The 72,089-nt window shown below is 37.5% G+C and overlaps 2 protein-coding genes across 3 annotated transcripts; one reads left to right on the top strand and one right to left on the bottom strand.

Annotated features, from left to right (window-relative positions):
- The first annotated feature begins 39,182 nt into the window (after window positions 1–39,182).
- Window positions 39,183–41,948, top strand: LOC145040061 (serine/threonine-protein kinase SAPK7-like). The gene is made up of 9 exons (XM_078988050.1): window positions 39,183–39,393; window positions 39,711–39,785; window positions 39,913–40,014; window positions 40,162–40,215; window positions 40,369–40,461; window positions 40,831–40,923; window positions 41,058–41,162; window positions 41,341–41,439; window positions 41,523–41,948. The coding sequence occupies exons 1-9, from the start codon at window positions 39,274–39,276 to the stop codon at window positions 41,841–41,843; spliced, it is 1,062 nt and encodes a 353-aa protein (XP_078844176.1). The 5' UTR covers window positions 39,183–39,273; the 3' UTR covers window positions 41,844–41,948.
- Window positions 41,949–64,219: 22,271 nt separating this feature from the next.
- On the bottom strand, window positions 64,220–67,481 carry LOC144999633 (serine/threonine-protein kinase SAPK7-like). 2 transcript variants are annotated; one of them, XM_078958760.1, is made up of 9 exons: window positions 67,294–67,481; window positions 66,379–66,453; window positions 66,167–66,268; window positions 65,966–66,019; window positions 65,705–65,797; window positions 65,309–65,401; window positions 65,037–65,141; window positions 64,692–64,790; window positions 64,220–64,609 (listed from the first exon to the last, which is right to left on the bottom strand). In XM_078958760.1, exons 1-9 carry the CDS (start codon window positions 67,411–67,413, stop codon window positions 64,268–64,270), a joined length of 1,083 nt encoding a protein of 360 aa, XP_078814886.1. In that variant the 5' UTR covers window positions 67,414–67,481; the 3' UTR covers window positions 64,220–64,267. The 2 variants fall into 2 exon arrangements, with proteins under 2 accessions (XP_078814886.1, XP_078814893.1); XM_078958767.1 differs by lacking the exon at window positions 65,309–65,401.
- Window positions 67,482–72,089: the final 4,608 nt, after the last annotated feature.

Raw genomic sequence — 72,089 nt, 5'->3', positions numbered from 1 at the left:
TCAAAGAGGGAACCAATGGGCATCAAATCATCCCATAAATGACCACCACAAGCCCTAAATTGCATCATGCTTCACTAAACAGAAAATGGTCCGAGATAATACCTCTAGAGTGATGATCTAAGCTCCAAATCCACGAAATAGCAACCTCCTTTGCTTCCTCTTGCCTAGGGTCTCCTTCTTCTTCTAAATAACACACACAAGATCAAGAATGGCTCCTTTCTCTTCACAAATAGCTCAAGAACACAAGGGTCACTCACTGAGGGTTGGGTGAGCACAAATGACGGCCATAAGGCCCTTTAAATAGGCCTCAAACCCGGAGATTTAGGGTTTCATTACACAGCGCAGACTCGCCGAGTCCATATCCTGGACTCGCTGAGTCCAGGCGCGCACCAATGCTCAATTCCGCGTCTCTACTCGGCGAGTCTGAGCTCCAACTCGCCGAGTCCCTCTCACAATATGACAAAATTAGATTTACAAGCTACCTGGTAAAATCCGGATGTTACAACTCTCCCCCACTAGAACTAGACTTCGCCCTCGAAGTCTCGCTCTAAAATAGCTCCGGATGCTGCTCCCGCATCATACCCTCCGGCTCCCAGGTCATTTCTGATCCCTTCCGATGTTGCCACTGCACCAATACCAGAGGTACCTCCTTGTTCCTCAAAATCTTGATCTTCCGATCCCTAATAGCCACTGGTCTCTCAGCATAATTCAGGCTTGCATCTACCTGAATATCCTCTAATGGAACCACTGCCGACTCGTCGGCTATACATTTCCTCAACTGCGATACATGAAAAGTGTTGTGAATCTGCCCCAACTCTGCTGGTAACTCCAGCCGATAGGCTACCCGGCCTACCCTTTCGATCACCCGAAACGGACCTATAAACCGGGGCCCCAATTTGCCCCTCTTCCTGAACCGGATCACTCCTTTCCAAGGAGAAACCTTCAGGAGAACAAAGTCGCCGACCTGAAATTCCAGCTCGGACCGGCGTCTATCCGCGTAACTCTTTTGTCGGCTCTGAGCGGTCAATAACCTCTGTCTGACCAGCTGTATCTGCTCTGTCGTCTGATTCACGATCTATGTACTACCCATTACCCTTTGCCCAACCTCTCCCCAACATATGGGAGTCCGACACCTCCTACCATACAACAACTCAAAGGGCGGCATACCGATGCTCGAATGATGGCTGTTATTGTAGGAAAACTCCGCCAAAGGCAAATACGTATCCCAACTACCCCCAAAGTCCAATACACATGCCCGAAGCATGTCCTCAAGTGTCTGAATCGTCCGCTCACTCTGGCCGTCGGTCTGGGGGTGGTATGCGGTACTAAAATGCAGCTTAGTACCCAACTCCTCATGAAATTTCTTCCAGAAGCGGGAAGTGAAACGCACATCGCGGTCTGAAACGATCGAGATCGGCACCCCATGCCGAGATACAACCTCCCTCACATAAATCTCCGCCAACTTCTCCGCCGAAGAACTCTCACTGATGGCAAGAAAGTGAGCGCTCTTCATCAACCTATCCACAATCACCCAAATTGCATCGACTCCTCTGGCAGTCCTCGGCAATTTGGTGATGAAATCCATAGTGATCTGTTCCCACTTCCATTCGGGAACCTCCAATGGCTGCAACTTGCCATGCGGTCTCTGGTGTTCGGCCTTTACCCTTCGACAGGTCAAACACCTCTCGACAAACCATGCGACATCCCTCTTCATACAAGGCCACCAATACTCCTTCCTTAGGTCCAAATACATCTTTGTAGCCCCGGGATGGATCGAAAATTTCGATCTATGAGCCTCCTCCATCAATGTAGTACGTGTACTGCCTACAAACGGTACCCAGGTCCGGTCCTAATAAGTCATAAGGCCTCGACTATCCGATATGAACTCCGAAACCAACCCAACGACCCGCTCTCTCTTCTGCATCTCCGGACGCACAGCCTCGGCCTGTGCCCCACGAATGGCGTCTAGAACTGGAGCTATCACAGTCAGTCGCAAACATACATTTCGCAGTGGAGCACTCTCCGCCCTGCGACTCAATGCGTCGGCTACCACATTAGCCTTGCCCGGGTGGTACAAAATCTCGCAATCATAATCCTTGACCACATCTAACCACCTTCTTTGCCGCATGTTTAGGTTAGGCTGATCCATCAGGTACTTCAAGCTCTTATGGTCCGTGTAAATCGTACAACGAACCCCATACAAGTAGTGCCGCCAAATCTTGAGGGCGAACACCACTGCCCCCAACTCCAGATCATGTGTGGGGTACCTCGTCTCGTGAGGCTTCAACTGCCTCGATGCATATGCTATCACATGTCCCTTCTGCATCAGTACCGCTCCCAGTCCTAAAATCGATGCATCACAGAATACCACAAAACCCTCCATCCCTTCCGGAAGAGCTAATACCGTAGCTTCACACAACCTCTGGCGAAGCGTCTCAAAGGAGGTCTGCTGCTCGGGACCCCATAGAAATGTAACACCCTTCCGGGTCAATCTGGTGAGTGGAACCGCAATCTTGGAGAAATCCTTAATAAACCTCCGATAATACCCTGCCAACCCAAGGAAACTCCGGATCTCAGAAGGTGACCTTGGCACCTCCCACCTCATCACTGCGTCAACCTTGGCCGGATCGACCAATATCCCCTTCTGGTTAACGAGATGTCCCAGAAACTGGACCTCCCGCAACCAAAAATCGCACTTGGAAAACTTTGCATAAAGTTTCTCCGATCTCAAAACTCCAAGAACCTCCCTCAAATGCTCCTCGTGCTGCTCTCTAGATCTCGAATATACCAGAATATCATCAATGAACACAATCACCGACCGATCCAACATCGGCCGACATACCCTGTTCATGAGGTCCATGAACACAGCCGGGGCATTGGTGAGCCCAAAAGGCATCACCACAAACTCATAATGCCCATAACGCATCCTGAATGCTGTCTTTTGGACGTCCTCGTCCCGTACTCTCACCTGATGATAGCCCGACCTCAAATCAATCTTGGAGAACCAAGATGCTCCCTGTAACTGATCAAATAAATCGTCGATCCTCGGCAACGGGTAACGGTTCTTGACCGTCAACTTATTCAGTTCCCGATAATCAATACACATGCGATGCGAGCCATCTTTCTTCTTCACAAACAGGATGGGTGCTCCCCACGGCGAGCTACTCGGCCGAATAAACCCTTTCCCCAGCAACTCCTGAAGTTGCGAGGATAACTCTTGCATTTCTGGAGGCGCAAGGCGATACGGCACCTTCGCGATAGGCGCGGCTCCCGGAACCAAATCGATACCAAACTCCACTTGCCTCACGGGAGGCACACCTGGTAATTCTTCGGGAAAGACATCTGGAAACTCACGCACCACCGGAACTTCATCCACCGAACACGGTCTCTCGGAGATCACTCGCGTATCCATCACATACGCCACAAAACCCTTACAGCCCTGCTGTAAACATTGCCTCGCCCTAGCAGCCGAACAAAAGGCTGATCCAGAACGTGTACCCTCGCCGTAAACCGAAAGAACTCCCCTACTAGGATCTCGTATAGTCACCAGCTGACGCTCGAAATCGATAACCGCACCGAATCGGCTCAACCAGTCCATGCCCACTATAACACAGACATCACCCATCGCAATAGGAATAAGGTCGATCGGGAACTCAACCCCAAAAATCTCCAATACACATCCTCAGAGGACCTCCGTGGCACAAATCACTCTGTCGGCGGCTATGGAAACCCGCAGGGGCCGACTCAGTGCCCCACGACTAACACTGATATGCTGACTAAATGTCAAAGATACAAAAGATCGACTCGCACCCGAGTCAAATAACACTAAAGCAGGTACAGAATTCACAAGGAAGGTACCTATGCATAGCATAATATAAGCATAATATCTCGACACCATAAATAAATAATAAAAAGAAAGCGTACCAGCCACAACGTCGGGTGCAGTGCGGACCTCTTCCGCAGTCAGCTAAAAGGCTCTCCCTCGAGCCCTCGGTGCCTCGGCCTTCACGGGCTGACTCTCTGTAGCAGTAGCTCTGATGGCGGCGGGAGCAGACCCCTGAGATGCTCCGCGCAGCAGCGGACACTCTGCCTTCCGGTGTCCAGTCTGGTTACAGTGGAAGCACACTGTAAACCCCTTGGGGCAGTCCTTGGCCATATGCCCCTCCTTGCCACATTTGTAGCAAGACCCCGCTCGACAGACTCCATCGTGACCCTTGCCGCACTTTCCACAAGTGCGGCCCTTCTGGCTCCCGGGTCGGGGATCAGCGGGCTTGGCCTGCTTGGCTGCCGGCTGGGACTGTGCCGGCCGCCGATCCCTCCCCAGAGACTCCGCCTCCTCCCTGGCCTGAGTCTCAAGCTCAATCTCCCTCTTCCGAGCATTTGCCTGAAGCTCGGCAAATGTCCGATACGAGGAGTTCGCAGCGAACTCCCGAATATCCCGTCTCAGAATGCTCAGGTAATGGCTCATACGTGCCTGCTCGGTGGACACGTGCTCAGGGCAGAACATTGCCCTCTCATGAAACATCCTCGTAATAGCTGTGACTGACTCGGTACCCTGCTTGAGGGTCAGAAACTCCTGTGTCAGACGTTCCCTCTCCACCTGAGGAACGTACTCATCTCGGAATATGGTAGTGAACCTCTCCCAGGTCACTGCCGAAAGCTCAGTCGGTGTGAAGTGTGCCGTCACAAACTTCCACCAGTCCTTCGCTCCCAAGCGAAGCTGGTTCAGCACGAACCGAACCTTCAAATGCTCAGGGGACGAGCAAGTGAAGAAGCATCCCTCCATATCAGATATCCACCTCATAGCTGCCACCGGATCCTGCCTACCATCAAACTCTGGTGGCTTGGTGTTGCTGAACTCCCTAAACAATGTCGCATCACCTCCCTGGGGTCTTGCCGCAGCAATCGCTGCGGTAGCCGCTGCAACCGCAGCCTCAGAAAGAGCGGCATAGCGCTCGTCAAATGTCTCAATCAACGCGGTCTTAATGGACCCGAACATCTCTGGTAACTCAGCTCTGATGACCGCAGCCACCTCCTCATGAATGATCTGTCGAATCTCCTCATCGCTAGTTCCGGCATCCTCCGGCATGTGACGTGTCCTCACCATGATCAACCTCTGAAATACAACATGCTATAATTAGAATTTACTCGAACACTCTTACATTCGACAATCCACCCCTCCTTGATTCTTGGTATCCCAAGATTCTTATTTGGACTGTGTACCGCACCGGTGCTTTCAGTAGTATGGGCCTAATACTACTGTCCGCACCGTCTCAGTACACACCCCAAATCTTCCTCTTCGGATCCCAATCCCCAAATACTCTATTATACTTAAATCACTCTGTAACAGGTCTCACACAAAGTCCTGACTGCTACCTGATTACTCTCAGCATCTCATAGCAGCTCACCCCTCCCTAGGCTAAGGCATCACAAAACAGGCCACTCTAGTCCTATTAGCAATACCTAGCCTACTCTAGCATGCAAATACATCACATTAATAATAATTATCACATAATATAAAGATATTTTGGGAATTCACCGCTCGGGCGCTGGCTGATCGTACACACGTTTCTTCCTGGAAAATCTTTTACTCTTAGAAAACTTTGGTTTTATTTTGAAATATCTCTTCAATTCCTCAGTTTGAGTTCAAATACCCCCGAAGGTGTACCCGAATCCCTCAAACCAAGGCTCTGATACCAATTTGTAACACCGAAAATTTTCAAAACAAAATTTTCAATTTTTATAAAACATAATTCCATTGATATTCATTAAACAACCATTTTAATTATCCAAACAAGACAATACAAAATCCCAAGATCATGATATCAAACTCCGAATGTGTGTGTGTACGGATCAAGCCGGCGCCTTCCCGCGGTCGTCACTAGTACCTGAAACAATAACATCAACACTGTAAGCACAAGGCTTAGTGAGTTCCCCAAAATACTACATATAACACATATTATCCACTCGAGGCTATAACTCTGTGGGTCCGTGCACCCAAACTCTGTGAACCCTCAGGTTCTAACTCTGTGAACCTTCCGGTTCTAACTCTGTAAACATGCACAACATCAAACACATAGAAGTAATGCAGTACAACACATAACATACATAGCATACAAATACTCTATCACATAACTCTGGTTACCTACTCAAGGTAAAGTATAGTGAGAAGACTCACCTCGCGTGTCTCGGTAAATCGTAAACCTGAAATCGCTAATCACTCGACCTGTCGAGCTGTCGTCCCCCTATAGCACAATACACCTCTAATTAACACTTTCCCAACTAGGGTTGACCACACTATAACAAGTCAATCTAGGTCAACGCTGGTCAACGGTCAACGGTCAACTTTGACCGGACTCGGCGAGTACCCAGGCGACTTGGCGAGTCTGGGCGTGTACACCAATTTCCCTGGAATCCTCCCTTGACACGTCGAGCATTCCCTCAACTCGACGAGTTCCACCTGGCACGAGTTGTGGGGCCACCACGACTCAACTCGCCGAGTCTCAAGAACAACTCGGCGAGTCCAGTTAGACTCAGTCCACCTGTCCATTCTGACTCTCCCTTGACTCACTGAGTCCACCTTTCCCAACTCGGCGAGGCCACTCACAGTGTGGTCGGGCAACATTCATGCTACTCGCCGAGTCTGTTCTTCGGACTCGGCGAGTCCATGCCATGCACTGACTCAATCTTGCTCTAAAGGTCAGATCCAGTTCATTAATCCATAGATCCAGTCCCTCCAAGCTCATTTAGCATGTAAAGTTACAATCTTGATGCACATACAACCTCTATATGACCATATATGATGTTTATGACTCAAATACTACAACACAAGGTCAAAGACTCTATTGTCACTCATAAAGCTTGATGAGTGAGGCTCTCTGGACCTCTATGGATCTAGATCCATGGCCTCAACTCAAAGAGGGAACCAATGGGAATCAAATCATCCCATAAATGACCACCACAAGCCCTAAATTGCATCATGCTTCACTAAACAGAAAATGGTCCGAGATAATACCTCTAGAGTGATGATCTAAGCTCCAAATCCACGAAATAGCAACCTCCTTTGCTTCCTCTTGCCTAGGGTCTCCTTCTTCTTCTAAATAACACACACAAGATCAAGAATGGCTCCTTTCTCTTCACAAATAGCTCAAGAACACAAGGGTCACTCACTGAGGGTTGGGTGAGCACAAATGACGGCCATAAGGCCCTTTAAATAGGCCTCAAACCCGAAGATTTAGGGTTTCATTACACAGCGCAGACTCGCCGAGTCCATATCCTGGACTCGCCGAGTCCAGGCGCGCACCAATGCTCAATTCCGCGTCTCTACTCGGCGAGTCTGAGCTCCAACTCGCCGAGTCCCTCTCACAATATGACAAAATTAGATTTACAAGATACCTGGTAAAATCCGGATGTTACATATATCACCAAATAACCCTCCAAATATTAATTTATATTAAATTTCCTAGGAAACTAAATTGATTGCAGAGGTTCGTGTTCACGGCAACACATCTCGGTTTCTCGCATCCAATACTGGAAACAACTCGACAACCATACTTTAAGGTGTGTGTTATGAACCCTCTTTTATATATTTTCGGGGGAGAATACATATACTACTTGTGCTAGATAATATATAAAAACACGTAAAATATTATTATTTTACGTAAAAACTATACCTAGTTTTAGGTATATTACCAAATAACCCTCCAAATATTAATTTATATTAAATTTCCTAGGAAACTAAATTAATCGCGGAAGTTCATGTTCATGGAAACACATCTTGTTTCTCCATCCAATACTGGAAACCCGACAACCTTACTTTAAGGTGAGTATTACGACCCATCTTTTATATATTTTCCGTGGAGAATACATGTACTACTTGTGCTAGATAATATAAAAAACACGTAAAATATTATTATTTTACATAAAACCAATACCTAGTTTATAAAATGTTGGTTTAACTTTTATGTGTTACGAACACATGAACTAGTTTGAAACCCTAATACCTATATATGTTATGTTGTTAAAACGATACATCTAATAAAAATAATATATGCCATTTTGCTACAAAACCTGTGATTTTATGCGACTATGTATGTCATAAATTAGCATGCCATAAACCCTGTAGTATTTCTAAGGATATGAACTATACATGCATATGTACAAAGTTTATACAAGAAACATACTTAGTTTATAAAAGCTAGTGTCTTATAATATACATGCATACCAATTATGCTCGACTTTTATAAACTGTATACGATTTATTATACTTAAAAGTTATCGACTTATAAGTTAGGGCTAAGTGTTATTCATACCTTAGTTTAGGGCTTTATAATGAGATACTATTCATTAGCTAAAGTCTAAACACTTAGCATATTCACACTATTATAACTGTTAATGTTTGGAGCGAGATACATATGTATAGATCTATATGAGGTTGACATCCCCACTTGCGGTTGATAGCTACAACCTCGATCGATCAATCGAAGTGGGTGATAAGTGTCTACAATCATTAGTACGAAGTCCAATGAATCATTGTAGCAGGGTACATTGAGTCACATAGATCAGTTATAGAACTCACTTTATACATTAACTTCAGTCTCTCTCTCTCTCTCTCTCTCTCTCTCTCTCTCTCTTTCTCTCTCTTTCTATATATATATATATATATATATATATATATATATATATATATATATATATATATCCATCTCTCTTATTACAACTTATAAACTTGATTATTCCGAAACCTTTTTAAGCATGGATTTACTTATACCAAGACACCTTTTGGTTTCTCAAAATTTATTTAAATATGGTTTACTTATAAAGAAAATACTTTTTGAATGCTTTTAAAAGTATCATTACAACTGTCAGCAGAGAACCTGTAACTCTCACACACCTTGTGTTGACCCTCAAAACTACATGTATTCTCAGGGAATCAACAATCAAGCAAATTTAGACGACAGGTAGTCATGGATTTCAGGCAATATAGTTACTGTTGGAATAGTGTCTAAGGCTATAACTATATTCGGTTGTGCATGGTCCTTTTGGGTTGCCTTCACCATAGCAACTTGAAGGATGATTTATTAAGAGAGAGTAAATATTATAAGGAATAATATTAGCTATTTAATTAATATAAGTCATAAATTAATTGGTATTAATTTGGTGACTTAAAGAGATTAATTAAATAAGAGGGTATAAACTGTCAATTGTTTGATAGTTAGACTTTAGACTGTAAATCCATTAGGATATACCTTGGACGGATTCTAAGAGCTTTAGGATAGCTCAAATCGTCCATAGGGTTATCTATGGAATGGATTTGGATAGCCTTAAGAGAAGATTATCCAATTAGGGTTTAGGGTGAAACCCTTAAGGAGTCTAATAGTATAAATAGCCCCTATGGGTGAGGGAATTCGACACACAACCTTAAGCAAGGAACCTCTGGTCGAATTCCTCCCCTCTCCTTTCTCCTAAATCATCTTGCTTGCTATTGGTGTTTGTAAGCCATTAGAGGAGTGACAATTGTGACTCTAGAAGCTCCAAGACAAACAAGATCAACAAGGAATTCAAAGGTATGATTCTAGATCTGGTTCAATATTGTTGTTTAACCTAATTAGCCATTAGAAGTCTTGGATTCAAAAGCATGTTTATTAGAAAGCCTAGATCTAAGCATTAGGGTTTTGCATGCTCACATAGGAATGTTCTTATGGCTAAAACCCATTAGTGGTATCAGAGCCAGGTTTGGTTTTCTTTAAATTGTTGCTTGATTAACTGAAACAAACTTGCAAAATTCGATTTTTTTGGGTTTTGAGTCACTGACTCGTCGAGTTCCAAGGTGGACTCGTCGAGTAGGCCTGACTCGGCGAGTTCCCTTGTGACTCGGCGAGTCCAGGCGTCAGGAATGGCCAGATTCGGGATTTTTTCATAATTATCTTATGGAAACTTACCTTAATCATATTAGATCAATATAAATCCGATTTTTTGATAAATATGACTATTATCTTGATCTAATTAAAGGTATTTATCATCTAATAGAATATTTAATTTCCTTATATGATAATGATTAATTATTTTGGTAATTATCTTCAAAGAAATCAAGATAAATCAAATAAAGATAATTAGAATATTAATTGTTAATTGGAATTATTTGTTATTTGATCCTCTATGTTTTTAAATGTTTAAAAACCTACCCTAATGTTTTGAAATTTATATTTGTGATTCAAAGTTTTAATTTAGACAACTTAAATTTCAAACCCTAGATTTTGAAAAGTTTAAAATGCAACCCTATACTTATATGATATTACTAGATTAATATATATATGTATAACTAAATGCTAGTCTTACCGCTAGTAGGCCTCATTCACGAAGCCGATCTATAAGGTGGGTATAAGGTTGCGACCTATAAAATGGCGCTTAATGGGTGTACACTCACACCCACCGCTTGCTTGATTGGTGGAGGGTCGTTAGCCGAACGGGTAGGATAGGGCAACCTCATCCTCGCATTAAAAGTATAATAAGAAATACGAAGTAACTAAATTTTTTTTAAATTTCCCAATCTTAGTTACTTTAGGAAAAGTGAATTGATGCAATCCCATGAAATTACACTTTGCACCTTGCTAAGATGTTAGTGGAGCGTGTGTGGTTTACCGGCACACTAATTGGTTCTAAGCGAAGGTGGTAAAGGGTGATTCATTGTTCATCATAATTCGATGGAGCGTGTGTGGTTTACCGGCACATCGAATAGGTGATCGTTACAATGAAGGCACCATGTGAATTTGCATGGTAATTCACACCCGCTTTGTGATCCTCGGCATCCCAGTCACAAACAAGAGGGGCATATCGAGATTTAAACATGCCATTGAATAGTTCAATGAATCTCATCCGAATCTAGGAATTCTCAAAAAACACTTAGGACTAAAAGTTTAAGTTTTGTAATGGAGAATTAGTGAATCGTCATTCACTTACCTTCAATTTATTTGCATATTGGATTACGGCATCCCTTTTCTAGTATGTGAATGTTATTGTTGGATCCTAGCCCTAATTTTTCTTATTGGGTGATAATTAGGGATTCTTGTTCTAATCTATCTTTGTCCTTTCTATAGATGTCAAACGCAAACAACGCTGCTGCTAGTTCTTTCACGTTGATGAGTCTTTGCCAAAAGGTCACCTTCGATGGAACGAACTTTAGCGAATGGATAAGATACATTCGCACCATTGCTCGCTATGAGGATAAAGAGTATGTCCTCGACGAGAAGCTCGAGAAAATCAACCCTGAAGTTGCTACTCCCGAAGAAATCACCGCCTTTGAAACTCATGAGCGAGATGCAATGAAGGTACATTGCATCATGATCGCCACCATGAGCTCCGAGTTCCAAAAGTCCTACGAGGACATGTATCCATACGAGATGCATCAAGACTTGTTGGAGAGGTACCACCAAAACGCAAGACAAGAGCATTACGAGATTTTCACTAACATGATTTCCGCTAAGATGGGTCATGGAGAATCTCTTACCGTGCACTTGCAAAAGATGCAAAGGTATGTCGACCGCCTTCGCAAGTTAAATGTTGACTTCGGCGAAGACTTGGCGATTGACATGGTGCTTCACTCTTTGCCTCCGATGTACAATCAATTTAGGATGACCTACCACATGAACAAAGAGGAGGTCACTCTAAGTAAACTCCAAGGTCTCTTGAGGGTTGCTGAGAGCAATTTCAAGGACAAGTCTGTTGCACCAACTCCCAATCCATCCGCTGCTCCTGTCTTGGCTATTGGTCAAGGGAAGGGAAAGAAGAGGAAAGCTTCTTCGAACAACTATCGCAAGGTGAAAGCCCGAGATGGTTCCTCTTCTAGTGGGACCAAAGTTGATCCCTCTAAGCCCTGCTCTACCCCGAAGGAGGCAGAGTGCCACCACTGTCACAAGATAGGACATTGGAAGAGAAGCTGCCCGGATTACCTGCAAGCCATCAAGGAAGGAAAGATCAAGCCATCTTTCGCAGGTATATATGCAATCAAATCTAACGATTCTAATCATGCTATTTCTTGGGTTCTTGACACCGGTTGTGGTTATCACATTTGTTCTAATGTGCAGGGACTAAGAAGAAGTAGGGATGTGGAGCAAGGAAGGATCAATCTAATCATGGGGAACAGAAGATCGTCGCCTGTGACCAAGATTGGAGTGTATTCTTTAGTGCTTAAGAATAGTTTAGTTTTGGATTTGAACAATTGTTGCTATTCGCCAGAAATGGCTAGAAACATCATTTCATTTCATGGTTTATATAGACAAGGATTTAGATTTTCTTTTAATAATGAGAATGGTTCTATTTTGGCTTATCTAAATGGTGTCTTTTACTTTGAAGCTATACCATGTAATGGAATATATGAAACTGTTATGATTGTTGATAACTTAGGAAATGATGTTTTGAATATTGATTCTTCCACTAGTATGGATAAAGCATCCTTGTGGCATTGTCGTCTTGGACATGTCAACAAGAAACGCATAGCCCAACTCCAAAAGGATGGAGTGTTGGAGTCATTCGACCTTAGGGAAGATGACACATGCGAGTCTTGTTTACTTGGAAAGATGACTAAGTCACCCTTCACGAGTACTTGTGAAAGGGGTGAGGGACTATTGGACCTAATACATACCGATGTATGTGGACCGTTTAGATCAACCACGAAGGATGGGAACCGCTTCTATGTGACTTTTACCGATGATTATAGTAGATATGGGTATATCTATTTAATCAAGCAAAAGTCAGAAACCTTTGAAAAGTTCAAAGAGTTCAAGAATGAAGTGGAGAATCAATTGGGCAGGAAAATCAAGATGCTTCGATCCGATCGAGGAGGAGAGTACCTAAGTCTTGAATTCCACGATTATCTCAAGGAGTGTGGAATAGTTTCGCAATTGACACCTCCTAGGACACCGCAGTTAAATGGTGTGGCAGAAAGGCGCAATCGAACCTTATTGGATATGGTTCGCTCTATGATGAGTCGTGCTTCACTACCTATCTTCTTTTGGGGGTATGCCTTAGAGACTGCCGCCCATATCCTTAACCGAGTCCCTACTAAGAAGGTTGCCAAAACACCTCACGAGATGTGGACGGGGAAAGCTCCCTCGTTGGGACATATCAAGGTTTGGGGTTGCGAGGCTTTCGTAAGATGAGATACTCACGACAAGCTTGAACCTCGAAGTGAGCGATGTATTTTCATCGGCTACCCGCAAACTTCCTTTGGATATCTCTTCTATAGACCGAAAGATAATGTTATCTTTGTTGCGAGGAGAGGAGTTTTCCGAGAGCGAGAACTCATAAGCCAAGGAGACAGTGGGAGGCAAATCGAACTTGAAGAGATTCAAGAATCGATAGATGAAGGAACCTCTACCGCTGGCATTCAACCCAAGGAGGAAACTCCGGTTGAACCGATTGACGAATCCTTACCTCTTAGACGTTCCGATAGAGTTAGAGTTCAACCCCAATTTTATGGTTTTCATATTACCACCGAAGGGGACACGTATATTAGTGATGATACACTAGTAAATCTTGATGAACCTAATAGCTATAAGGAAGCCATGGCAGGCCCAGAGTCTGCGAAATGGAAAGAGGCGATGGATAGCGAGATCCAATCCATGTATGATAACCAAGTTTGGAATTTGGTTGATTACGTGCCCGAACGTAAGACCGTAGGGTGCAAGTGGATCTTCAAGAAGAAGACCGACGTGGATGGGAACGTACACACATATAAAACGCGATTGGTTGCGAAGGGCTTTACTCAAACTCCCGGAGTTGACTATGATGAGACCTTCTCACCAGTTGCGAAGATTAAATCTATTAGAGTGATGCTAGCAATTGCCGCATTTCATGATTATGAGATTTGGCAAATGGATGTCAAGACCGCTTTCCTTAACGGAAAGTTGGCTGAGGATGTTTACATGGCTCAGCCAGAGGGGTTTGTGGATCTGAAGCATCCAAATAGAGTGTGTAAGCTTGAGAAGTCCATTTATGGACTTAAGCAAGCGTCTCGCAGATGGAATCTTTGCTTCGATGAGAAAGTCAAAGAGTTTGGATTTGTACGAAGCGAAGACGAATCTTGTGTATATGTCAAAGCCAGTGGGAGTATAGTAAGCTTCCTCGTTCTATATGTCGATGACATATTACTCATAGGAAACGACATCCCGAATCTGCAGGAGGTTAAGTCCTGGCTCGGGAAGTGCTTCGCTATGAAGGACCTCGGAGAGGCTTCTTACATTTTGGGAATAAGGATAGTAAGAGAAAGAAGTAAGAGACTAATTGGACTTAGTCAGAATACTTACTTAGAGAAGGTACTAAAACGTTTTAGTATGGAAAACTCAAAGAAGGGAGAATTACCGATACAAGGAAATGCCAAGTTGAGTAAGACTCAAAGTCCGAGTACCGAAGCTGAGATAGCAGAAATGAGCCGAGTACCATACGCTTCCGCAGTTGGCTCAATCATGTACGCTATGACTTGTACTCGCCCTGATGTAGCCTTCGCTTTGAGCATGGTTAGCAGATATCAAGGGAACCCTGGCAAAGCACATTGGATTGCGGTGAAGAACATCCTTAAGTACCTTCGGAGGACGAAAGAATGGTTCTTAGTCCTTGGAGGGAGTGATGACTTGAAGGTGCGAGGGTATAGTGACGCCAACTTTCAGACCGACAGGGACAACTACCGTTCGCAGTCGGTCTGGGTCTTTACCCTAAATGGGGGAGCAGTGACATGGAAAAGTTCCAAGCAAGAAACCGTAGCTGATTCAACGTGCAAATCAGAGTACATCACAGCGAGCGAAGCATCGAAGGAGGCAATATGGCTGAAGAACTTCATCGGTGATATTGGAGTTGTGCCGGCCATAAAGGAGCCCATGAAGATTTTCTGTGATAACGAAGGTGCGGTTGCCTTGACCAAGGAACCGAGGGATCATGGTAGATCTCGGCATATCGACAGAAAATATCACTTCATTAGACATCGTGTAGAAGAAGGACAACTCGTAGTGAAGAGGATATCATCAGAAGATAACCCAGCAGATCCGCTTACGAAGGGACTGAGTAGGGTTAAGCATTTGCAGCATGCTAGGAGTATTGGGCTGAAGGATGATATTAGTATAGATTAGATAGTATTCGAAACGTATAATAGATAAATGTAATTAACATTTGATGATTAAATAAAGGAGTTTTATTTATGAGTAAAGTTACTGTCACATGTTAGTTGTTTAACTATTGTTTCACTTTGCATGTTTTGACTTCCAGAATAATTGAGTTTATTAGAAATAATCGAATTATTCAAATGGTCCACAATCGTTCATATGTTGGGAGTAGATATGAATGAAGATTGTCATGAATTGGTGTGTAGAATGTCTGAATGGTGTTAGACATAGCAAGGGTTGCTGCAACGTTCATGAGTGCTTATGAACTAGTTTTGAGCATTGGAATAAACCCGCGCTTGCTGGAATCACTTTATGGAATACGATATAAAAGGTGATCGCAAGACGATAATATCATATGGTCTTAAAACCTAGATATATGGTTTATTATTTGTTAATTGATTGTGCATTGATAATGCGAAAATGCATCAGTAACTTGATGTTATAAAACGCATTGGTGTGTATAGTTGGTTAATGAATAAGTAAATGCATATAAGTCGAAGTTTATCTGTAAATTTTATCCTAAGAGGATAGAAGAGATATCTTGGCCACTCGATGATTTGATTTGACTTATGTGCCGGGCCCGGTCAGAACTGAATTGATGTGTTCGATTAAGTTCTATGTCAAATAAATCGGAGATCGAGAAATCTAAATGCTAGACTAACCATTCCATAGGATTGTCAGCATGATATCTAACAGAGGACTGTACGATCCCTTATCTAAAGGACAAGATTGATTAGATCAGAGTTGACAGCGTCTTTGAGAGCTACGATTGCAAACCGAATTGTACTTGTATAGTTACTAGACTTATCCAAGTGGGAGACTGTTGGAATAGTGTCTAAGGCTATAACTATATTCGGTTGTGCATGGTCCTTTTGGGTTGCCTTCACCATAGCAACTTGAAGGATGATTTATTAAGAGAGAGTAAATATTATAAGGAATAATATTTAGCTATTTGATTAATATAAGTCATAAATTAATTGGTATTAATTTGGTGACTTAAAGAGATTAATTAAATAAGAGGGTATAAACTGTCAATTGTTTGATAGTTAGACTTTAGACTGTAAATCCATTAGGATATACCTTGGACGGATTCTAAGAGCTTTAGGATAGCTCAAATCGTCCATAGGGTTATCTATGGAATGGATTTGGATAGCCTTAAGAGAAGATTATCCAATTAGGGTTTAGGGTGAAACCCTTAAGGAGTCTAATAGTATAAATAGCCCCTATGGGCGAGGGAATTCAACACACAACCTTAAGCAAGGAACCTATGGTCGAATTCCTCCCCTCTCCTCTCTCCTAAATCATCTTGCTTGCTATTGGTGTTTGTAAGCCATTAGAGGAGTGACAATTGTGACTCTAGAAGCTCCAAGACAAACAAGATCAACAAGGAATTCAAAGGTATGATTCTAGATCTGGTTCAATATTGTTGTTTAACCTAATTAGCCATTAGAAGTCTTGGATTCAAAAGCATGTTTATTAGAAAGCCTAGATCTAAGCATTAGGGTTTTGCATGCGCACATAGGAATGTTCTTATGGCTAAAACCCATCAGTTACTACTTTTTGTTATGTCCACCTACTTGTTTAAGGAAATTTATATATTATATTGTTATCTATAAGAACCATATATTCAAACATCAAGATGGAATACATATGATGTTTTGCGTATTGTTGTACTTGTGCTATATATTCACTTTACCTTTGATCCATGAATTTAGTCGCACAACCTGACATTTTCCGCCGCCTCGACTGGGGGTGTGACACGTATCATGCTAAAGTTATGATTTTTATTGCCTACTACTAGGTTATATGTAGTTAAGAGGACCAATTTATTTACATTAACTTGAATCTTAATTAGTTTATGATCATTAAATTGTTAGGACTAGAGATTGATCAAAACCTAGGGTTAGGTGATATTAATCTGTGATTTTGACTATGTTAGAGAGTTTAGATATCCATGCTATTCTTCGCCTGATTGTTAAGACCATTGATGAGAAATCACTAGATCATATCTTCCATATTTTGCATTTAAATTAAATTAATTATGTATTCACTAATTGCATGATTATTGTGTTAGTTCTTCATTACTTATTAGTACTAGGAAATCTGATCATTATAACTAGTTACACTAGAATTCAGTAATGAACTAATAAATCCATTGCACTATTAACGAATTTAACCATGATTTTGAGATGTAATCTAATCTGAACCAAGTATTTGAAGTGATTGGTTTCCAGTCAGTTTATCTAGTTTGTTAGTTATTGATTACTTAGATTTAATAATTAAAACCCCCTCTTTTTATTTCTTTTGTTTATTTAGTATACCGATAATAAAAAAATTCTAATATTAATTCACTACCGTGCCCATTGAGTTCGAAACCGTTGCTTATCAAAACTATACTATACTTGATCAGGATCACTGCATGTAAGATGTGGTTTAGATGCGATAGACTAGGAATTATAAAAAAAACTAGTACATTAGAAATAACACCGTGTTAGCACAAAAATCAAAATTTAAATTCATTGATTGCTAGATAAAGCAATCTAACCGAGAGTTGAAGATCTCGTGAATACAAGTCCTTCGATATAAAGACATTCGAGAATAGACTTCATATGATGGAGTTATGAATTTCGCATAGACTTAAACTATCTAAATTGGACTAAATATGAATTTTATTTAGAGCGAGAATTAGCTGTTGAAACCTTAATGAAAGTTGCTCGTCGAGAGGATTCCTAGGATATAAAGAATGTCCAAAATGGAGCTTGTATGCAAAAGTTATGGTCATCCAAAGATTGGCAAGAATTTAATTGGACTAGTGACATGGCACCACCAGGAGGTGCCACATGGCACGGTCGAAAATCCCCTTCTTCCGTAAGATAATGCGATGTGGCCTAAGGATCGAGCGACACGTGGCACCGTGAAATGGTAACATGTTGCACCTTCTAGAAGGAAACTACGTGGCTGAATTGGTTGGCGACACATGATAGGTAGAGAAAGGACCAACAAAGCTCGAGGGTGCCGTGCGTGCCCACAGACCCTATCTATACCCTTTGAAAGTTTCATTCATTCCACAAAAATTCGAATCTCTTTCTCTATGAGGTACTACTCTTTCTTGTGTTCAATATTTTAGGGCATCTTGGATATTTTTAGCAAAACTATGGAGCTCTTGGAGCCCGACAAAAAGAGATGTTCGAGTAGGATTTCTTCCAGTGTAATTTCCCAGTTCTTGCTAACCTCTGTAAGTTAAGTTGTACTTTTCTTAATTCAAGTGTAACTTATATTTATATTCATAGTAATTATTATAAATCTATAAATAATATTTATGTCATAATATTGATTGATCTACTTACGGGGTGATGTCTAGGCTACATTTATTGAGGTGTTTAAAGTGGGATTTCCAAACAATATACTCTGTATACCAAATAGACCCGACCTAAGATATGATCTTACCTGGTTTCTCCTTATTATCTATAGATCATTAGACATTGGGATTATTCAGGAATCTAAACTATCATTAGACACGAAGAAGATAAGACTAAGACTTAGTGATAATCATACATATGTAACATTAAAGGAAAAGCCAAGGTGTTTGGCTAAGTGCTACTAGAATCAATAGTCATCCACTTTTACAAATGAGTAGTGTTTAATATATTTGTGCAAATAAAGGTATTACTTGATTAAACTATATATATATATATATATATATATATATATATATATATATATTATCATACTTCAAATATAATTGGGTAGTGAAGGGCTGTGTGAGAAAAATAAATAAAAGGTTGTGATAAGTTAGTAAAGGGTTATGCAAAACAATAAGCCATGACCAAAGTACTATCGTACTGTTGTGCTCATCCAAACTACTATCTTAGTTAGAAAAAGTTGTGCGAAATAATAAGTTGTGACCTACTGTGTTGTGACTAAAGTACTATTGTATCTCTATGTTTAACCAAAATACTATCGTACTCCTGTGTTATGCCCAAAGTACTACTATAATGTTGTGCCTAGGGAAGAATATATGTTAACCGCTGCTGATAAAAGATCCTTTAGGAGAGGTCCCTCAAGATCATTATTTAAGTATTAGGAAGTGAGGATAACGAGATTGGGTAATTGGCGAAACTATTTGAAGTTTGGATCTGATGAGAGATTCGAGGAAATGTATGCCATTAGTTGTTGTAAGGCCAACAATGATTATGTTTATGCTTATGTTTCTTGTATAAATTATCACATCCTAAGTTTTTAATAAATCAATGAAAAACATTTCTTTGAAAATACTTTTTATGGGACAAATTCTGCAATATAAAGAATACTTTATTTTAAAGTAAGCATAAATAAAAAGGTCATTTCTGACCATGAAAATGGGAATGTCACATCTAAAGGAAGGGAATGGATTTTTAAAATTTGGGCTAAAGGGTATTTTCGAAGATTTATGATTGGGATTATGTTTCTAGATTTCTTGGAGTTTCTAGGAATTCCAGATATTGTCATAAGGAGATTAAGGTTGGGTTTTCTATTATCAGCTGTCATCGAGTCTTGACGTAGGGGCATTTCAAAAAAAAAAACAATAATGGAAATCATGTCTTCTTTATTTTATTATTTTATTCTTTTATTCATGGTCTGTTGAAGATGAAAATGAAGCTTGGGTATTTAGATATGTTGTTGAGTGGATCGAGTTGTGAAACATATACTTGTTTTATTATTTTTCCTAGACTAAAAAGCATTAAGATACTTTGTGGGGATTTCGGTTAATCCAGATGAATTCATCTTCTTTTTTATATAAAGAGCTAATCTGATCATAAGGGCTTCAAAACAAAAATAAGAATTGGGAATACGATTGTTAGAGCATGAAAGGCTATGAAGAACTTAAAAATAAGATTTATTTTAGTTAACCTAACGAGTATTCATCTAATCCTATAACAAGTACAGTTCTTAGTTCTTGGTAGGTTCCAATCTTCAAATTTCAATTTCTAGGTCTAACACACAAATCTGATTCCAATTTTTAATTTCCGGTTCCAACAAGTTCCATACACACTTTTTTCGATACGATACTCAAAACCGAATCGGAGTGGATTCCCGTACATGGGTCCAGTTATCAGTTCTTATAATCCATGAATTCTAGTTTCCGGGTTCGGGTCCAACAATCTGGGTTTGGACTTACTTTCATCTGTAAGTTGTAGATAATGGATTAGGTGGTCATCTGATAACACATCAAATGGTATAAGATGGACTCTATAATTAAAATACCATAACATAATCATTTCATAGAGATATAACGAGTTAAAAAAAGTTAGAGGTCAAGCCCATATAATAATAATAATAATAATAATAATAATAATAATAATAATAATAATAATAATAATAATAATAATAATAATAAATGTAACACCCCGACTCCCAAGTATATTTTTAAAAAGCTTTATATTCCTTTTATAGAAGGAACTCGACGAGTTGGAGGCCCTAACTCGTCGTGTCGAACCTAGTCAACTTGCGTGATTTATGATTTCTACTCGACGAGTCGGAGGAACCCGACTCGACGAGTAGAGGCTGTGCATGGAAACCCTAAATTTTAGGGTTTGCACCCTATTTAAAGAACTTTTGGGTTGTTTCTAGCCTCCCTCATCGTCATTACAGCCAGAGGAAACCCTATATCGAGTCCAAAACACCCATTGTGTGTGTTGAACACTTGATTGTTGATTTTGGAAGGGAAACTTGAAGAGTGAGAAGCTTTGAATGGAAAGGATCTTGTAGATCCAGCATCTACATCGTTTTGGCTACCATTTGAAGGTAACAAGAAGTTACCTTGATCATTCTAGTGTTAGATCTCCTTATTCTTTGGTTTAAGGCCATTTTTAGCATATATGTATATCATTTTGGGTATTGGGAATGATCTGGGGTTGTAACTTCCGATCTGGACTCCTCTAAGTCCTTATAGATTGAATTTACCAAGCTTTAACTATTCTCTTTGGTTTAAACCTCTCCCTTAGTTGTGTTCTGGCATTTGAGACCTTGCATGCATGTAAAGTTTGCAACTTTACGTGGAAATCATGCCCTAGGAGGTTAGGTCTGCAATTTGGAGCTTTGGGGTAGCTTAAAAATGTCTGAATGAGAAATGGACTGAAGGTACTCGACGAGTTGCATGGTCAACTCTTCTACATGGACTCGATGAGTCAGTGAGATGACTCGACGAGTCATTTAGGGTTTTCCTGACATTTGGACACCGCATGGACTTGACGAGTTTTCTGGGAACTCGGCGAGTCAACTAGGGTTTTCACGATTTTTTGAGTTCTGGAAGGACTCGACGAGTCAGTGGGATACCCTCGACGAGTTCGGTCAACATGGACTATTGACCTTGACCGCTGACTTTAAATTTGAGCAATGGTTGACCATTTTGACTTCTAGGGCTATTTTAGTAATTTGGGAATTTATGGAAGTGGATCATTGGTGGATGTAGGTGATTGAGTTTGGAGCTGCATTTAGGGAGTTTGACACTTATTATCCCAAGCTACATGTGAGGTGAGTTGTCCTCACTATACTAACACGGTTGAAGGCACAAATGTCGGCCCTTTTCGGATTTGTATCTAGGTTTATTGCATGATATGCTTATTGATTTGCATCCTGGTAGTTAGGATGGTGATATGCTTAGCGACCTGGTAGGTCGATATCGTGGTTTATAGGATGATGCTATGTTAGTGACCGGTTAGGTTAGTATCCTGGTTATAGGATGTTGTTATGATAAGTGATCTGTTCGATCGATTTTACAATTATACATGCTAGCGTATGATACTTTGGTGCACATGATTGTTTGATTAGGGGTTAGGTTGAGGCGGTCACGCTTTGTTCTCTAGGCCAACATACCCAGGGCAGACCTGATAGACTGCAGACCCGGTTACGATGTACTAGTCAGGCCAAAGGCCCGACAAGCGGTCCGGATAGGCTGAAGGGCCTAAGAGGCTGTCCAGACGTGCTGATGGATCGAAGAGCGGTCCAGATAGACTGATGGCCCTGCGAGGCGGTCCATTCAGGCTGATGGCTCATTATGCATGTTGTTTGTGTTGGATTAGATGTCTAAGCCCAAACTATTATTGGTATGTATTCGACCCGACTTGGCATGGTCCATTTGGGTTGTATGGCATCAGAACAGTTTGGATAGACTTTTGTGAGAAAAGGATATTAATGATTTGTTAATATATTATAAGTTCTAATATATTAATATGAAATCATATTATGTAATTAGTATTGATCAAGAATTAATTTGGAATTAACTTTGTGATCAAAAGAAGACTAATTAAATACATGGGGATTGATTGTCTAAATCATTCATTCTTATATATGTGGGCTTATGATCCAAAGTTCTTCATGTTTGGCTAAACCCATGGAGTAACCCATGGATACTCCATGGAGGTTCTAACCCATGGAGCATGAAGAATATGGAAAGAAATGAGTTAGATGGTGTAACCCTAATAGCCACAATATATAAGGACCCCATGGCTCAAGAAATCGGCACTAGTGTGTGTACACATGAGGGCTAGCCGATTTAATCATAGAAACCTTTTCTCAAAAGTTATTCCAAGATGTTGGTGATGTTGTGTGAACCATTTAAGGTGTCACATTTGAGGCACTAGGCTCTTAAGCTCCATGGAATCAAGCTACAACAAAGAGGTATGTAATTCTACTAGAATTTATATTATATGTACTTCATATTCTACTAGTTAGAACAATACCTTGGAAAACTGATATTTGCATGTATAATAGAGAAAACATAGATCCAAGGTATTTAGGGTTGCATGCACACCTTAGGAGTGTTAGAATGCTCAAAACCCTTCAGTTTTTTTATATGATATGATAATGATCGTATGGCGTTGGTATTTTGGGGAAACTCACTAAGCTTTGGGCTTACAATTTTTGATTTTGTTTCGGGTACTTCTGATGATCGTGGGAAGTCGAAGACGTGATCGTGCACCTCCTAACATTTTTATGACTTGATTCTAGGATACTCTGACATGAAAACATTTTGAAAAAAAAATTGTAATAATTATTGGTTTTGAAAGATTTTAAAAGTTTTAAGTTTGTTTGAATTTTTTGGATTTTACAAGTTAGTATCAGAGCCTTGGTATGGGGAATTGGAGGAAACACTCGTATGGGCCCGTACTAAAGGAGGATGCAAGTGTACAATTAGCCGGAGTGAGGATTGAGTAAGCGTACAATCAGCCGGAGTGAGGATTGAGCGGTCACCATGCATATGTATACTGTTAGAGCGTTGTGATGATACTTGATAAAAATATGGGTAAGTGTGGAAGGTAGTATAGGCCTATACTACTGAAAGCATAGGAACCATATGCATATCAAGGAGGTCACAACCCCTAGGGATTTATTGGGAGTTGGTTCCCGGATTATTATATGGAATGTCTGATATCTTCTTTGTATATTTTCGGCGTGGTGGTTACGCAGAGATTTGTGACTAGATCCGAGTCAGGATCAGTAAGGAGCGGTCAGGAGGGACCTAAAGTGCCTGACACTGTCCGTCAGATGAGACTGGATGAGATGGATGCTAGGATTCGGGAGATCCTGTAGGAGGAGGTTGCTGCACTATTCTGGGCACAGTTTTCGTAGATGTTTGGGTCTATCAAGACTGCCATGGTTGAGTATTTTGATGAGTGCTATGCAACCATTGTTGAGACGGCTGCCGCAACAACTACAATAGCTGTAACGACGACAGGGGGAGGAGCCAGTCGAGCTTTTCAATACCGAGACTTCGATAACACGAAGCCCCCGACATGTGATGGGACTCGAGATCCAATCAGAGCCATAAAGTGGCTGTCTGACATGGAGTGGTGTTTCTTCACATGCTCATGTCCTGCTGACCAAAAGGTCAGATGTGCCCTGAACCTGCTGAGTTATGGGGAAAAGGACCGGTGGAGGTTGACGATTGTATTGCATATTGATGATTATAGAGTTGTGGTTACTGGGGAGCAGTTCAGGGATATGTTTCGCGCTCGCTACATTCCGCGGGTCGAGAGTGAGCGGTTAGCTCAAGAGTTCTTGAAGTTGAGACAAGATGCTGAGACGGTGACAGAGATCACTCGTATGTTCATGAAGAGGGTGATATTCTGCCTAAAGTTCACTTCAGAGCATGCTTAAATGACACATTATCTGAGCATGCTCAAGACTGACATTCTTTAGTTTGTTGCCACCCAACGATGTGATACTTTGCTAGAGTTACAGGGGGCCACTAGGCGGCGGGAGCTTGAGATTGAGTTACAACTGAGAGAGCAGAGGTAGGCCCCGACATAGTCATAGTTGGCACCAAAGCGGTATAAGATCGCTGATTCTAGGTCGGGAGGCCAGCAAGGCTGCACTTGTGGAAAGTGCAGGAAGGGTCACTCGGGGTTTGTAGATCCAGTAGTGTGTGTCACAAATGCAGCAAGGAGGGGAATTTTGCGAGGGATTGTCGCCATCCAACCTCAGTTCAGGATATGATGATTTGCTACCACTGCCATCAGGTTGGTCATGTGAAGACCAACTGTCCACAAGTTGCTGCTAGGTCGGCGCAGGCTCCAACACCGGCTACATTAAGGATTACTGACGAGAGTCAAGGTAGAGCAGCACCCCCGAGGGCTCAGGGACACGCCATCCAGCTTATAGCCGAGGAGGCCAGGGCAGCACCAGACGTTATTGCTGGTATGTTTTTATCCATTTTCTTACAAATTATATTTGTTTTATGCTTATATGTCTTGTACCATGTTAGGTACATTCTTAGTGAACTTCTTACCTGCTTTGGTATTACTCGACTCGGGGGCGAGTCGGCCGTTTGTCTCTCAGACATTTAGTAGGGAGTTCGGTTTTCTGGTATGAGAGATAGAGTGTCCGTTGCGACTCTCTATCGCCAACAAACACGGTATTTCCGCTTCATCAGTCTATCAGGGTTGTGTGTTGGAGATCTTCGGGGTATCTTTACTGATAAACTTGATTCCGATTCCCATGGGGGATGTGTGTGTGATCGTGGACATGGACTGCCTTAGTCGCTTCGGTGCCATGATCGTCTTCGAGGGCCAGCGAGTGGTAGTTCGAACCCTAAGTAGGGGAGAACTGGTTGTCTACAGCGAGGGAACCAAGTTCGGTTCAGGGTTCTGCTCAGCCTCCAGGGCTCGACAGTATATTCAGCACGGGTGTGCGGATTATCTAGCGTATGTGGTGGATATACGGGTTAGGGATCAAACTTTGGTTTCAAAGGTTCCAGTAGTCTGGGAGTTCGTTGACGTGTTTCCGGAGGAGTTACCCGGAGTGCCTACGGAGAGGCAAGTCGAGTTTAGGATCAACCTAGTGCTAGGTGCGGCCTCTATCACCAAGGTGTTGTACTGATTAGCACCACCAAAGATGCAGGAGCTATCATTACAGTTGTAGGAACTGTTGGGTAAGCAACTCATTCGTCCGAGCAGTTTTCCATGGGGAGCACCGATTCTCTTCGTCAGGAAGAAGGACGGGTCACACTGGATGTGCATTGACTACCGGGAGTTGAACAAGTTGATGGTGAAGAACCGCTATCCACTCCCGAGGATAGATGATATTTTCGATCCGTTTCAGGGAGCATCTTGGTTCTCCATGATAGACCTGAAGTCCGGGTAGCATCAGGTCAGGGTTAGAGAGGAGGACATGGAGAAGACCACGTTACGGACTCGTTATGGACTTTACGAGTTTGTCGTGATGCTGTTTGGGCTCAGCAACGCGCCGACAATATTTATGGACCTGATGAATCGGGCCTACAAACTGATGCTCGAGCGCTCGGTCATCGTGTTCATATATGATATCTTGGTGTACTACAAGACCTGAGAGTATCATGAGAAGCATCTTTGGGAGCTATTGGAAGTTTTGAGGCGAGAACGACTTTATGCCATGTTCTCGAAATAGGAGTTTTGGCTACGGTAGGTTCAGTTCCTTGGACATTTTGTTAAGTTGGAGGGGATTTTGGTCGATCTGGCCAAAATCGAGGCGGTTATGCAGTGAGAGGTTCTGAAATCTCCATCGGATATCAGAGCTTCTTGGGATTGGCAGGGTACTACCAGAGATTCATACAAGATTTCTCCAAAATTACAGTACCCCTCACTCGTCTGATGAGGAAGGGGGTGGATTTCTGGTGGGGCACTGAGCAACAAAGGGAATTTGAGACCCTCAGATAGCGACTTTATGAGGCACCAGTTGATAACCTACGTGTCGTGACAGTTGAAGCCGCACGAGAAGAGATACCATACTCATGATCTGGAATTGGGAGTTGTAGTATTCGCTCTCAAGATTTGGAGATATTACCTCTATGGGTTCCGATACCATATACAGGAGCCACAAGAGTCTGAGACATATCATGGATCAGCCGAACTGAACATGAGATAACGCAGGTGGCTTGACATGGTCAAGGATTATGACTGCGTGATCCTTCACTATTCGGGTAAAGTGAACGTGGTTGCGGAGGCTTTAAGCCACAAGTCAGCTGGATCTTCTACTTCGAAGACATGTATGAGGATATCAGTGGATTCTCCACTTGTGAGCTTGATCAGGGAAGCTTAGGCTTAGTTATGCGACAAGAGAATTGGAAGCTTGAGAGGATTAGGGGTGAGAACACCCGGTTTGCGCAACATACCCAAGGATTATTGAAGCTTTGCGTTTGGGTTTGGGTTCCGATGTTTGGTGGGGTCAGACAGATTTTTTTGTAGGAGGCTCATAAGTCTCACTTCTCTATTCACCTGGGGGCCACCAAGATGTACCAGGATTTGCGATTGAGTTATTGGTGGCCATGCATGAAGAGGGAGATTGCATGGTATGTGGAGAGGTGCTTGACCTACCAGATGGTCAAGGATGAGCATTAGAGGCCGCACGGTCAGCTAAAGCCTCTAGAGATTCCCATGTGGAAATGGGAGCAGATCACGATGGATTTTATCACGCAGCTGTTGAGTACGACGAAGGGATATGATGCTATATGGGTCATCGTGGATCGATTGACCAAGAGTGCCCAAATTATAACGATACGGGAGAGTTCATCCACCGAAAAATTGGCCGACTTATATATCCACGAGATCGTTGCTTGCCATGGGGTGCCGGTCTCTATTGTCTCAGACTGCGATGTTCGATTCACCTCCCGCTTATGGCAAAAGTTCTACGAGGAACTGGGCATGCGGGTTCACTTCTGTACCACTTATAACCCGCATATGGATGGTTAGAGTGAGCGAACCATACATACTCTCGAGGGTATGTTGAGAGCCTGCGTTATTAACTTCGGTGGGAGTTGGGTCTCCTACCTACCCCTTGCAGAGTTCTCCTATAACAACAACTTTCAATCCAGTATTGTTTCCCCACCATATGAGTTGTTTTATGGACAGAGATGCCGCACCCCAGCCTGGTGGGGTGAGATCGGTCACAAGGTGATGGGGCGGATATAGGTAGTTCTGCAGACTACCAAGAGGATTCAACAAATCAGACAGCGGCTGCAAACCGCTCAGAGTTGGCAAAAGAGTTACGCCGACAGGCGCTGATCTGAGCTGGATTTCTAGGTGGGAGACATAGTATTACTGAAGGTTTCACCCTGGAAGGGTGTGATTCGCTTGAGGAATAGGGGGAAATTGGGTCCCCAATAGATTAGGCCATTTAGAATCATTGCCAGGGGTTGTGAGGTGGCATATAGACTGGATCTCTCGGAGGAGCTTAGTCAGGTCCACAACACTTTCCATGTGTCATAGTTGTGAAAGTATATATTAGATGAGGAGGAAGTGGTATCATTAAGCGATATACAAGTCGACGAGCGCCTGAATTACATGGAGTGGCAGTAGCCATTCTTGATAGGATGGTGAAGGTTCTACGGATCAAGGAAGTACCTTTGGTAAAGGTACAATGGCATCACCAGAGGGGATCCAAGTGGATTTGGAAGCCGTAGGCAGAGATGCGGGAGCATTATCCTGAGTTGTTTATCGCAACAGACTTCGAGGACAAAGTCTAGTTCAAGTGGGGGAGAATTGTAACACCCCGACTCCCATGTATATTTTTAAAAAGCTTTATATTCATTTTATTGAAGGAACTCGATGAGTTAGAGGCCCCAAGTAATCGTGTCGAACCTAGTCAGCCCGTGTGATTTATGACTTCTACTCGACGAGTCGGAGGACCCCGACTCGACGAGTAGAGGTTGTGCATGGAAACACTAAATTTTAGGGTTTTCACCATATTTAAAGAACTTATGGGCCATTTCTAGCCTCCCTCATTGTCGTTACAACAAGGGGAAACCCTAGATCGAGTCATGAACTCCCATTGTGTATGTTGAGAGCTTGAAAGGTGTCATTTGTTGATTTTTGATGGGAAACTTGAAGAGTGAGAAGCCTGGAATGGGAAAGAGCTTGTAGATCTAGAATCTACATCGTTTTGGATACCATTTGAAGGTAACAAGCTCTTACCTTGATCATTCTAGTGTTAGATCTCCTTATTCTTGGATTTAAGGTCATTTTTAGCATATATGTGGATCATTTCGGGTATTGGGCATGATCCGAAGTTGTAACTTAAGATCTGGACTCCTTTAAGTCCTTAAAGTCATGAAGTTATTGAATTCACCAAGCTTTAACCCTTCACTTTGGTTTAAACCTCTCCCTTAGCTTGGTTTTGGCATTTAAGACTTTCCATGCATGTAAAGTTTGTACCTTTACGTGGAAACCATGCCCTAGGAGGCTAGATCTACAATTTGGAGCTTTGGGGTAGCTTAAAAATGTCTGAATGAGAAATGAACTGAAGGGACTTGACGAGTAGCATGATCAACTCGACGAATCAGATGGATATTGGTTGTTGTTGGTTTCTGCATGGACTCAGCGAGTCAATGAGATGACTCGACGAGTCAGGGTTTTCTTGACATTTGGACACCGCATGGACTTGAGGGAACTTGGCGAGTCAACTAGGGTTTTCACGATTTCTCGAGTTCTAGAAGGCCTCGACAAGTCAGTGGGCTACACTCGATGAATTGGACCAACATGGACCGTTGACCTTGACTGTTGACTATTGACTTTGACCAAAGGTTGACCAGTTTGACTTCTGGGGCTATTTTAGTAATTTGGGAATTTAGGGAAGTGGATCATTGGTGGATGTGGGTGATTGAGTTTGGAGCTGCATTTGGGGAGTTTGACATTTATCATCCTGAGCTACTTGTGAGGTGAGTTGTCCTCACTATACTAACAGGGTCAAAGGCACCTCTGCCGGCCCTTTTCGGATTTGTATTCGGGTTTATTGCATGATATGCGTATTGACTTGCATCCTGGTAGTTACGATGGTGATATGCTTACTGACCTGGTAGGTCGGTATCTTGGTATATAGGATGATTCTATGTTAGTGATCGGTTAGGTCGGTATCTTGGTTATAAGATGTTGCTATGATTAGTGATCTGTTAGACCGGCTTGGCTGTTATATATATATATATATATATATATATATATATATATATATATATATATATATATATATATATATATATATTCTAGCATATGATATTTATGTGCACATGATTATTTGATTGGGGGTTGGGTTGAGGCGGTCATGCTTTGTGCTCTAGGCCAACATACCTAGGGAGGATCGGATAGACTGCAGACCCGGTTAGGGTGTACTAGCCAGGCTGAAGGCCGGACGAGCGGTCCGGATAGGCTGAAGGCCCTGAGAGGTTGTCCGGACGTGCCGATGGCTCAAAGAGCGGTCTAGATAGACTGATGGCCCTGCGAGGCGGTCCAGTCAGGCTGATGGCTCATTATACATGTTGTTTTTTTGTATGATATGATTATGATCGTATGACGTTGGTATTTTGGGGAAACTCACTAAGCTTTGGGCTTACAGTTGTTGATTTTCTTTCAGGTACTTCTGATGATCGTGGGAAGGCGAAGGTGTGATCGTGCACCTCCTTACATTTTTATGACTTGATTTTGGGATACTCTAACATGAGAACATTTTGAAAACAAATTTGTAATAATTATTGGTTTTGAATGATTTAAAAAGTTATAAATCGGCTTGAACTTTATGGATGTTACAATAAAAGAAAAAGTCAACAAATCACAAAAAAATACAAGACAAATAAACAAGAGCACCTAGCAATTAAAGATGATGTACGAATACACACACCATAATTTTTATTTTGGAACCATTATTAAATAGTATGAATGCTACAACCAATTAGAGATACAACAAAAATAAAAATAAAAAATAGAGCTACAACTAACGAGAGATACAAATAATAGTATTCGTAGATTGAGAATGGCTCAATCGAGAAAAAAAAAGTTGAGTATGAGGGAATGAATCGGACCACTCATTTTGAAGCTGGCGCTTAAGTATTCCAGTGTAGCGAGAGGACGAAACAAAATTTATTCATATATGAATAAGTATATACCTATTCATATATGAATATGTATTCATATATGAATAGGTATATACTTATTCATATAGGATTACATATATTCATATAGTCACATATATGAATAAGTGTACTCATATATGAATAAGTATTTGTCTATTCACAAGTGATTATTAATATATAAATGTAATAACTGGTGGTGGTGGCGGTGGCGGTGGTGGTGGCGATGGAAATGGTAACCATGGTAGTGGTGGAAGACATAGTGGCAGAGGTGGTGGCAGTGGTGATGGAGGTGGTGGTGGCGGCGGTGCGGCGGTTGTTGTGGTGGCGACAGTGGCGAAGGTGGAGGTGGTAGCGGTGGGAGGCCGACCTTATGGGAGTTCAAGAAGTGCTATTGAACAAGGCCACTCTCCAATCTCAAAGTGGGGCCCAAAATTTTGTCCACTAATGGCATTACCTTAGGTTCGTTGTTTAAGGCCCAAACTTTTAGGTTATTAACCGGCTCAATTTCAATGTGAAGCAAACAAATAGAGCGGGAATTTTAGTTGAATTCTACCCAACAATTGGTTTCTTGATGTAGGATCGTGCACGTAAATAGTGAACATGTTTGTTTTTTTGATGTCTGTAATATGATTTCTCGATGTTTTCCCTCTTATAATCTTCCGACTTAAAACCTTAACTCCAGAACTACTCAAGGTCAAGCTGAAGCGATTCATGAAATCTCAACAAAAAAGACAATGCGTCCTACTGTCTGAGCTTCGAGTTTCCTGATTTTCCTCAAGCGACAACATCAAGTCAAATTTCATTTTTATTCTTCAACTTTCCAAGGTTATTGTCTTCTACTTTTACTTTTTTTTTTCTGTCTTGGTTTTTGTTGCTCAATATTAAACAATTTATTTTTTAAGTTTGTATTCGACTGTTCGTGTTATAGTGATGCTAGAGAGTTCAGTGTTGCTCAAGAGATTCTTTTGTGTTCATCTTCTTGGTTGTTGCTTAAGAGATTTTTAAAAGGTCAATTAATAAATCTTATTTAACTTTTTGAACTTGAAGGGGTATATTCACTATTTCTGTATTGAAGGAACATTTGTCTTTTGTATTTATGAGTTGCAAGATTGTAAGAGTTACATGGTTAGCTAGTTGTCTCTATGTATAATGTAATAAATTGTACAATTCATTCCAATTCGATAGATGTAATATAACTTTGAGAACTTTATATTTGTGATTTATACATTTCAAATTTTGATTTACATTTCATTAATTTAATGTTTTCATATTTTTCTTCTTTCTTATTCTGATTTCGGTTTATCAAATTTTGGCTTGGATGATCAAGAGAAGTAGGTATATTTCTTATAAAGACTTCATTGAAAAGTTTGTCTCAATGAATATTAGAATGATGATATCATTTAAGAAGCAAATATATTTTGTGTGTTTTTTGGAATGAAAAAAATTGTTTTCAAGTATATTTTGAAATTAAATGGAAAACTATAATTTTATGTTTTATATTTTTATTTATAATTTTTAAGGCCTCTTTTTACTCAAATGCACGGAGCCTCCGAAATCTTAGCGCCGACTCTGAACGGTAGCATCGATGGCGGAGGTGGTTGAGGAGGTGCTGGTGGCGGCGGATGAGAGGGGATGTGGTAGATTCATATATGAACATGATTCCGTGATTCTCAAAATTTTTTTTCTGCTCAATTGAATTTACCTAATCGTAGATTTTCATTTAGTTATCTAAAGTTATAAACTATTAAAATAATCAAATATTTAATAATTAATCATAATCTCATGAATATGCAATTAGCTTATACGTTCAAAGACAGCTGAGAGATTTAAAAGTCAATCTGTCAGCAGCTGTATTTCTCCTTCCTCAACGGCGAGTCTGGAGATCCAAGACTCCCACCACATTCGTGTGTTTCCTTAACTAAATTCACAACTTGGACTAGCATTTATAATAAGCTTTTGAACGATTAAAATATTTTATTAGTTGCGGATTACATGAAAAAGTACAATATAATTAATAGCTTATCAATGATTTAAATTATTACTTAAATTCTTTTAAAATCTATTTTTAACCTCTCACTAGCAATTCAATGTCTTCGTTAAATTATATGCATAACTAAATGCCTGGGCGACAACGAAAATTTCAAAATTGGTGGTTCCATTTACCAAATTGATATTTTCTTTGACTTGTATAGCAAGCTCATCACCAATTTCGTAATTCGATTATCGCGATTTTCATATTTTGGCACACTATATTATGCAATTTCCACTGGAAATATTTTTCCATTGAAAATCTAGATTATTAAAGTTTGACTTAGTTCATTATATTATTTGTCGATTTGATTGTTTGTTTATCTAATCTGATATCCAACAATCTTAAAGGATTTTATTGTGATTAAAAATTTCACAACAAATGGGCATTGAGATCTCTTCTGCAAACTTCCGAAATGATCCAAAACACTGTAAAACTATATTGTTTCGACACTCAAAACTACACTCGATGGGTTGACAAAGTCAAGTTTTTGCTTGAAGTCTTGAAGTTTGACTATGTTATGGATGAAGTTTGACTATGTTATGGATCCATTAATACCAGCTATTCTAACCGATCCGATACCCGAAGAGGGATAGGAGCTAGATCTAAAAGCAATTTCTAAACTGGAAAAGTTGAGGGCCCGCGCAGAGAGTATGGACATTTAAGGCTTAGTCACATCAAGAACTTCCTATTTGACCGCCTCTATGATCTATACATATCTGTCATAGATCCCAAAGAGCTTTGGAAAGCCTTGAAACTCAAGTACAAGGCACATGAAGTAGGTACCTACAAATACATTGTGTCTAAATACTTGGGAGTTTTATATGATCGACCATAGACCAATCCTAGAGTAAGTGCAAGAGCTCCATGTCATAGTCAACTAAATTTGCTTTCCATTGCTCTACTTGAGCTCTTCCAAGTAGGCACAATTATTGAAAAAATTTCCACCTTCTTGGAAAGGCTATCAATAAGATGATGCACACATTTGAGGATTACTCCTTTAATGATTTGTTGAAGCACCTCCGAATTGAGGAGGAAATGCACAATAAGGACATGAGGAGTAAAGTTAGATCAAGTGAGCCCCATGTATCCAAAGGGGGTTCTAGCTACAAAGCTAAGAATGTTATTGATGATCTCAACCGCCTAGTAGAAAATGTGGGTATTGGAGGAGTCAAAATGAATTATTCTCTTACTAAAGAAGTAGCATAAGTTGGTTTATGGATTCTGGAGCTACAGTTCATGTATGACAAATCAGGTCAAACTTCCATACTTAAGGTCCTATACCTGGAGGAATTATAGTGGTGTGTGTTGATAGTCATATATTGAGTGTTCACATAATTAGAAAAATGGTCTTGAAATTCCATAATGCTCGTAGAGTTACTCTTTGAGATGCATTACGTGTTCTTGGAATCTCGAAGGTAATCACATCTACTGATGATAACTTGGTTGAGCCATTAACACTCAATTTGACTAGAATGGTTACAAGCTGGTGACAAAAAATGGTCGTGTCGATTTTACTCGAAACGACTTGTTTGTTGGTTAAGCCATTAACATACATGGAACGTATCGACTTGTCCTAAATGAAGATGGTGTCAATTATGATGGATTTGGGCCCGATGTTTCGGTTTAGATGTTGATTTTCATAATGGTGTTGTATTAGTGTAAGTGATAATGATAGTGGGGCTACTGCCGATGATAGTGCAAGTACCATTAGTAATGATGTAACTGGTTTTGAAGTGAATAAAATTATGTTTTTTGAGTATATTAATTGCTTAACTTCTTTATGGAACAAATGTTTAGCACACACAAATATTTAAAATATTGAGAAAATGAAAACTAAATGTATGATAAAAGTAAACAATAAAGACTTTGATATATACGAAACCTGTGTAAAATCTGAGTTTACTAAGAAATATTTTTCAAGTGTTAAACATGTTACATCATTACTAGAGCTAATTCACTCTAACATTTCTGAACTGAATGGAATACTCACATGAGGAGGTAAGAGATATTTTGTTCTGATCTTTGATGAATTGAGCCGATACTTACATGTTTTATCATTGCGATCAAAAGATGAAGCTTTTGACGTATTCAAATTATATAAGGTTGAGGTTCAAAATCAACATGAGAAATACATAAATATTTTCTCTCCGATAAAGTTAGAGAATACTTCAATCGAGAATTTGATATATTCTGCGAAGAGAATGGTATCATACATAAAAGAACTTAACCTTTTACTCCCCAACATAATGATCTGAATTAAAGAAAGAACCGAGTCAACTGGATGTTGTACCAATCGGGTTTACCACACAATTTGTAAGGGGAAGCTCTGTTGAATATTTGTGAATGTGGGGTGTATTGCTACCGGTCCTTATAAGTCATGTAAGGGAAGGAAATATAATCTACACTATTTGCGAACGTGGGGTGTGTTACTTACTATCAACAACTTGATCCTAAGAGATCAAACTGAGAGTCCAACCTTTGAAGATTGTATTCATTGGATATGCTCAGAGCAACAAGACTTACCTATTATTCGATGATGGATTAGGTGCTATCATAGAATCTAGAGATGTGGAATTCTTTGAGGTCAAGTTTTTAAGAGATGTTGAAATCTCAAATCCAATAAGTACTTCTCGAGAAAATTTCCGACCCTCTCAAGTTATAGAAGAACCAATGAGAAGTACATGGGCTAGAAAAGAGGGAAATATAGGAGATAAATATTTACTCTTTTTGGGTGAAGGTAGTAAAAAAAGTAGCGCGAAAGGTTATTTTTTCTATTAAAGGTCATTTTTGGGTGAAGGTAGTAAAAAAAGTAGTGAGAAAGGTTATTTTTGCTATTAAAGGTCATTTTTACTTTTTGTAGAAGTCATGTTTCCTAGAGATGCTCCTCTATGGAAGGAAGTCATCAATAACGAAATGGATTTGATTATGGGCAACAAAACTTAAGAGTTATCTTATATACCCAAGGGGAAGAGACCAACATGATCCAAATATATATTGAAAAGAAAATATAATCCATATGGATCTATATCTACCTATAAAGCAAGATTAGTTGCTAAAGGCTATAGACAACAAGAAATGATTAATTACTTTGATACCTATGCCCAATTGCTAGGATTAGTTCAATTATAGCTCTTATATCAATACGAAAGGTTTTCAAATTCATAAAATGGATGTGAATAAAACATTTTTAAATGTATATGTGATTTCGGAGATTTATTTGTAGCAACCTAAAGGTTTTCTGATACAAAAATAGGAAAATAAAGTGTGTATATTTGTTAACTTCGTGTATGGTTTGAAGCAAGCTTCTAAACTGTGACATGAGTGATTTGACAGCTTTATGACCGCTTCTAGATTTTAGCACAATAGTGCTAACATGTGTATTTATTCCAAATGCAAATCCGAATATACATTCATTATCTATTTTAATGTAGATGATATGTTGATCATTGGTACTCACCTACAAGGTATTCGTGAGATGAAGAAATACATATCTCAATCTTTAAGATGAAAGATCTTGGATAAGTTGATACAAATCTCAGTATTAAGGTGAAAAGGACACATAGTCAGATTTCTCTGAGTCAATCTCATTATATAAAGAAAATTATGACACTATATCAACACTTGAATATTAAGGAATTCAACAGTCCTTTTGGTTCTAGTGTGAAACTAGATGTGAACTCTGGACAAATAGTGGGTCAATTGGAATCTGCAAGTGCTATTGGGATAATGATGTATGTAACACATTACACTCGACCTAACATCACATTCGATATAAGTAAATTGAGTCAATATATTGTAAGTCCAGGGACAAAGCACAAGAAAGTAGTGAGTAGAGTACTAGGATCTATGAAAAGGACAAGTACTCTTGAGTAGACATATTTATCATCTCCTGGAATACTAGAAGGTTATTTTGATGCTAGTTGGATAGATCACACCTGCGATTCAAAATCCAATAGTGGTTGATTTATACTCTAGCGTAGTGGTTGATTTATACTCTAGCTTGTGGTGTTATTTTTGTGGCGAGCAAGAAACAGATATGCATAGCTTATTCTATGGTTAAAGTTTAGTTTATTGTCTTAAACATCATGCAAATTGGTATAGTAGATTAAAGATCCACTATTGGATATCTGTCCATAGGATATTTAAATGCCATATATACCTATGTATTATAACAGTGGCGTCATACTATCTAAAGTATACAATGCAATATATTTTAGGAAATCAAGACAAGTAGGTCTGCGACACAATTTTGGGGGATAACTAATTGAGTGTGGTCTCATAAAAGTTATCTATATCAAAACAAGTAGGAACTTGGAAGATCCAATTACAAAGCCTCTGATAAGAGACTTGGTTGCATCTGACAAGAGAATCATGAGTCCAAAAGTAAAGTAGAATTGTTTAGTGATGGAAACCCAGGTTGAAATTAGTGCTCTTAGTTCTCAATTTAAAAGGTAACAATGAAGTCACTAACGATAAAATGTATTATCATTAATGATAGATCCATGTAAGGTGGGATAGAGCGTGCTTAAGTTAAGGCTCTTAACAAAATTTTAGAGACATCTAAACGACAAAGATATTGTAAAACTATGACTATATGAGCTAGAGGTGGTGCCGCCTCAAGTGAAGATTAGTGGTTTATATTCTAGAGGATCATGAACGGATTTTAGCACATGACCATATTAGCGCTCACTGAAAACATAAAGATGGAAGGTGATGTGTGGAAGGTGATGTGTGGGGTAAACCAGTTATGTCGCAAGGTTCTTGGTTTAAACCTATAAGGATACCACATAATCAGTCTCCTTTTGTTTGTTCACATAAAACAAGGCTTCAATCTTTCTGACACCCAAGTGATGTCATCTATCTAAATGAAAGGAAACTTTTAAACTTGGTGGGAGATTGTTGGAAACTATAGAGGAATAAGCAAGTTGGGTATTCCCTTTATCCAACATTGGTGTGGAAAGAAATCCAAAATGGGATTATAAGCATTCTCTCTTGTTAGGCCTTAAAAGGCTTTAGTGAAAACAAAAGATGAGCCAAGCCCACATATGTATGCCTAGCCTAGCCGTTGAAGTGGTGCATAAAATGACACGTTTTAGGCGCAACACTTCATACGATGCATCCGTCGCTGGGAGTTGAGGAATTTTATTTTTTTGCGAGTTTGGGTTGATCCGTTTAAACCGACCCCGTCAACGTTGAGCAAGTGTTGACTTCTGTTGACTTCGTGAATTGTCACATGGCATCATATGAGTGGTTAGACATCGTCATCAAATCCCACAACTTAAAAATCGCTTTCTGTTCTCCTCTCTGTTCCTCTTCTTTTTTTGCAAAAAACAAAATCTGAGTTCTTCAATCTGTTTTTCGTCGCTTTGTAGTTATTTTTTTTTCATAGTTGTTGGAACGAAGTATATTCTACATCGAATCTTCGGTGCTGAAGCTTACAACCTTACAACGACGAAAAACTTTTAAGGACATAAGCTTCTACGTGCAGTGTTACACCAATACAGATCAACTACTACAAGGTTGATTTTAATTTTATTCTTTTGTTCTTAATTTTGTCACAGAACGGAGTTGTCTTCCTGCCACCTGTCTTATAATTATATGTGATTGCGAAGGGTCCATCTATTTCTTGACAAAACTTGGTAAATAATAATAATTAGATTTATTATTCACAAATGATCTATAAATAATTATCAATATTATTTTATTTGTTGGTTTTATTGTTTAAATATAGATATTCATATGATATCCAATAGCAATATATATATATATATATATATATATATATATATATATATATATATATATATATATATATATATATATATATATATATATATATATATATACTAGCAGCGTACCCGCGCAAAGCGGCGGGGTGTGTAAATTTTTTCGGTGATATGTTTCCTCTACAAAAATGTTATGTTACAAAAGAAAGTACATGTCGAAGACAAAATAATTAAACTATGGTGCTATTTGGGAGATGAAGTCATTTTTTATTCCTAGACGGTGAGCTTTATAGCAGACGAGGGAACAAAGAGGTATCTGCGATTGGAGGGATATTTAAATTAACATGCTAAATTTAAGGATATCGAAAAGGGTTCAAAATTTGAATGAATCCGGGATTTGAGGGAACCATATCAAATTGCTGAGAAATATAAGGAGATTTGATGATAAATATTTGAATTCAAAATGTGGTTAAAATTTAATATTATTTTATTAATGGCTAGTTGTACTATCAGCTTCATCATTTGGACGTCTTAAAAAAATATTATTATTATAATCAATCTATTTTTAGAAATAGTTAGATTTTTTTTATAAGATAGTAAAGATATATATATATATATATATATATATATATATATATATATATATATATATATATATATATATATATATTATCTTTTACGCATCAACTGCCTACAAAAGTATTATATATGAAGCTCTCAAACCACCCAAAAGTTCATTCTTTTGAACGTTGCAAGTGAAAATTAATTCAACTTGAAATAAAGAAACAATTATTTTAATGATTGGAGTCATGGGAGTTCGTGAAATTGCATGTGACTTCCCATGCCGACCTTATGTATCCAAGTCTCCTTCCCACGTGTTTTCTATCTCATATCCACTACATACACACATTTTGTTTCTACGCATTCCACATACACATCTCTGTATATATACACAAAGTGTCGGAGGTGAGGTTTTCACTTTCAGTCAAAAACTCGCCCATCAGCTCAATGGACAAGTACGAGGTAGTGAAGGATCTTGGAGCTGGGAATTTTGGGGTCGCAAGGCTCCTGAGACATAAAGAAACCAAAGATCTCGTTGCCATGAAATACATTGAGCGTGGTCAAAAGGTATATAACTAAATATATATGATATGTGTTACTTTTGTATGTACATGCTTACAATTTTTTCTTTGGAAAGATCAAATGAGAATCTAATATGTGCATAAAACATGTGCACATAGTCCCCAAAAAAGCAAAAATGAAAAAGTATGTGTACATGATATATATCTATTTTGATTAAAACATATGTCCATTTAAATTCATGCTCCCACTGAAAATTTTCATCCAGAAAAAAAGGTGTCATGTTCTCACACCTTTTTAGGTTCTAATTTGATGTTTGGCCTTTTCAATATATATATTTTTTATATAAAAAACCATGAATGCAGATTGACGAAAATGTGGCAAGAGAGATCATAAACCATAGATCACTTCGTCATCCTAATATTATCCGGTTTAAGGAGGTAAATACTTATACATGTGGATACAATTAATATTAGCAACTTCATGCAGGAGTTTGGTTATATTTAACTTAATATTAATTATTTTGGCTAACACATAATTTATATATGATTTATGTATGTTTATAAGGTTGTACTGACACCTACACATCTAGCAATAGTGATGGAGTATGCTGCTGGTGGAGAGCTCTTTGATCGTATCTGCACCGCAGGTCGATTCAGTGAAGATGAAGTACGTTTTAATAGTTTATGGAATTTTCAATTTCTGTTGTTAAACATATATATAGGATAACAAAATTTTATTACCAATTAATAGAAATATGTATGTATGTAACTATATATATAGTGTGATTATTTATATTTGTTGAAAATTTGACAGGCAAGGTATTTCTTCCAGCAATTGATCTCTGGGGTCTCCTTCTGCCACTCCATGGTAAAAATAATGAACTATTCCAAGATATTAATGTATTGAAATATTAAAATTCTATATGAATTTAATCTTTTAAAGTAAAGTTTATATAACTAATGAAAAATTATGATTATGTAATGTTGATCATTTCCAACCTAAAGAAGTTGTGATATGCAGCAAATATGTCATCGGGATTTGAAGTTGGAAAATACGCTTTTAGATGGAAGTCGAGCACCTCGGCTGAAAATATGTGATTTCGGATATTCAAAGGTTATAATCTAGTTTTCATTTGAATCTGTTCCCCAGTTTTTACATTTATCTAATGCATAATTAATGTTTTCTTCATTTCTCTCAAAGTGGTGATATTTCCACTTATGTTTTTGATCCATCCGTACAACAAATATGTTTCGACTCTATATCCCTGATCATATTCTTCTTCGATTAATATGAGGGGTACAAAAATCAGATAACTTTTTTTAAAAAAAAAATGTGAGGAGATGAACATTCATAAATGGGATCAATTGATAGATATGTTAAAAATTGGGAAATAATAATTGATAATATATACCAATAGTTTTATTTTCAAGTAGCTTAAAAAAATTCAAAATGTTAACAGTCTGTTTTGTTGTTTCTTTATAGTCGTCACTTCTTCATTCGAGGCCCAAGTCAACTGTTGGAACTCCAGCTTACATTGCCCCTGAGGTTCTCTCTCGTAGAGAGTACGATGGCAAGGTACAAATTTATGTCTTTAGATAGAAAAAGCCGACTTCTATAGATACATATAAAGTTCACAATATTATATTTAATTTATTAAATTTATGCAAAAGTAGTAAATATATTTTTAATTATTTTTATATATTTTGTAGTTGGCAGATGTATGGTCATGTGGAGTGACACTATACGTTATGCTGGTGGGAGGATACCCTTTTGAAGATCCAGCTGATCCGAAAAACTTCAGAAAAACCATTAGTGTAAGTGTTCACTTTCAGTCTATTTTCGTGAGAACGACATCAGTACTTCTAGTTGTATACTATTAGCAACATTGTTAAATAGAAAACCTGAAGAAAATAAGGAAACAAATAAAATAAATCGGAAGTTACCTGAAATGAATTTAAAATGCTTACAAATTGGTCTTTAATTGTATTGCAGCGTATTATGAGCATTCAATACAAGATTCCAGACTATGTTCACATATCTCAAGAATGTAAACAACTTCTCTCACGTATATTCGTGGCAAATCCTTCGCGGGTATGAATCAGTTTATTTTGAAAATCAAATAAATTATGTTGTTAGGTTGTAATGATGATCTTATTTGCCTTATGATCAAATAGAGGATTACGATCAAAGAAATCAAGAATCATCCATGGTTTCTAAAGAATTTACCAAGGGAGCTCATGGAATCGGCTCAAACCAACTATTATCAACGAGACAACCCAAGTTTTTCTCTTCAAAGTGTGGAGGAGATCATGAAGATTGTAGAGGAGGCTAGAAACCCTGTGCCATCTTCAAAATCAGTAGGGTATTTTGGTTGGGGAGCTGAAGAGGATGACGAAAAAGAGGAAGAATTTGACGAGGAAGAAGTAGAAGAGGAAGATGAATATGAAAAGAGGGTAAAAGAGGTTCATGCTAGTGGTGAATTTAATGTCATTTAAGCAAATATTTTCTATCATGTATTCGTGTATTGTATTATGATTTGAACAAAAGTTTTTATTTTGTAAGATTATATAAAGTAATATATTATGCATAGTGTTTAGTAATCGAATGATAGTCGCCGATTTGAGAGAGTGAATCTCCTAAGAAAGGTGGAAGGAAGAGATTATGATATGGAGCAAATATGTAGCAAAACACAAATGTAGCTGAAAATACGAATGCATTAATTATAGTAATATAAATATGCAGCAAAACACAAATGCAGCTGAAAATACGAAGATAATGAGAAACGTGGACCTATAGAACTAGATAAACATGCAAGTTAAGAAGTAACCAAACAAATGACAACTGTGATTTTAATACTTGTAAATCGGCCAACCTCTTCTCATGCCTTGTTGTGTTCTGGGGAGTGTGGGCCGATTTACAAGTATCAAAATCACAGCAAAACACAACAAGGCCAACCTCTTCTTATGCCTTGTTGTGCAACCTTATCCTCCCCAGCTAGATGCGCCATTATTACATGCCTTGTTGTGTCCTGGGGAGTGATGAAGTGTTGTTGATGAACAAAGAAGCAAGGATGTGCCACTCAAGTTGAAGACACACCATTCATGAGGAAGGTGTGCCATCATGGCTCCTGATGCGCTACTTAGGTGTTAGGTTCACTAAGATGCTCAAGATTGTTTAATGTTTCTCAGAAGGATGAAGATGCTCGAGGAGGATGCTCTACATGGCTGATGTGCCATATTTATGGCAGGTACGCCATCATGATGGTCCATGGTGGCTCATGATGTGCCATCATGACCCATGATGCTCCATCATGTATTTAGTTGATGCTCATGAGGTTGAAGGCTCTAGAAGCCTTTGTATGGAACTCCGTGATTAATTGGACTTTAAGGCATCCCCTTAATGGGATAATTTTAAATGGGACCGACCCATCAAAATTAGGGTTTCCCATGCTTGCCTATAAATAGGCTCAACCTCAATCATTGTAAAATTGATAGATTTCTATAAGAGCTCAAAGTGAGATACAATTTATAGTGCTTGTAATAGTTCTAGTAAGTTAATAAAATGAGTAAATTACACGAATGGTCCCTATGGTTTAGGGTAATTTGCATGTTTGGTCCCTAACTTATTTTTTTTAACTAGGAAGGTCCCTACAGTTTGTTTTTGTTACACGTTTGATCCCTATCTTACCTAAAAAGACTATTTTGCCATTGATTTTTTAATTTATTTAAATAAACACACCCTGAACTCCATTCCCCTCACCTTACCTTACCTATCCCACCATTTTTCCCTATTTAAATAATAGTTTTTTTTAGGTAAGATAGGGACCAAGTGCGTAACAAAAACAAATAGTAGGGACCAAATGTGTAACAAAAGCAAACATTAGGGACTTTTCGAGTTAAAAAAATTAGTTAGGGACCAAACGCGTAAATTACCCCAAACCATAGGGACCATTCATGTAATTTACTCTAATAAATTCTTTTCTTTCGATCGCCCGTGGACAGAGGTCACCTTGGCGGAACCACGTTAAATATTTTAATTGTTCTTTTAATTTACGTTTTTCAGAAGCTTTAATTCCGCGAGTTGACCGAAGTTTATTTGATATTTGTCTAAAATGGTTAACTTGTTTTGTTGTCACCCAATAAATTGGTATCATAGTTATGGATGAAGACGGGAGTGCTAAGATCGACAAGTACAATGGAAAACATTTTGGTTTTTTGGAAAATACAAATTGAAGACTACATCTACCAAAAGAATTTACATGAACCCTTTTCAGAAGATAAGCCATTCCTTATGAAGCTGGAGGATTGGGAATTCTTAGATTGGTAGACACTTGGTATGGTGAGACCATCATTGGCAAAGAACGTTGCTTACAACATTGTCAATGAGAATACAACTTATAGGTTGGTCAAAGAACTATTTAACATGTACGAGAAACCTTCAACAACAAATAAGGTTCACCTGATTTTGCAATTGGTAAATTTATAGATGAAGGAAGGTGGCTCAGTCACTGATCATGTCAATGAATTTAATTTGATCCTGTCAAGGTTGACATTGATTAAGATTAAATTTGAAGATGAAGTCCAAGCATTGCTACTATTAGCATCATTTCCTGAAAGTTGGTCAAGAGCAGTGGCAACAGTTAGCATCTCAACTGGAGATGCCAAGCTAACATTCGAAGGCACACACGATTTAATCCTTGGTGAGGATCAGCGTAGACGAAGTACTAAAGAATCCTCTAACAATATTCTTAGTTCTAAGGAAAGAGGAATGAAGTCCAATAGAGGGAGTGGGGGTAGATGAAGATCAAAGTTGAGGAAGAGTGACTCGATGAGTTGGGGCTAGAGGGTGAAACCCTAAATTCCGGAATTTTGCACCCTGTTTAAGGGATCATTAGCCCCCCTCCCCTCCTTAGTCCCCTACAGCCTCTAGAGAGTCCATCAATCCCTATTTCATGTGAGAACTTCATTTGAGTGTGTTTGGAGCTTCAGAAGGTGGAACTTGTAAAGGGAGCTTGAAGGTCAAGTAGCTAGCAGCAAGAGACTCGTGTGGATCTACAAAATCTATCCCAGTTAGCTTCATTTGAGGTATTAATTCATGATCTTGGCCTCATTTCCTTCTAGATCTCATATGGGTGAAGTTTAGGGATTTTGGCTTGGTTATGACGTTATTGCTGTGTATGAGCTAGATCTGAAGTTGCAACTTCACATCTGAACCCTCCTTGGGTTCTAGGTTCATAAAGTTTCTAGCTTTGTCATGTATGAAACCTTCCTATTGAGTTAAACTCCATTTCAAGTTTGGATTTGGCAAAATGACTCTTTAGAGCCTTGCATGCATGTAAAGTTTGCAACTTTACGTGATATGCATGACTTGGGAAGATGGATCTGCAGTATGAAGTCTTGGCATTGCTCAAAAAGCAACTGTATGGATGAAGGACTGAAGGGACTCGACGAGTGGCATGGTCAACTCAGTGAGTCCTATGAAGATTGTCGTAGACTTGGCAAGTTGGATGAATGAATCGCCGGGTCCGATGAAGATTGCCTTGGGCTCGGCGTGTCAGACAAGTGACTCGGCAAGTTGGCAAGTTATGCGAGGAACTCGGCAAGTAGATGAGGGTACTGGACGAGTTGAGGTCAACATGGACTGAATAACCTTGATAGTTGACTTTGACCTTGACCTAGGGTTGACCAGTTGACCTCTGAGGGTATTTTGGTAAATTGTATATGTATAGCAAGGGTCATTGGTGAATATAGGTGTTGGAGTTGGAGCTACATTTGGAGGAGTTTGACACTACCTTCCGAGCTACTTGCGAGGTGAGTTATCCTCATTATACTCAAGGTTTTAAGGCACCAAGGTCGGCCCTTTGGATTGCTATCTGGTTATGATATGCTAGTATGATATGTGAGATCGGAATCCTAGAGGGTAGGATAATGTTATGTGGTATGTGGTATAATCTGTTAGTTCAGTATCCTAGTGGGTAGGATAATATTATATGTTATGTGGTATGATCCGATAGATCAGTTTGTTGTCTATAGACCGTTATGTGATTATCTGTTATATGTACACATGTTATTGGGCGGTTGAGGCTTATCTGCTTTGTGCGAAAGCCAATAGACCTGGGAATTCCATCCTGTTGGTTATGGGTTGTGAGTATTCCATCCCGAGGATGATTGGACTCATAATATGTGGGTATTCCAACCTGTTGGTTGTTGGCCTGGGGTCCATGTTCCGTGGCAAAGATTACGAGACTGTTTACTGAGAGGGTGATGTTTTGCCCGGAGTTCGCGTCAGAGCAGGCACAGATGACTCGCTATTTGGGTATGCTCAAGACGAATATTAGACAGTTTGTCACGACACAGAGGTGTAGTACGTTATTGGAACTTCAGGAGGCCGCGAGGAGGCGCGAGCTGGAGATTGAGCTGCAGATACATGAGGCGAGGCAGGCCCCAGGTCAAGCGCAGCCGACGGAGAAACGGTTCAAGGCCGTAGAGTCTAGGTCGGGAGGGCAGCAGGCCCGCACTTGTGAAAAGTACGTGAAGGTTAATTTGGGAGTATGTCGATTGAGTACTAGATGCCACAAATGTGGCAAGGAGGTACATTACGCATGGGAGTGCCGCCAGCCCGCCTTTACTCTTGTTATGAGGATTTGCTATCATTGTCATCAGGTGGTTCATGTAAAGACCCACTGTCCGCAGTTAGCCGCCAGACCGGTGCAGGCTCCATCGTTGACTACATTGAAGATCACGGATGGGAAGCAGGGTGGTGTGGAGCCTCCGAAGTCTCGAGGATGCATTTTTCAGCCCATTACCGAGGAGGCCAGAGCAGCACCAGATGTGGTGGCCGGTATTTTTCTATACTCTTTCTTGCTTAATATATATGATTGTATATTCCATATTATTGTGGGTACCTGTATTAGGTACATTTTTAGTGAATTCCTTGCCTGCCTTGGTATTATTCGACTCGGGTGCGAGTCGTTCGTTCGTTTCCCCGACTCTCGGTAGCAGACTCGGTCTGCCTTTAGGAGAGCTCGAGTGTTCGTTATTAGTCTCTATTGCCAGTGAGCTTGGGGTTTCTGCTTCTTCAATTTATAGGGATTGCACATTGGTGATATTTGGGATACCTTTTTCGATTGACCTGATTCCCATCCCCATGAGGGATGTCTTCGTGATTGTGGAGATGGATTGATTGAGTCGGTTCAGTGCCATGATTAACTGCAAAGGTCAGCGGGTTACAGTTCGAACCCCAAGTGGGGGAGAACTGGTGGTTTATGGTGAAGGCACCAGATAGCGTTTTTGATTTTGTTCAGCTGCAAGGGCTCGACAGTATATTCAGCACGGGTGTGGGGGTTATCTTGCGTACGTGGAGGATACACGGGTCGACATCCCCTCTCCAGTTTCAGATGTCCCAGTAGAGAGGTAGGTCGAGTTCAGGATCGACCTGGTGCCGGGTGCGGCCCTTGTGGCTAAGGCCCCGTACCGACTGGCACCACCAGAGATGCAGGACTGTCGTCGTAGCTGCAGGAGCTGCTAGGGAAGCAGTTCATTCGTCCGAGTAGTTCTCCATGGGGACCCTCGATACTCTTTGTAAAGAAGAAGGATGGATCTCATCGGATGTGCATAGACTATAGGGAGTTGAACAAGTTAGCGGTGAAGAACCGTTACCCACTCCCAAGGATAGACGACCTGTTTGATCAGTTACAGGGGCATCTTGGCTTTCCAAGATTGATTTGAGGTCCGGGTACCATCAAGTAAGAGTAAGGGAGAAGGATATGGAGAAGACGGCATTTAGAACTAGGTATGGGCATTAATAGTTTTTGGTGTCCTGCTTTGTGTGGTTGAGGCCAACATACCCGGAGCGGTCCGGATAGGCTGTAGGCCCGTAGGAGGCGGTCTAGTCATGCCGAAGGCTCGAGAGCAGTCCAGATAGGTTGTAGGCCCGTAGGAGGCGGTCCAGTCAGGCTAAAGGCTCATTATGCATGCTGTTAATTATTATTTTTTGTATTGGATGCTAGAGGTTGGTATTTTGGGGGTAACTCACTGAGTCTTCAAGCTTACATTTTATCGTTTATTGTTTCAGGTACATCAGTTGACCATGGAAAGGCGAAGGCGTGACGTACACATCCCCGTTTTTATGATTTTGGATTTCTGGGAAGTCTGATATGAAAACATTTTTATAGCAATTAGAACTTGTTGATGTTTGAATAACTTTTAATTGTGTAAAAATGATTTTTGGAAAGTTAGAATTTCTTTTAAAATTTTTTCGGTTGTTACATGAAGATTGTGGATCATCTCATTCAATTAGATTAGTAATATTAGTCAATTTCTCTTTACATTCTTTTAGATAAGATTTTAGTCATGTCTGGCTAAAACCCTACATTTCAGTTCTGCAAGATTAGTACTTTTGTGTAATCAATCATTAGACTTGGTTTTTATTGTGTGAATCTATCTAGTTAGTTCAATTTTCCACTTAGTGAATGTTTTATGTTTGTTCCTTTTTGCCTGATCACCTAGTTTGTGGTTAAAATCATCTAGATACTAAAAGCTGAAAACCAAAATGAGATTTATTTTGATACATATCTCATGGTTTAACATGATGTTTGATACAAAGAAATAATTGATACCACACCTTAAAACCAATTGTGGCTTTGGAGCATCTGGAAATTGGTCAGTTGTTGGATGGCACCTTTTGTGTGTTGTTGGGGGAATTTGTTTGTTTCTAGATGTCAACCACTATATGTATCAACCTACAATGAACCTTGTGCAAGTGGAAGATTGTTTGATCTATATGCCCAAGAATCATTTTAAAATCCTATAGGGTCAAACCTATAACCAGTTGGTATATACTGAATCTTTATTATAAATATGATTATTAATAAATATATTCAACTCTTGTATTTAATTAGGAAATTATTATTTATTGAGATAATATTTTTTAAAGATAAAAAAACAACTAGAAAATCATAATGTATTATTTACATGTTGTTCACATCTTGTTGGACCTTTAGTAGTCCACTTATATAAAGCTAAAATCTATAAATAAAATGTATACATACTTTTATATAATAAGTGATGGAAGACACCCATGCTTTGACCTTTTGTGGTCAAAGTCGTGAGTTTGAATGGAGAATGTGAGGTTGCTTGTAAGGAAACCTCTTACACCCCCATTTCTCTTACATTTGCAACCCATGCTTTCATTTATGAGTGATGGTGCTTCTTACTTGCAAGTTATTATAAAGGAGAAATATAACTAGCTTTTATGTTGCTTGAACTTTCGAAAATCATTTTCTTGTTTTTTTCTCTCTAGAACTGTGGATTCTATTACTTTTCTTCTTGTTGTTGTTGTCTTCTGAAGTTAATTGAAGATTTGGTGCTTAGAAGTACTTATATTTTTATGCTAAATAGTATTAAGCACATAAAAGTTTAACGAGTACTTCATACAAGAAGGGAACTTGCATTCTTATGAGCTTTACTCTTGCTGATGGCTACATTATAGAGAAACTCTATTGTTGAGTTTTTTCATCTTCATCGACTCCCCAACACTATGGGGTATCAAAGTCTCTAAAGATGTATTCTTAACATTCTATGGTTGTCATAATATTTCTACTTCATGAAATTTGATTGTTTTTGTTGTTTTGTTACAATAATTGTTAAATAATTAGTTATTTTAAAGTTTTTCGTTGCCGCTTAAAATTGTTTTGTAAAAAAAAGATTTCTTTTAGCTTCCCAAAATCCATCAAATATATCACTTTATATTAAAACTTTTGTTAAAATTATATTACAATACCTGATACAAAATAAATTTTCAAATGACACTAGGGTGTTTGGGAGTGAACACTTAAAATAAGTCTTTTATAGTGTTTAAGTCTTGTTAAATTTTGAAAACCCCTTTCCCCCTCTCTAGCGATAGTGGGAGCACCATCCCGACAGGATCAAACGCCGACAATTGCTGATTACGATTGGATTACCACATGTTTTTTTTGGTATTTCGTTGATTCTCTACCTCTTTTGCAACTGTTTTGAAGATCTGCTTCTTCTGCATCTATCTTGACGATTTTTTGGGAATATGGGAGACGGGAAGCAGGGCTTCCGTGATCAAGCAGACTCTGGACTTGGAAGATAGGGAAAATCGACAATCGGGGAGTGGTCGTAACCCTAATCAGCGGGATGTTTAAAGACTATCAACTAATTTCTTTGTAGCTAATTTTCCAAAGGAGATGGATGTAAAGAAGTTATGGAAAGTGTTTAAAGATTACACAAAGGTTGTAGACATTTATGTTCCTATGAAACTCTTTATGTTTGGGAAGAAATTTGAGTTTGTTCGTTTTTTTAATATCCAAGATGAAAAACGTGTGGAAAGTAGACTTGTAAATGTTTTGGATTGTTTTGTACCATGTTTTTGTTTTGGTTGCTAGATTCAATCGTGATCAAAAGAGCAATCTAAATGTGAAATCACAACAGGTAGAAAAGGAAGCTAGAGAAAGGGAAGGTGCATGTGCATGAAAATCATCATGCGCAAGGTAGCTCTTACACAAGTGTAGTTCAAGGTTAGAAGGGAGTTAATATAAATAACGTTCAGAATAAAAAAAAAAAAAAAAGTGAATCAGATTACCCTTAACGCTTACTTATCTGATGGCTATTGGTGACTCCACATTGATAGTTTTAGGTAAGGTTAAACAAGCTACTCTTATTCCTCATCTTTTCAAGATGTGTAAAGGAGAAGGTTTTTTTGGAGATTAAAGTAAAATATGTTGGAGGTTTATGGGTCTGGTTTCAATTTGATTCATCGAATGCCTGTAACAATTTAAAAAGTAATGAAGGGGTCCAAAAGTATGTGGGAGGATGAAATGTATGGCAATGTTTATTTGTGGATGAAGATTTGGATGAACAATTGAGTAGTGGAAAGGTGTATATTTTCGTTACAGATAGGCCTTTGTTGAATATTGATGGAAAGTTCTATCAAATATATGTTAAAGAGATTGCAACTTGGTGTCTGGAAATTAAAATAGATAAAGAACGTGATGAAGAGGAAGAGGTGTTGCATGATAACGATGATGATTCAAGTGATGTTAATGAAGAGGAGGATAATGAAAGTGAGCAAGGAGAAGAGTTTGAAATGAATCAGTTTATGCCTGATTGGGTTTCCCAAACAAGGTTCATGAAAAATTTGACGAGTTGCAAGAAGATAATTTTGAAGAGGTGTCTAGCGAATATGATTTTATTGAAAAAGAGATGAAGGGTGTGATGTGGGAAATTTCAAAAATAAGAAGGCAAACTCGGAGGATAGTCCTCCGGAGACAGATTCAAATGGTGGAAAAGAAAGGGGTGTGTAGGAAATGGGAGGTGTCAAATTGTTAGAGGATAAAGGAAGTGTTTGCTGCCAGGAATCTAGATCATTATCAGTTCCTCTTGTTTTAATCGCCACCAGTTCCACTCTCTGTTACATTCTTGATCCAGTCAATCGGAGAAAATGCATTAATTTACCTTTTTATATTCAAGGTAATAAAGTTAATCTCCTAAAGAAACATGTTAATTTTCGTTCATTAATTGAATGAATGGAGAGTTATGTTGAGTTTGGAAAGGTGTTGGGCTATGATTTTACCGGTTGTAAGGAAGATGTGACTCGAATGATTGAAAGAAATGGTGAACAAGTAGGTTTGTTTATTAATTTGTGTGGCATGAAATACCAAAAGAATAGAGGTTGGATTAAAAATCTTTGTACGGATCATAATATTAGTGCCGTTAGGGGCGCAAGAATTGAGATCGACCAAACTAGATTTGTTTTTGGTTCGTTCTTTATGAGCGAATCATCAGTTTGATGTGGCTAGTAGTAGTGCTCAAGGGAGATCGGGTGGTATATTTGACTGTGTGGCATCCTTCCATTTTTAAAAAAAGATAGAGTTTGGTCTATGTAAAATGTTTTGATTATGTAGGGGATAAATTTTTTTGTTGTCAGTGTTTATGCTCCACAAGGTAGACATGATAAAAAAAAATTGTGATAATTTTTCAAATTTTATGAGAAGTAATGTAGGAGAATACATTATTTTTGGTGATTTCAATGTTGTTACGGATGACAATGAAAGAAGTGGTTCTGTTTTTTGTCAAGCTAAGGCGAATTAATTCAATAACTTTCTTATTGATATGGAGCTAGTAGATGTGCCGATGGGAGGGAGAAAATATATTAGAGTTGATTGTTTGTGCTCTAAAATGTCGCAACTTGATATATATATTTTATTACTTATTGGTTTTCAGAGTGGTATTCAAACTTGGTTGGATTGGTGCTTCGAGGTTATGGTCTGATCATAGTCCGATTGTTCAAAAAAATGAAAACATTGATTATGGTCCTACCCCGTTTAAGTTGTTTCATTCGTTGTTATTGTTTGAAGGGTTTCATAATACCATGATTGATGCATGGTCGAATATGGATTATGGGGGTTCAAACCAATAATTTTATTATTTTTAAAAATAAAATTTAAGGTGTTGAAAATAGATTGAAAGAATGGCATAAGGGTGTGAGTTTGTCTAACTGAGGGGCTAAGAGGGTGCTCTTGAGTGAGCTTAATGACATTGATATGATTTTAGATGGTGGGAATAGAGATGAAGATGCTACTTTGGCTAGGATTGATGTTCTTAAATAGTTGGCTGATGCTGATGTCAAAAAGATTGAAGGTTTGGATGCAACTCAAAAAATGAAAATAAAATGGGGAGTAGATGGTGATGACAACTCTAAGTTTTTCCATGCTATGATCAAGAAAAAGAGAAGAAAATTAGCTATCTCAGGTATTATGGTAGATGGTATTTGGGTGGATGATCCTAGTCAAGTTAAAAATCATTTTTTCAGTTATTTTAAAGAGAAATTCAAAGGTTTTTTTGGGTGCTACTTTATCTAATCCTAGTTCTCGGCTCAAGTTTCTAGATTTAGATCAAAGAGACTTCATGAGTTCGAGATTCACTATAGATGAATTTCGAAATGCTATTTGGTCGTGTTGAAGTGATCGATCTCCATGTCTTGATGGCTTTTCATTCCGGTTTGTCAAGAAGTTTTGGGATCTCTTGAAAGAAGGCATCTATAACTTTGTAAATGAATTCTTTGATACATGTTTCATTCTGAATGGCTGTAACTCCTCCTTTATTACATTTCTCATGAAAATTAGTAATCCTACATTTGTTAAGGATTGTAGGCCGATTAGTTTGATTGGATTTCAATATAAAATTATTGCAAAGTTGTTAGCTGATCGTTTGGCGTTAGTTATCACTAATATTGTTAGCCCGAAACAATTTGTGTTTGTCAAGGGTAAACAAATCTTGGATGGCCCTTTGAGATTATTAGTTGATTTTGATAAAACGAGAAAAATAAAGGTGATGATTCTGAAGGTTGATTTTGATAAAGCGTACGACTCGGTATGTTAGGGTTATTTATTGCAGATTATGGTGTTTATGGGTTTTAATCAGAAGTGGATTGGTTGTATTAATGCCTATTTGGTGTCTTCTCATGCTTCCATCCATGTTAATGGAAGCCTAATACACGAATTTTCTTTATACAGAGGCCTACGATAAGGTAATCCATTATCCCTTTATTATTTATTATTGTTATGGAAGGTTTACACGTGGCTATTGAAGATGCAGTTAGCCAAGGCTTGTTCTGTGGTGCTAGGGTGAGAGAAGATGGTTTTTCTCTATCTTATTTGTTTTATGCGGATGATGTTTTGTTTTATGGGGGAATGAAATCAACAAAACATTTCAAATTTGTTTATGATTTTAAATTGTTTTATGTCTCGGGCCTTAGACTTAATTTACAAAAGTCTAATTTATATGGTATTTGTGCTATTGATGCTCGAGTGGAGGTTATGGCTATGGGTATTGGGTGTATTGATGCGCAAGTGGAGGTTATGGTTGTGGGTATTGGGTGTATGGCTGCCTCGATCCATTTTTATTACCTTGGTTTACCTATTAGGGAGAAAATAACAAGAATTAATAAATGGGATATGGTGGTCTCAAAATTCAAGAAAAGACTTTCGAATAGGAAAGCTAATCTTTATTTGGTGTGTGGTAGGTTAACTGTAAGGCCCCGATTCTCAGGTATTGTTTAAATAAGATTTATTAGGTTAAGCTCTACTCGACGAGTTGGTTGCCCTACTCGTCGAGTAGTAGCGGGGTGGGATCGCGTGTTAAGTGACCTGCTTGACGAGTCCATATTGGGACTCAGCGAGTAGGAGCTGGCAGATGAAACCCTAAATCCTGGGGTTTGCACCCCTATTTAAAGGAGCTTCAACCTCCTTTGGCCTCTTTATAGTTCTAGAGAGTCCTTGAGAACCCTAATTCGTGTGTGTGTGTGTCCATTGTGTGTTTGAAGCTTGAAAAAAGGATCTTTGGAGGGAGAAGGATTGGAGGAGAAGGAGATTGGAGCAAGTAGAGTGTGGGAATCAACACTTATCTCAGTTATCATCTTCTAGAGGTACCCAAATCGCCATCTTTCTTGTAGATCTCTTCTATTGGTTGAGTTTTAGGGTTTTTGTGGAATATTAAGTTGGTAAGATGAGCTATGGGCTAGATCTAAGGTTGTAACTTCATATCTGGACCCGCTTTGGATGCTAGAAGCATAAAGTTACAGTTTTGGTCATGATTGAGGTCCCTCTTGAGCATGAAGCTCCATTAAGAACTTAAAATAGGCATTTAGAGCCTTTATAGCCATGCATGGACGTAAAGTTTGCAACTTTACGTGATAAGCATGCCCTAGAAGCTTGGATCTATGAGTTAGAGCCGTTGCATGGCTCAAAACAAGTATGTATGGAAAAAAGGACTGAATGGACTCGGCGAGTCACATGAAGATGGCCATGAACTCGATGAGTTGGAGGAACAACTCGGCGATTCTGATGATGATTGCCATAAACTCGACGAGTTGAAGAGCAACTCGGCGAGTCTGATGAGTTTTCTCCAGGACACGTATGCGTGTGTATCCGTCGAGTTGCAAGGAGGAAACTCGAAGGGTGGCCTTAAAGTTTGATAAAGAATCAAAGGAACTCGACGGGTCACCCCGATGACTTGGCGAGTTGGAATACGCTTCAAGGAACTCGGCGAGTAGCCGAGGGTACTCGGCGAGTCGAGGTCAACATGGATTGTTGACCTTGACTGAGGACTTTAACTTTGAATAGGAGTTGACTAGTGTGTTATGGAGTACCTTATAAGGTTAAGGACTTATGAGTATATTGTACTATAGGTGGTGGAGCCTGTGTCAAGTGATCCGAGAGTTGGAGTTTACCTTTTGAGTCGACATCTTCAAGGTGAGTTATCCTCACTATATCGATAGGGTCTACGGCACCAAGGACGGCCCTTTAGTTATTATTGTTATGGTATGCTATATGTAGTTATGATCTGTTAAATCAGAATCAGGGTAGACAGTATGCTATGCTCTTATAATCCGTAGGGATTGGTATGTTAGTAACCTGCTAGGTCGGTGCTCTAGTTACGAGAGAATTCAATGATTAATGATCAGTGATATAGATATGTTTGATGTTTGTATATGCTGGTATATGATAGTTATGCGCACATGGTTATTTGCTTATTGGTTGGGTTGAGGCGGTCCTGCTTTGTGCTAAAGGCCAACATACCCTATGAGCGGTCCAGGGAGACTATAGGCCCACGTGGCGGACCAGTCATGCCGAAGGCTCGAGATAGATCCAGATAGACTGTAGGCCCTGTAGGGCGGTCCAGTCGGGCCGATGGCCCAATATGCATGTTGATTGATTTATTATTGCTGATATGGTATTGTCAGTGTGGTATTGGTATTTTGGGGGTAGCTCACTAAGCCCTCGGGCTTACAGTTTTAAGTTTATTGTTTCAGGTACTTCAGGAGATCATGGCAAGACGAAGGCGTGACTGTACCGCTCCTCATCCTTATGTTATGATTTTGGGACACTCTGATGGATAATAATTTCAAAACATTTTTGTAAACAATGCTATTTGATTTTTATCTATAATTGAAAAGTTTAAATTTGACATAAAATTTATGGATGTTACATTAACTCTGATTAAATATGTGCTTAATAGCTTGGGTATTTTCTCTATATCCTTATTTAAAATGCCTGAGTCGGTGTTGGATGCTTTAGAGAATTTGAGGTGTTGTTTCTTATGGGGAGAGAATGAATCAGAAAGAAAAATATTGTGGGTTAAATGGAGACCGGTATTAAACGATGAAGATAAAGGAGGGTTAGGTATTGGTAGTTTCACAACAAGAAATATAGGTATTAGGGGCGACACTATTAGAGACGACAGAGAGTATTAGGGACGACATGCGACAAGGCGCCTTCTTGTCGTCGCTAAAAGATAGGGGTCGCCGCTATAGGGTCGCCTCTAATAGTCCACGTCGGCGATCCGAGTGACTCCTCCAGAGTGAATCGTGGTCGTTCGTTTTTTATCTGATCCAACGGATAGGGTTTCTCCGTACCAAGGTAATAGCGACGACGTATGAAAAAATGTGTGTATATGAGTATTTGCATCTGAAATATATATGTATATGTGTATTTGTATATGAAATGTACGTGTATGTGTGAAAAAATATATGTATAAGAGTATTTGTATGTGAAATGTATGTATATGTGAAAAATCTATGTACATGGGTGTGGATATATGAAAATCTCTATGTTAAAATGTATATATGTATGTATATGGAATGTATGTATTTGTATGTGAAATGTATATGTATATGTGTATATATATATATATATATATATATATATATATATATATATATATATATATATATATATGTGTGTGTGTGTGTGTGTGTGTGTGTGTGTGTGTGTGTGTGGATATGTATGTAAAAATGTGTGTATATGTTTGTATATACATGTAAAAATGTATATGTATGTATATGTGTGGATATGTATGTAAAATAAATACATCAATAGTAGATAATTTTTTTTCTATAAGTTAATGAAGAAACATTGGTCAAAAAGGTTTTTAAAAGAAGAAAAAGAAATAGACCATAATAAACCAATTAAATAAATAACAAATGTATAATATCGTTTAAAGTAAAATTTTGTAATAAAAAAATTAAAAATTAAAATGCTAAATCTACTAAGTTATAATTATTAAAAATTGAAAAATAAAAAGAAAAATAAATTGATAAATCAAAATTGGTCATAAAGGTTTTAAAAAGAAAAAGAAGAAGAATAATAATAAACCATAATAAACTAATTAAATAAATAACAAATATATAATATCGTTTAAAGTAAAATTTAATAATAAAAAAATAAAAATTAAAACGCTACGCTAAATTTACTAAGTTATAATTAATCAAAGTAGAAAAATAAAAACAAAAATAAATTGATAAATCAAAATTGATCAAAAAGATTTTAAAAAGAAAAAGAAGAAGAATAATAATAAACCATAATAAACTAATTAAATAAATAACAAATAGATAATATTGTTTAAAGTAAAATTTAATAATAAAAAAAATTAAAACTAAAACGCTACGCTAAATCTACTAAGTTATAATTAATCAAAATAGAAAAATACAAACAAAAATAAATTGATAAATCAAAATTGGTCAAAAATGTTTTAAAAAGAAAAAAGAAGAAGAATAATAATAAACCGTAATAAACTAATTAAATAAATAACAAATATATAATATCGTTTAAAGTAAAATTTAATAATAAAAAAAATTAAAAATTAAAACGCTATGCTAAATCTACTAATTTATAATTAATCAAAATAGAAAAATAAAAAAAAAACTGATAAATCAAAATTGGTCAAAAAGGTTTTAAAAAGAAAAAGAAAAAGAAGAAGAATAATAAAGCATAATAAACTAATTAAATAAATAACAAATATATAATATCGTTTAAAGTAAAATTTAATAATAAAAAAATTAAAAATTAAAACGCTACGCTAAATCTACTATCGTTATAATTAATCAAAATAAAAAAATAAAAACAAAAATAAATTGATAAATCAAATTTGATCAAAAAGGTTTTAAAAAGAAAAAGAAGAATTATAATAATAATAAATCATAATAAACTAATTAAATAAATAACAAATATATAATATCGTTTAAAGTAAAATTTAATAATAAAAAAAATTAAAAATTAAAACGCTACGCTAAATCATCGTTATAATTAATTAAAATAAAAAAATAAAAACAAAAATAAATTGATAAATCAAAATCAGTCAAAAAAGTTTTAAAAAGAAAAAGAAGAAGAAGAATAATAAACCATAATAAACTAATTAAATAAATAACAAATATATAATATCGTTTAAAGTAAAATTTAATAATAAAAAAAATTAAAAATTAAAACGCTACGCTAAATCTACTATCGTTATAATTAATCAAAATAGAAAAATAAAAACAAAAATAAATTGATAAATCAAATTTGGTCAAAAAGGTTTTAAAAATAAAAAGAAGAAGAATAATAATAATAAACCATAATAAACTAATTAAATGAATAACAAATATATAATATCGTTTAAGGTAAAATTTAATAATAAAAAAAAATAAAAATTAAAACGCTTCGCTAAATCTACTGTCGTTATAATTAATCAAAATAGAAAAATAAAAACAAAAATAAATTGATAAATCAAAATTGGTCAAAAAGGTTTTAAAAAGAAAAAGAAGAAGAATAATAATAAACCATAATAAACTAATTAAATAAATAACAAATATATAATATCGTTTAAAGTAAAATTTAATAATAAAAAAAAAAATTAAAACGCTACGCTAAATCTACTATCGTTTAAAATATCATGCTATAATAAAAAAAATTTAAGAAATATTCGGTTGTTATTTTCTCTTTGTTTCTCGATATATGTGTATTACATGATTGATTGTTTAAGAAACCTACCCTTGTGAATACTTTCCTGTTGTCTGGTTTTTTATTCCATCTGATTGAGTGGTTACCCTATCCTTATAAATATTCAATCCAAGTTCTACTTCTTGTAAAGTAAACACTAAAACCTAACTTTTGTTTCAGTTGCAACATGTCTATTTATAAAACGTGAACTACTATTGAAAACTGTAACTCTACCTTGTTCCAACAAGGACTTGAATCTTTTCTCGAGAGGTCCAAACCACATGTCGATAACAAAGGTCAAATTAGATGCCCATGTAACAAATGCAATGTCAGTAAATTTATACTACTAGCCATAATGAAATTCCATATACTTCAACATGGTTTTAGTCCACATTATATTATATGGAAGTATCACGGCGAAAATACAACTCACCCGGTTGTCGAAAACATACCGCGTAGTAACGAGATGGCCGATGTTATTGATGATGTTATGGGAGGTGTGATTGAAAATGATACCAATTGCAACGAAGGGAACCTAGATACAGACGGTAGAGGTGTTGATGTTGGATTTCAAAAGCTGTTAGAGGAAGTCCAATTCAAATTATATCCTGGATGTTCGTTTTCGTCCCTTGACTTTTTAGCAAAGCTGATGCATATCAAGGTGATCAACAAATGGACTGATAGTTCATTCGATCAACTTCTTGAGTTGTTGCAAACTGCATTTCTTGAAGGAAACAAGGTCCCCCCGTCACATTACGAAGCAAAAAAGACACTTAAAAGGATCGGCTTTGGTTATGAGTCAATACACGTATGTAAAAATGACTGCTTTCTTTTTTGGAAAGAACACGCGTTGTTGCAAAATGTCCAGTTTGTAATGAGAGTCGGTGGGTTGATGAAAATACAAAGGGTAAGAAGGTGGCTCATAAGGTTTTACGATACTTTCCCGTGACCCCCAAACTACAACGTTTGTACTATTCAAGACACACAACTAAAGATATGATTTGGCATAGTAGCGGACAATCCAAAGATGGTACGATGATTCATCCTGTTGATGGTACTTCATAGAAAAAATTTGATATGAAGTATCCTGAATTCTCGAGGGAACCCCGAAACATACGCTTAGGGCTTGCTACTGATGGTTTTAATCCGTCTGGTAACATGTGTAATCCTCACAGCACGTGGCCTGTCATACTCACCACTTACAATCTTCCACCATGGCTATGCATGAAAGAGTCATCTTTCATGTTGACCTTGTTGATTCCCGGCCCCAAATCACCCGGGAAGGACTTGGATGTGTTCCTTAGGCCGTTGGTGGATGAGTTGAAGCAGTTATGGAGTTTTGGAGTACGTACTAAAGATGCAGCGACAAATACATTCTTCAATATGAAAGCGATGTTGTTATGGACAATAAACGACTTTCCCGCTCGTAGTAGTTTATCCGGTTGGATCGGACAAGGGTACAAAGCTTGTCCGACTTGCAATGAAGACACCCCGTCATACTGAGTATCAAATAAAGTCGTATATATTGGTCATCGCTAGTTCTTAGATGCTGACCATCCATGGAGAAAAAGTTTGGACTATAATGGCAAACATGATACAAGAGGTCCTCCAATAAAGTTTAGTGAGGAAGAAATACAAGCACAACACGCTCGTCTATTGTTTCGTCCACCGGGTAAAGTAGCCGCTGAACGAGCTGGTATTAAGAGAGATCGTGAGGATTTTGAGTTAAATTGGTCCAAAAATAGCATATTCTTTGAACTTGAGTATTGGTCTTCTCTGGAGCTGAAGCACAACTTCAATCTTATGCATGTTGAAAAAAATGTGGGTGAGAGTCTTGTGGGTACTTCTCTGATGAATGATAAGTCTAAAGACATATCAAATGCTCGGGCGGACTTGCAAAACTGAACATTCGGAAAAATCTATGGTTGAAAAAGAATGGAAAGAAGTTCCATAAACCCCATCCACCTTACTCGTTCATGAAACCTGACCGCATTCGTTTTTGTATGTTTATAAGAAATGTGAAACTGCCAGATGGGTTTGGATCTAACATCGGTAAGAAAGTCAATGAAACCAATACTAACATTATTGGGTTGAAATCTCATGATTATCACATTCTTATGCAACGTTTGTTACCCATTGAAGTTAAAGGTCTTTTGGGGAAAGGTGTTTATACACCAATAATAGAGCTTTGTATGTTTTTTAAGCAACTTTGCTCAAGAACATTGTCGGTGAAGGATATGAAAGAAGCGAAACCAGCCGTTATTAAAATATTGTGCAAATTAGAAGTCATCTATCCTCCTGCGTTTTTTTGACATTATGGTTCATTTAGTTTTGCATTTACCAGATGAAGCAATTTCTGGAGGCCCAGTATGTATGAGATGGATGTATCCCTTTGAAAGGTATATGAAAAAACTAAAAAACTATATCAGAAACAAGGCGAGGCCGGAAGGCTCTATAGCTGAGGGCTATGTCGCTGAAGAGGCATTATAATTTTGTTCGATGTACCTTGAAGATGTTGAGACTCGATTCAATCGCCTTGAAAGAAATGAGGATGTTATCATAGAAGAAACAAAGTTATGGGTGTTTCAGTCTAAGTGTCGATCGACTAGCAGAAGGAAAATGAAAAATCTCATTCTAGAGGAGAGAAAACATCTACATTGGTTTGTGCTTGATAATTGTGAGGAAGTCAGAAAGTATATATATATATATATATATATATATATATATATATATATATATATATATATATATATATATATATATATATATTTTCATCAATGTAGTGAATTCAAATCATTACATCCTGAAAGTGATGAAAAAAATCGATTTTCCTAAATGGTTCCTTCATAAGGTCTATGATATGCAAAAACAAAAATATCCAGAGTTTAATAAGGAGTTATCGGCTCTTTCAATCGGTGTGCATGCGCATGCCTTTACTTACACCGCTTTCATAGTGAATGGTGTTAGGTATATGGTACTTATGCGTGACGCCCAACGATCAATACAAAACTCGGGGGTTCTAACTAAGGGAGAGCATAAGCAGAAATATTATGGTCAGCTAGAAGAGATTATCGAGTTGCATTATCCTCATAAATATTCCACCGTACTTTTTCGTTGCAAGTGGTTCGATACTGCAGGAGTTAAATCTGATAACAATTTCACCAGTATCGACCCACAACGCAAATTGCGCAGCGAAGATCAACTCATATTTGCTACGCAGGCCAAGCAAGTATTTTACATCTAAGAACCTTCTCCAAGTGACGAAAATGACACCCAACGGTGGGTTGTTGAAAATGTTAATCATAGAAGAATTTGGGATCTACCTATGAATGATGTTGATCATGATCCCATTGAAAATGTCGACAATGATTCAACCGATGTCGTTCTTAGTAATGCTTCTTCTAATTTCATTCTCTCAATTAACTTTAGCCAGTACTTTCAAAATTCTCAATTGGTTGAAGATGATATTGAAGTTGACCCACCAACGAGTATCATCAATAATGTGTCTGATTGCGAGACTGATTATGATGAGGAAGATTCTGATTATGATAGTGATGTATCAGCAGACACTGAAGTGTCTGGGGGCGAGAATGATTAAAAAAAATCTTTTTACATTTAATTAGTAAAATAAGGTTTGTATTTGTTGTAGTCATATTATATATATATATATATATATATATATATATATATATATATATATATATATATATATATATATATATATTCATATTGTGTTATAATTTTTCAGGATGTCATTTTTTTGGATTGCATTGCTCCATCTCATGGCTGCTGTGATGGGTCATGGAGGCGACGGTGGTGATGAGCCACCACATCCGTTCGGTGGGGGTTTTGGTGATCACCAGATGGTAATTATAATTTATTCTAATTCATTGTATTTCACATTGTATGTATATAAAAAATTATTCTGACTAATATTTTTTTTATGCAGTGGTGCCTCCGAAACGAAGAGGCATGACGGTAAATAAAAAAATGTACAAACTCTATAAAGCTAACGGTTAACGGCCCCTTAAGATAGTATTTGACTTAAATACTAACATGCCGATTGAGGAGGTATATGAATGTTTTACTCGGGATGTTGGGAGCTATATGTAGCGGGACATCGGTTTCTGAAGCCGAAAGGGTTGGAGTGTTGCAGTATCTTTCGGTAAATTATTTATAAAGTTATATATTTAATATTTTAATTTTGATTTATTTTTAATTTCTCTATTTTTTTTGTAAAGATGGTTTGATTTTGACACGATTACAAATCATCACATGGCTTCAACTTATTGGGTATCACTGAACAATCAGATATGTGCGCGGTATAGAGGCCGCAAAAATATTGCAAAAAACCGTTTTGATGATTTTGCAGGGAATGTGGAGGCAACAAGGGCTCAAGCCGCTAGGGGTATGCAATGTTGGAATGCTTCTATTGACCATTTCTTAACAAAAAAACATCAAAAATGATCCGCTGGAAACAAAGAATGCCGGAAGAAGCAAGTAGTGAAGAATCGTGGTGGGACGTGCAGCTACGGTAGTGCTTGTTTCAAGAAAGTAAGTTACAATAATGTTTATTCAGTTATAACATATTTTTTTAATGTTTATTCAAATATAATATATTTTGTAATGTTAAACAGAATTTGAATAGACTTGAAGTATTTCATCATGCGTATGTAAATAAAAGAGAAGAATTTGTTGATCCATTGGTTAAAGAGCAATATGTAAGTTATTATTACTTAAAAATGAAGTAGATTGTTGAATTTTTTTGTTAGTTTTAACGTATATTAACAATCTTTGTGAAATACAGAATGCCTTAGTTGCTGAGGTTGCCCTACAGACTCATCACATAGCCGACTCTGGTGGTGATCCAAACACCATTGATTGGATCGCAATATTTGAGAAGGTGTTGGGTACTCGAAGGGGGCATGTGAGAGGCATTGGGCCTAAAGCTTCTTCAGCTGCGGGTACAAGTGTTTCATCCCTATGGTAGTTACAGTCACAAGCATCGCAACCAACAGAGGTACTTGTTAAATTCTTAAAAAATTTGGTTGCTTTGTTATATTGTTAAGAACTTAATGTATTTGTAGTAATTTTTGGTAGCTCGGTAGTTTCTTAAATTGTTATAGACTTAATTGATTTGATTCTTTGATAGTTTGATAGTTTGTTGAATTGTTCATAACTTATTTGTTTGTGACTTAATTGTAGGATGTTGATGTGAATGCTTTTCTTCAAAACCCGACATTTGTGACGGCCATTGGAGACATTATTCGCTCGTTTAAAAACCAAGTCAATGAGGAAAACAATGATGGGAGGTCGGTGGGGAAGACGAAGACAACTAGTATTTCTTGTTTTATGATATGGAGGATGTTATTTTTGATTTGGAAAATAGTTTATGTATGATATATATTAAACGTTTGTTTGAGATTTATTAGATATGGTATGTTTGATTTTTGTTTGGAAACTAGTTTATGGAATATGGTATTTTTGATGTTTTCATATAATGTGGTATGTATTTATATATGTATTTTTATCAAAACGGTATTTTATAATATATATAAATTAATATTATAAAAAATAAGTTTTTCTCAAAAAAAATAATAATAATTAGCAACGACGCCTTTAGAGACGACTACTGTCAATTGTGACGACGTGGACCTCCGGCTAGTATTGCCGGAAAAATCCTACCGGTTGCCGGAATATTAAATAGGGACGACATTATTTGAGACGACAGTGGTGTGTTAGGGACGACAATTATTAGAGACGACATGGGGCTATTAGCTACGAGCTAATTGCAGCGACGCATTAGCGACGACGTGGCGTCGCTAATACTATTAGCGACCACAGAGATGATCAATTGCGACGACTTATATCGCCGCTAATGGTTAATATTTTTGTAGTGTTTAAAAGCTTTTAAAATTGCTCTTCTCATAAAGTGGAGGTGATGTTTTTTTAATGAACCTGTTGCTATTTGTTGCTATTTAGGTGAAAGCGATCCAAAGGTGTTTGGAAGCTTTTGATAAGTTAGTAAAAGAGTAACTTATCAAATGACTTATCCCGGGTGTGGAACCACTATAAATTGTTTTTAGAAATGTCTTTATCCAACAACCATTTTTAACTTATAATAATTGATACCGATAATAATTAAAAAACTCTTTTTTTAAGCTTTCCCAAACATCCTGTAAATTCACAGCTAGCATGAACCTCTTTTGCCCTCTTTTCATATTCATCTTCTTTTTGTACTTCTTTAATATCTTCCTGTTTTTCATCATCTTCCTCTACTCCCAAACCAACATTCTCTACCAATTTCGAAAATGGTGGAGGGTTTCTAGCCTCCGCCAGAATCTTCATTATCTCATCCACGCTCTGAAGGGAAAAACTTGGGTTGTCTCGATGATAATAATTGGTTTGAGCGGATTCCATGAGCTCCCTTGGTAAATTCTTTAGAAACCATGGATGATTCTTGATTTCTTTAATTGTAATCCTCTATTTTATCATAATGCAATAAGAAGGTCATCACAAAGTTACAACATGATTTATTTGATTTTCAAAATAAACGGATTCATACCCGCGAAGGATTTGCCACGAATATGCGTGAGAGAAGTTGTTTACATTCTTGAGATATGTAAACATAGTCTGGAATCTTGTATTGAATTCCCATAATACGCTGCATGACAATTAAAGAGCAGATTATTAAGATAACACGAACAAGTCAAGTAATACGTTTAAATGAGTAATTTAATTTGCTAGAGCGTTGTAAACCATTAAATTCATTTAGGTAACTGTTGATTCATTTGATTTGTTTCCTTTATAGCTACTTTTTCTGTTTATTTTTTAACCTTTTTGTTAATTAAAAATATGAGACTCGAACTGATGTGGTTCTCATCAAAATTGAATGAAACTAAACACTTACACTAATGGTTTTTCTGAAGTTTTTGGGGTCGGCTGGATCTTCAAAAGGGTATGTTCCCACCAGCATAACGTATAGTGTCACTCCACATGACCATAAATCTGCCAACTAGAAAATATATCAAGATAATTGAAAAGATATTACTACTTTTGCATATATTTAACAAACTGAATATAATGTGAGCTATATGTATCTATAGAAACCGGCTTCTCTATGTGAATATACGTTTGACTTCAGTTCAAAGATGCAAAAAGTAAAGATATTACAGTTTCTACCTTGCCATCATACTCTCGACGAAAAAGAACCTCTGGGGCAACGTAAGCTGGGGTTCCAACAGTTGACTTGGGAATCGAATGAAGAAGTAACGACTATAAAGAAACAACAAAAAAAAAAAAAACTGCCTATTGACATTTTGAATTTTTATATGACTACATGAGAGGAAAATTATGTTATATATATTATCGAATATTCCCGATTTTTAATACATCAATAAAATGTGTAATAATGATTTGATCGACTATAAGGATAAAAGCCACCAACGATATCCTTCACAACAAGAAATATTGACTTGAGGGATCTCATTCATGAATATTGATCTCCTTACGTTTAAATATGTATTAGATAAATGTAAACAGATTGGGGACAGATTTAAAGAAAAACTAGATTATAACCTTGGAATATCCGAAGTCGCATATTTTCAGCCGAGGTACTCGACTTCCATCTAAAAGCGTATTTTCCAACTTCAAATCTCGATGACATATTTGCTGGCATATATATATCTCAACTTCTTTAGGTTGGAAATGATCAACATATATACTACGTACGATAAATTTTACTGTAAGATATAATTCAAGTTAATTTTTTAATGTTTTATTTAAAAAAAAAAACTAATATCTTGTAATAGTTTTAAGATAGTAGAATATGATTTTTACCATGGAATGGCAGAAGGAGACACCAGATACCAATTGTTGGAAGAAATACCTTGCCTATCAATTTTACAACATATATAAATTAATAATCATTATACATACATACTGCATACATGTTTCTATTAATTGGTAATTAAAATTTGTTTTCATATATTTTAACGATAGAAATTGAAATTCCACAAAATATAAATATATATTACGTACCTCATTTTCACTGAATCGGCCTGCAGTGCAGATACGATCAAAGAGCCCTCCACCAGCAGCATATTCCATCACTATTGCTAGATGTGTTGGTGTGAGTATGACCTTATCGACATACATATATATTATATTAAGTTACATAACCAAACTTATCTCTATTTAAAAAATAAAGTTGCTAATACTAAGTAGTAATTCATGTATACGTATATATTTACCTCCTTAAACCGGATAATATTAGGATGACGAAGTGATCTATGGTTTATGATCTCTCTTGCCACATTTTCATCAATCTACATTCATCAATTTATATAAACACTAGTTTATATATGGTTAAAAAACTTAAACTTTCATAATAAAAAATTAAAATTATTAATTATTTATTTTAAATAAATTATTGATTAAGAGGTATTTTAGTTATATAAAATTATTATCATTTTAAATAAATATGTGAAATTATATCACATTATAATTTACATTTATTTTATTTTAATTTAATATAATTAGAATGAAAAATTTAAATTTTGAAATAAAAAAATGATAGATTAATAAGTGATATGATATTAACTATGAGATCTAATAAGTGATATATATTAAAATAAATAAATAAACTCATTCCTGAAGATTATATATATTGAAATTGTGAACTTCACTAGAACCTAAGAAATTGAGAGAAACTAACTTTTTTCCCGATGATAGGTTTGAATCATAACATTTAATTAACATAATGTTTCAAACAAAATAGATATGAAACAAAAATAGATAGATATCAAATGCATATGAGAAATTAAATATATTTTTATTTTTTGTTCTTATAAATTTTTTTATCCAATTAAATAGTCACATATGTAATATTTAATGTTTATATAATTATATTTTAATATATTAATACAACACATATTATCATTTAGACAGATTTATAAGAACAAAAATAAAAGAATATTGAATGTGTATATGTTATATGCACATATCTTAATTTATTTTATTTTTTTTTTAAAAAAAGTTTCCATCTTCAAGTTGCGAGTAAAATATTATCTGCACAAAAAGTTATTAGATTCTCATTTTATCTCTATCCTATATAGAAATTAAGAAAAAACTATAAGCATGTACATACAAAACTAAGATGTGTATACCTTTTTACCACGCTCGATGTATTTCATGGCAACGAGATCTTTGGTTTCTTTATGTCTCATGAGCCGTGCGACCGCAAAATTCCCAGCTCCAAGATCCTTCACTACCTCGTACTTGTCCATTGAGCTGATGAGCGAGTTTGTGACTGAAAGTGAGAACTTACCTCCGATACTTTGTGTATATATACACAGATGTGTACGTATGTGGAATGCGTAGAAAAAAAAAATGTGTGTGTATATACAGTGAAGATATGGGATAGAAAAACACGTGGGAAGGAGACTTGGATACGTAAGGTCGATCGACATGGGAAGTCACGTGCACTTTCACGAACTCCCATGACTCCAAACAATTAAAATATTAAATAATTGTCTTTAGTTAACTGAAGATTTGATTTAATTTTTACTTGCAACGTTCAAAAGAAAGAACTTTTTTGGTGGTGAACTTTCTCGATGAATATAGATAAGTTTTTTTTGATCGGATGATTATAGATAAGTTGATGCATATAATATAATATAATTTATCATTCGATCAGTATATGTAACTCGAGTTCGGTAATATTACTTCGTCCATTCCATACTTGAGGAAACTTATATTAATAAAAAGACATTTGAAAAATAATTTTTATATATTTTTTTCAAGTATTATATGTAAAAAAACAAAAGTATGTAAGATTAAAATTGAAGAATAAAAACTTCAAAAATAAAAAATGCACAATAAATAACATATATTAGCTACATTAAATGAAAATACATAGTTTGTTAGATGCTGTAATTATGATCATCGCATTTGTAGAGAGTACTTACCACCAATTGACACGGATCATCCGGAATATGTAGAGCCGGTAAAAATCGACTCAACCCAAAATTAACAGGTTAGTTTGAGATTTTCAACCCATTTAACCAGTTGATACAGATTATCAGGAATATGTAGAGCTGGTAAAAATCGATTCAACCCAAAATTAACAGATTGGGTTGAGATTTTCAACCCATTTATGTGAAATGGGTCAACATACCTAACTTATTTATTTAAATAACTTGGGTTTGGTAAAAATTATCAACATGTTTTAAACCCGCTAATTCATTTAACGTTAATATATATTTAATTTAATAATATAATGTGTTAAAATATTAAAGTATAAATTATAATGTTTTATTATTATTTATGTTTTGAGTAAATTACACGAATCGTCCTTGGTCCATGTGCCAAAAAGTATGTTCCGTCCCTAATTTCAAAAATTAACTCAGACCGTCCATTATTTGGTTAAAAGTTGCAGGCTTCATCCCTCTCAGCATAAAAAAGACAATTTTGCCCTTATTCATTTATTTCTTGATTTATTCTATATTTATTTATTTATTAATTTGTTTATTATAAAAATAAATATTTATTGCATTTATCTAATAAAATATATAGGCCAACCCTTAGTCCCTAAGAACATCGTCTTCTCTCTCTCCCATATTTCTTCTTCGATGTGTCTCTGTCTTTAGTGCATCTCCGGCGACTCCGACCACATCTCCTCTCCACCAATGTAACTAGACCAAGTCACAAGTCTATGTAACTGTACATATGTAATACCGAGAGAGAGGACAAGAGCGACGGAGCAATTACATGATTAAGAGAGGCGGTCGACGTCCCCTTCAAACCATCGTCGCCATTCCCTAGAGACCACTGATGTCGTTCCTGTGAGCTCCAAGAAACCCCTCACCCAGGTACTATACCTCTTCGACCTATGGATCTGTAACTCCCCGGCAAGAATCTCGAAAAAATTTGCTATGCCGTTGGGTAACGGCTGCTAGGGTCATGAGACGAAAAGAACGCATCGAAAACCACCTCCCCCCTCTGAAATTGCCCCATCTTATCTGTGTGTAGTTTTTTACATTACAAAATTATGATATTATCTGTAAAAAACGGTGTAAATTTGGTTATCTAATAGGCTCGGTTCTGCAAGATTGAACCAGACAAACAGAATAACCGTTCACCAAAAAACCGATCCTCGGTGAAGTTAGATGCAGAACAATATCATCACAACCTCGAAATACATATCAATGGAAATAAGTACCAAAAGATCAGCGAACCGCAAGGACCAAAATGTAAGTTACTCTAAAGATATATAAATTGAAGCAAATATTTGTTGATCGAGAGAGGGCAAGATAGATAAAAAATGAAGGTCTTCGATATTGTCTGATATGGTTGTGGGGAGAAAGAAGAACGGAGCACCGGTTCTTGGTGGTTCGTTGTTAGAGCATGTCACACCCCAAAACCAAGAACGGCGGAAACGTTCTGGGGCGGAGGACGTCATGTAAAGTATCACAACACAGTATAACAGTAAATAAGCAAACAATATCATCCATTGCATTAAATATATAATTTTAATACAAGTGTGTTCCGTACAGTTATAGACACCAAAAAGTAAATCAAAATAATAAGATGAGTCTTGAATGCGCTCCATCTTCTCAAAAGCTGGCCTCGGTACCTGTCTAATGACGACTTGAGAATACAAGTTATTTTGAAAGAGTTTATAAGCATTAAGCTGGTGAGTTCATAAGTATTTTAGTGTCGGTGTTTGTGTCAAAACATTTGAACATGGTTATAAACACGAGTTTGTAAACATTTGTGATATAAGTATGTGAATGTTTGTAAGTGTTTGTAAAAGTTTGAATCTCTTAGAAAAACCTATATTTTCTATTAAAAGTAGCCTTCTACCAAGGCGTAACTGTTTTGTATGTTTGTTTACTCTAAACGTGTATAATTTTCCCAAATGTAACTATCATTGTCAACATATAGTTTGTACATTAATGTTTAAGTGAAAAGATCACTAAATATGTAAAGGGTTGTTAGGTGTGTCAAACCCAACAAATAAAGGGGTACGATATACTCCAAAATAATCCCACTATATTGCACTAAAAAGGTAGTACAAGGTAAGCAGGGTCGATCCACAGAGACACAGGACAATTAGTCTATACCTCTTTGCACAAGGTACTATAGTCACCAATAGTAAAAAGAGAGGGGGTTTTAGAATGTAATGATTAAACAAATAATTAAAAACATAAGCAGTCAATTAAGTGCGTGAATTAAGTTCAGAATTTGTGAGGACTCCAACCCCATGTATGATAATTTAGCAATGTGACTCCAAGATGACACAATATTCGTTCAATTCTATCTAAGTTGGTACTTGAAAGTGCTAATAAGCTCTAACACTTCCCATTCACCATATTAATTAACCAAAACAAGCTCTTTGATTAATCCTAACCTTATTAACCTAATCTAAACAAGCTCTTAGGATTAGATTATAAGATTGCATGAAGCTTTATGTGAATGTTCCCAACAACACCCAATACTCCTCATAAGCTCGGGAGTGTAAAAGTGTATGAATAAAATTTACACTAAATTCATTCAATAGAGATCAATTTAATGCTTGGTACTTATTCAATTTCACAAAACAATTACGGATTTTGTAAAAGAGATAACTTGAATGACCTAACCCTAATTCAAATGGCCAATAAGAATCATAATTAGAATCAAACATTCGATTGAAGCAAAATCAAATTCATTAAATAGAAATTAAGAACAAACATCATGTCATATGAATGAAGTCACTACCAAGAAGTCAAAACATGAAATTGGAGAAATTAGGGTTCTAGCCACACATGGCTAGAACAAGATCACAAGAATAAAAGATGGAATTAAAGTGCAATTACAACTTACAAATACTAGAAATAATGTTTCCAAATGATTGCTAATCAAACCCTTGCAAAAACCTTTGAAAATCCTCCTTCAATGGTGCTCTGTTATGTTCTTCTTCTCTAAAAAATGACCCTTAACCCGTAATATGAAAGATAGGAAAAACTGCCAAAAGTTGGTTTCTGGGTCGAACACGGCCCGTGTTAAAATAGGCTAAACTGACACGGGTCGTGTTCAGCAACACGCCCCGTGTTGGTTTGCACTAAACTGACACGGGTCGTGTTCAGCATGGTCAACAGCTCCCATTTTGGTCAAACACGCCCCGTGCCCACTTTTTAGTGTAAATTCAACACGCCCCGTGTACCTCTCTGACTCCAATTCCAAATTTGATTTTTCCAACTTTTTAGTTCTTCGCCGGATCGTCCCGAAATCTCCACCAATGCTTCCCGACACTTCCCAAAGCGCGTTCCAACCTTCGGTTTACCTGAAAAAGATATAAAAGTGTGCAAATAAGGTTGTTCTAGAGACTAAAATGAATATGATAAAATGCAAGGAAAAGGAAGAACAATTTTGCTAAATATATGCATAAAATGGGACTAAAAGGTGTGCAAAAAGGTGCACAAATAGCACCTAACAAATCTCCCCAAGCTTAGACCTTTCTTGTCCTCAAGAAAGAACAAGAACCGGACAACAGGACGATTTCTAGATGGCAAAAAGAAAAACTTAGAACGAAAAGGGGATGAAGGATCCTAAAGGTTAAGAATGAATGCATGCAATGCAATGCCATGAAAATATGTTCAAATGCACCTGAGAAACAAAATGAAGCAAAAGAAAAGAAAATTAAGAACAAACACAAAATATGTACTTTTGTAACTAAATAAAGGTACGATCAGACTTTACATCAATAGGGCTTCGATCATTGATACCTTGGCAACCATCCTGTTTCCTTCCACATATCACAGACTCTCAATGTGAGGAAGACCCGAAACGGTGTAACCCAATACTCCAACCAAAGTTTTATTTAATCTTTATACCTTACTAAGCTTTATGGGCGAAAATAACATAGTCTGGATTTCATGTCCTTAAGACTAAATGGCCAAGAATCAGAATCGACGCCTCC

This window comes from Lactuca saligna, chromosome 1, assembly GCF_052625555.1.
Source record: "Lactuca saligna cultivar CGN05327 chromosome 1, ASM5262555v1, whole genome shotgun sequence".
NCBI lineage: Eukaryota > Viridiplantae > Streptophyta > Magnoliopsida > Asterales > Asteraceae > Lactuca > Lactuca saligna.
The sequence above is the reverse complement of the archived record's forward strand: the minus strand, read 5'-3'. Positions and strand labels throughout refer to the sequence as shown.

Coding starts and splice junctions, on each gene's coding strand:
- LOC144999633 (XM_078958760.1), bottom strand. CDS start 67,413: ATGGACAAGTACGAGGTAGTGAAGGATCTTGGAGCTGGGAATTTTGCG. Junction 66,454..67,293: donor ACATCGAGCGTGGTAAAAAG/GTATACACATCT, acceptor TGATGAATGTAG/ATTGATGAAAATGTGGCAAG. Junction 65,798..65,965: donor TCTCCTTCTGCCATTCCATG/GTAAAAATCATA, acceptor TATATATGCCAG/CAAATATGTCATCGAGATTT.
- LOC145040061 (XM_078988050.1), top strand. CDS start 39,274: ATGGACAAGTACGAGGTAGTGAAGGATCTTGGAGCTGGGAATTTTGGG. Junction 39,786..39,912: donor ATATTATCCGGTTTAAGGAG/GTAAATACTTAT, acceptor TATGTTTATAAG/GTTGTACTGACACCTACACA. Junction 41,163..41,340: donor ACTTCAGAAAAACCATTAGT/GTAAGTGTTCAC, acceptor ATTGTATTGCAG/CGTATTATGAGCATTCAATA.